The sequence below is a fragment of the Neolamprologus brichardi genome, chromosome 3, assembly GCF_056152115.1.
Source record: "Neolamprologus brichardi isolate AB-2024 chromosome 3, ASM5615211v1, whole genome shotgun sequence".
NCBI classification, from domain to species: Eukaryota; Metazoa; Chordata; class Actinopteri; order Cichliformes; family Cichlidae; genus Neolamprologus; species Neolamprologus brichardi.
In genome coordinates this window covers 266,018-326,965 of record NC_142106.1, presented here as the reverse complement: position 1 = coordinate 326,965, position 60,948 = coordinate 266,018, and the positions used below count along the sequence as shown (strand labels likewise).

The 60,948-nt window shown below is 42.6% G+C and overlaps 2 protein-coding genes across 2 annotated transcripts; one reads left to right on the top strand and one right to left on the bottom strand.

Moving 5' to 3' along the window:
- Nucleotides 1-12,239: 12,239 nt before the first annotated feature.
- Nucleotides 12,240-14,348, top strand: LOC102792152 (single-strand DNA endonuclease ASTE1-like). Its single transcript, XM_035916123.2, has 4 exons — nt 12,240-13,442; nt 13,547-13,745; nt 13,943-14,105; nt 14,186-14,348. The coding sequence occupies exons 1-4, from the start codon at nt 12,240-12,242 to the stop codon at nt 14,346-14,348; spliced, it is 1,728 nt and encodes a 575-aa protein (XP_035772016.2).
- Nucleotides 14,349-16,697: 2,349 nt separating this feature from the next.
- LOC148103070 (uncharacterized) lies at nt 16,698-18,076 on the bottom strand. The gene is made up of 3 exons (XM_087830993.1): nt 17,768-18,076; nt 16,912-17,464; nt 16,698-16,714 (listed from the first exon to the last, which is right to left on the bottom strand). The coding sequence occupies exons 1-3, from the start codon at nt 18,074-18,076 to the stop codon at nt 16,698-16,700; spliced, it is 879 nt and encodes a 292-aa protein (XP_087687119.1).
- Between the last annotated feature and the right edge of the window lie 42,872 nt (nt 18,077-60,948).

Here is a 60,948-nt window from a genome sequence, read left to right as displayed (position 1 = left end):
TCTGAAGTACACCGGGATGTCATGCTTGGAGAAAACCCTCCTGAGTTTCTCTGATACACCGGCTACATAGGGGATGACAATGTTGTTGCGTCTGTCCTTCTTATCCTCCCTCGCTGGTGTCTGATCTTCTTTTCTGTGCCTCTTTGCTGACTTTAAGAACGCCCATTTAGGATAGCCGCACGTTTTGAGTGCTTCCTTTACATGTGTGTGTTCCTTCTTTTTCCCTTCAGGCTTAGAGGGAACATGTTCTGCCCGGTGGTGTAGGGTCCTAATTACTCCAAGTTTGTGTTCCAGAGGGTGATGGGAGTCAAACAGGAGGTACTGGTCCGTGTGTGTGGGCTTCCGGTAAACTTCGATGTTGAGGTTGCCATTCTCTTCAATGTGCACAGCGCAGTCCAGGAAAGGCAAACAGTCGTCCTTTATGTTTTCCCTGGTGAACTTGATGTTTTTATCCACAGCGTTGATGTGCGCAGTGAAGGATTCCACCTCTTGTGTCTTGATTTTGACCCAGGTGTCATCTAGATGACACCTGGGTCAACCTCCTCTTTGACTCCCATCACCCTCTGGAACACAAACTTGGAGTAATCAGGACCCTACACCACCGGGCAGAACATGTTCCCTCTAAGCCTGAGGCCCTCGAGGCCTGGACTTTGACATGATGAAGAAAAAGCTGCTGTGACGACAGAAATCTGTCAGTGCGACTCTTTGAACTGTCAGAAATAAAATGACAGAAAAAGTTCTGATAGCTCATCGCCCACTCTGTCCAGCTTTAACTGTAGTCGTAAAATACCTGAAGATTTCTATAGTAGGAAGTGAAAAACAGAAACTTTTCGTCTTTAATAGTTTATTGCTGAAACTGTTACTGAATCATTACTGAACCATTACACTTGCTGTCCTTCTTTGACATAATGGTATGACCCAGTCTGTCCTTGCATGTGATTGGCTGCATGGTCCCACCCCTGCCTGCATGGAGACCAGCAGGGCTGAAGATTCAGCTCCCACATTAATCATTAAGAAAAACTGACATATGAAAGTGTATCAGGGCCTGATGTGGCCCGCTGGCCGTATGTTGGACACCCCTGCTTTAGCTGCTAAGTCACGGCTGAACGAGCACAAACAGCTCAGACTTGTTTCTCTCTACTTTCTGTGGAAAAAGAAAACAAACCCACTCATGATCTTCAGAGTGTCCATTTGATTCTGTGTCACAGTGTGACTGTGGGGATGAAGGAGCTCTCAGGGCCTCCACAGCCTCCTGCAGGGGGTGGAGGTGCTGTCCATCATGGGGACAACTACAGCTTTAGAAGTGACTACATGGCTTGTTTTTACAATATGTGACACCTGCTTCCTTTAAGAAGTCAGTGAGTGTTTGTTCTACCTGGCAGCAGGTGAAAGTCGTATCATACAGCTGCAGCTATTGTGTGTGTGGTCAGGTTTAGGCGTTCAGTTTGGAGAATAAGTGGCGATAAAAAGCATCATCTTAACTAGATGTCCTCCCTAAAATATAAAAACAAGCGTGTTTGTGTGAAAAGCCAGCGGGCTAAGTGGGTAAATGTAGCGGTGCATCCATGAAAACAGTGATCTGCCACAGTCAACGGGTCATGTTCTCTATCTCATGTGGAAAACATGTTTATATTTGTTACATGGAGCTGCTTCTGTTCCTGATGCCCTCTGTTTGATCATGGACCAGAGGAGACACACACACACACACACACACACACACACACACAGATAGAGAACATGACTCTGTGACTCTGGCAGATCACTGTTTTCATGGATGCAGCGCTACATTTAGCCACTTAGCCGCTGCTCTGAGTTTGTTCCAGACTCAAACAAAAATAATCCATTTAAAGAATAAAAACATTGTTTTTCATCATAAGGTGAAGATGACCCTGTTGCCGTGGTGAATTCCTGTTTTAATGGCTGCACCGATGTGCTGGGAGAAGTTGTTTCTAACTTTCCCATAATTCCTCCAACTCTGATTTGCTTTGTTTCTAAAAGCAGCAGCAGCTTCAATGACAGGAGGGGGAATAATTATGTGTTTAGTTACAAACAACAAAGTCTCTGATTTTATGCTGTTTCATTTTAATGCAGACAGAATATCAACAGCATCACAAAGGCTGCAGATAAAGTGTTTTCATGGCCCTGAGTGAGGAAAGTATTAGATGCTACAACACACACACACACTCCTGATCTCAGCTCATGTGTGGATGAAGCACACCTTTCTTCTGCTCCACCCTCTCCACCACCACAGGCCCAAAGAGCTAAACCACGCCCCCTCACCCCCATCACTGCTCTGTTCTTACAATAACACACTTATTGACTCAGGCTGTGGAAACTCTTTGCACGTCACTCCTGCCTGGATTTTGCACTCAGCTCATAATCATCCATAGTTCATATTTTCTCATCTATATCTGTGGGCAGGTCTGGTCTGGAACAGGTGAGTGATCAGCAGGTGTGACCAGCCCACCTACTGACCAATCAGCTGTCATGAGGGTGTGTCAGAGCTGTGTGGGGGGAGCACAGTTGTTCACAGTCTTTGTTCCTCTGATGAGCATCAGTGTTGATTATGGAAGCTCAGACACAACTTTACTCTCTGACTCTTCCTCCATCAGCTGCTCTGTAAGCAGTAATATAGGATCCTGTCTCTGACAGACAGATGATGACCTTTGATGACCTTTGTGCCTGTGAACTCTGTTTTTAAGTTTACTCTGAGCGTGAAACGGCATGAAAACTCAAATTTAAACATCCATTTAATGAAACACGATTCTTCCTCACATCCTCCTCGTCTTCATGTTGATGCTACGCTCACTAAACATCATTAATACTTCACACACACCAGCTTTGTCTCAAATGTCCAACATAATAAATCCCTGTGTGATGTGTGATCAGCTTTAACATCACTGTCACTACTGTGAGCGGAGCTGAACTCTCAGAAGGAGACAAACTAGCATAAAACTGCGAGAAAGAAACTGAGACTGAATGAGATCCAAACATCTGGAGCTGATTTACATTCATCTGTTTAAACTGTAACACACCTGGATCCCTGTGATTTTATTATCACGGACCCTCACGTGTGATATGTGAGGAGTCCAGCACACACCTGCTTCCTGCTCTCTGCTGACATTGTGACCCTGAGCAGTCGTGTAACTGTGCAGAAGGTCGAGCAGCTGCTTCCTGCTGCGTCTGAGATTTATTCAGGAGGAGGAGAAGATGTGTTTGCTCTTCTTCTCTGGAGCCAACCACAGTCCAGCTGCAGCCCTGATACGCTGCCTTCAGCTGCAGATGCTGAGAGTAAACCTGCTGTGTGACTGTGTTTGTTGAGCCTGTAGTTTCAGACTGCTGTTAGTGTAACTGTGCTGCTGCCTTAACTCGGCTTACAGGGCGTGGCCACGATCCTATAGGTCCAATGAAAACTCTGCAACACTAAATGTTTTTAAAGTGGCAGCCTCCTCTAGAGCAGGGCTGTCAAACATAAGGCCCGGGGACCAGAATCGGCCAAAGACTTCAGCCCATTGGACAGCTTTGGAAAATATGAAGCAGGGCATCAGTTTCTGGGCTGTAAGTTTAAATATATTAAATAAGTCTTACAGCGCCCTGCGACAGACTGAAGAGCTGTCCAGGGGAAGCCCACCTCTCCCCCCGTGGTGACTGGGAGAGGCCGTCCTTGTCCTGTAGAAACACTGAGACGTGCTGCTGAAGCTGCTCCTTTATATTAACATGTCTCAGGAATCAACAGGGACTTAAACATCTTTGCAGTGACACAAAGAGGAGCTTCACTCGTCCGGCCCACTGACCATCAACATGTATATGTGTACAATCAGTGTGACGCTGCGCTCTACAGGAAGAGGACGACACTCCACACACAGAATCCAGAAACTAGAAAAGCTGAGGACAGAAACCTGAGAGGGGCGCGAGCAGAACCAAGGCGTCAGCGACAAAGAAAGATTTAACTCAATAGGTTGTGTGACATGATGATGTGACAGTCTCTCTGTCTACCCTGTGGGAGGGGCCTAAAGTAGGCATGAGCATTACAGCCATTTCCTCCAGACTGAGAAAACAAAGCTGAAGCAGAGAAACTAGAGACAGAGCAGCAGCAGCCACACAGACAGGAGGCGTCTGCATCAGTGACTCTTTGACATTATGTCCACATCAAAGCAGACACACACTGGGACAACACACAGGAAGATGATGGACGAGGTGGGAGGCGGAGCTAGTCTCCAGTTTCACCAATCACAATCCATCAGGACTGTTCATCAAATGAAACGCTCGCGTCGTAACGAGACGTCGACACGACCAAACGCCATCACAGACACGTCTCTGCTCGCTGTCAGAAGACGAGGACGATGAAACAGGAAGGATTGAACTCTTCTGTGACATCAACGCCAGCAGAGGCTGAAACACGTCCTGACCTTGAACATCACAGATCCCCACGGGCACACTCCCATCTCACACATCACATCCTGTAAGAGGAGGAGAGCGCCGGGGTCGTGCTCAGGAGATATGAAGTTCAGTTAGAGCAAAGAGCATAAAGCAGCATGTAAACAAAGTGCACAGGGTTCATTCATGTTTGCAGGGCGCCCATCACTGCGCCGCCACAGCTGGAAGTGTGTGCGAGTGTTCAGTCACCCTGCAGGGATCTGTGATTACTCTCAGAGAAAACCAATCATGATACAGACACTTTTCTTTCTCCCTGCTGGAGGTTGGCTGGACTTCTTTACTGTCCAACAACTGAGCTGGACAGAAACAATCCCAGGTTTCCCTGACTGAAGGTCACCATGCTCACCTCAGCGTGGGAGGAGTTTCAGGCCTTCAGACAGACGGCTGCAGGTCAGTGCTGCACCGACGTTGTTGGGTCCTGAGTCATGGGGACAGCAAACGACTTGTCAAAGCATCTGCAGGAGAAGAAAGCTGAACTTTATTAAGCAGCAAAAGGACATCAAAGCACTAGATGTGAGTAAAGAGCTGCTCCTCGGCCCCATCATCGTGTGCTCGCTGCAGCTTCTACATCAGGTTCTAGTGGACAACCATGAACCTGAACTCAACACCTGAAACTGTCCAGCAGCTCTTTGTGTCTCCACGTCTCTGCTGGATGGACTCACCCACTGAAGCCAGGACTCAGTGTGGAGCTGGGTGTGGAAAACGTCCTGTATCACCATCACATGACACAGAGGGTCCACAGAGGGTGTCACGGGTAAGCTCACGGTCACTGGGAGGCTGAGTGTGGAGTCAGTGTTGCTGTGGTTTGTGTGTGTGTGGAGATGAAACACACCAGTGTGTCCTGTCACATCTGTTTGACCTCTGTCACAGTGAGCTGACCTCTGCTCCTCCTGCGTCTCTCACTGGACTAACTTTGTTAGCTGGACAACGATCGTGTCCACAAAATGTTTCCTTACAAGGTGAACGACGTTTCATTTAAACTGAATCTTGGATTTTATTGTGAAAAACCTCCTTCAAACATGTCCAAGTGGTACAGAGTCTGTGGACTTTCCCACAGACGTTGCTCCTGTGCTTCCACAGCTGTCACACAGACACATTACCGACTGTAGTGGCAATTTTTTTTTGTTTGACAAACCAAACATGCCACAATTAAAGGTCCACAAGCCCCTGCTGCACTGAGATACTATTTCATACGCAGGCAAAAGAAGTCCACTGTCCAAACTTGAAAGTTGCGTTTTTATGGTTTATTTTATCCAGTTTGGCAATAACAAGATCCATTTTTTGTTACTTCCTGCTGCTTCTCCTGCTCTGGTAAAAAAAAAAAAAAAACCCATAGGCCCACCCCAGTGCATGCTGGTCCTATACCAGTCTGTTTATTTATACAAACAAAATGGCCCTACAGCTCTTCCTGACTAATTTAACAAAGTAACATCAAACAAACTTTGAAACAAAATATTAACCAACAAATAAACTTGTAAATAAACCCCAAAATATGTGTGTAAATGTTGTGTGTTTGTGAATAAATCCTCCATCATGCTTAATGTCAGCTCTGTTTCACACACATGTTCATATGTGAAGCGGTGTGTGTTGGAGTGTTTCCACAAACACAGCAGTCAGAGTGGAAAGAGTGGATGTTGTAGGAGGTGTTTGTGTAGTGAAGAGTGTGTGTAGGACTCCAGCTGCTCCAGCAGGCGTCTCCTTTGTGCTTCAAACACAGGCTGCATTTGAACCTCGTGTCTTCTGTCAGTAACCTCTTCATTGAATCTTTCAGCACATGTTGTAACCCTGCTGATTTCTGCAGGTCCTTCAAAGGAGAGCAGCCTGTGAAACATCAGCTTTGAGTTAGAAAGAAACATTTAGGGTCGGATTTACTGACGTCTGCAGCAGCACAAAGACTTCTTTAGATAGTAAAAAGCTTCTGGATTTACTGACGCGGCTCTTTCTCAATATTCAGTTACACTAGTCTGTACTTCAAAGGGTCACACAAAAAAATGGTCTACATGTGTAACCAGTTTGTGCTTCACCCGACTGTAACAGGCCCAAATAAACACTGGTACAGTACATGTGAATGAAATTCTTGTGTGCGAGCTTCACAAGCAACAGAGGTGTGCAAGGTACAATAAAATAAGAACAAGCAAATATAAGAATGGCTAAATCTGAGAATTATATGAATAAATATATGTACAATATAAGAGTGTATGCGCATTACTGAATGTGTATACTAAATATGTATGTCTACGTGTGTGTGTGTGTGTGTGTGTGTGTATACATATTTTACAAATTAAATAGAGAGGTTGGTAGTTGGATATTGTGCAAAACAAGTGGCATTTATATACAGTCTGGAGTGCATAATGTTGAAGTTCCAGTAGTGGAGGTGAGTTGTCTATGAAGTGTTAAGCAGTCTGATGGCCTGGTGGAAAATCTCAGGCACCGCTTCCTGTAGATGTCCTGGAGGGAAGCTCACCTCCAATTATCCGTTCAGAGCACCGCACTACTCTCTGGAGAGCTTTGCGGTTGTAAGCGGTGCTGTTGTCGTACCAGGTGGTGATGCATCCAGTGAGGATGCTCTCAATGGCACAGCGATAGAAGGTCCTGAGGATGCGGGGGCTCATGCCGAATCTTTTCAGTCTCCTGAGAAAGAAGAGGCGCTGCTGCGCCTTCTTCACTGTTTTGTTTATGTGTCCTGACCACGTAAGATCCTCAGCCAGATGTACACCAAGGAAACAGAAGCTGCTCACTCTCTCCACAGCAGCGCCGTTGATGGTGATGGGGGTGTGTGCTTCTCTGCACCTCCAGAAGTCCACTATCAACTCCTTTGTCTTTGCGACATTGAGGGTGAGATGGTTGTCTTGACACCAGTGGGTCAGGGCGCTGACCTCCTCCCTGTAGGCGTCTCATCACCGTTGGTGATAAGACCCACCACTGTAGTGTCGTCTACAAACTTCACAATGGTGTTGGAGTTGTTAGTGGCCGTGCAGTCATGGGTGTAGAGTGAGTACAGGAGAGGGCTCAGTACACACCCCTGTGGAGCACCAGTGTTCAGTGTGATGGGGGATGAGGTGATGCTGCCCAGCCTGACCACTTGGCGTCTGTCAGACAGGAAGTTAAGGATCCAGATGCAGAGGGAGCTGCTCAGTCCTAGATCCTGCAGTTTCCTGTCCAGCTTCGAGGGCAGAATTTCCCAGTTCTGAGTACAATCAAAAGCACCACAACTGCAGTTTTTGTGTTGGATGTAAAAAGCGCACATGACGCTGTGACGTAGGCTAGAATCATGGCAGCAGTCAATGACGGTCCAGGCGTGGGATTTCTCTCGTGGAAATATGCACATTATCTTTTCCTTTCTATTGGTAGGTGGCACAGTGCACTGTGGCAAGTAAGCAAGCTAGAAAACTGGCAATCTTGCTGGGTATCCAGTTATGGTAGCAACACATTAACAAGAGAAGTCTGAGTAAAACCAAAGTTACTTTCCCTAGTAACTAGTTACTTTGAAAGTAACAAGTAACTTGAAGTAACTGAGTTACTTTTGATAGATGTAACTAGTAATGTAACTAAGTTACTAATTTAAAGTAACTTACCCAACACTGGTATCTATTATTGTACGATCTTCTGCACAATATAAAGCACCTTGAGGCGACTGTTGTTGAGATTTGGCGCTATAGAAATAAAATTGAATTGAGTAAAATTCCCTTTTTGACCTGAAACTTTGTTGTAGCTGTAGAGTGAACACACTGATCCCAGATCAGCTCTCACACTGCCACACTGTTTGCTTTATTTGGAATATGAATAATGCAAACATTCACAGTTTCTCTGTTTCCAGTCTATAGATCCCGTCACACTTTTTACCTTCACCTGTGCAGTAAAGAGTGATAGCAGAGCTGAAACCAACTATCCAATCAGTAAGCAGCATCAACACCTGAGCTTCATTCAAATGTGGTGACAGGGTGGGGTTGTTTGTTCAGCTGCAGCGGAAGTTTGCTGTTTGTCCATGTTTAGTGTCCAGTTGTAGAGTGGAGCTTGTTGTTGGTGTTACTGTGATGAGCATTTTCAATGGATGTGTACCAAACTTTAGAGCCATCAGACATTGATCAGTGATCGTTCTTTAACTGGAAACAATCAGATAAACTCAGTTTGTTCTTAAGAATTCGGCATTCATATATCTGCATGTTGAGTCTTGAGTCATAATGTGCAGGTGAATGAAGCTCACTTAACGATGTTATTTGAGTTACTCATGTAAAGTTTAACATCACCACACAACACACAGTCAAAAGCACAAAAGAACATTAATCAGTCACTTGTTCACCATTAATAGCAACAACATCTCTTTATAATAAATTGATAATATTTTATTATAATGTCCTTCTACATCAGACACTCAGTGAAGTGGGTTTGTAGGAGATGTTCAGGTGTAAAGATCAGAACCACTTTAACAAGGATTACATCAGGTGTGATCAGGTCAAAGTCTGTATGAGACCTTGTGGTCTCCTGTTTAGCAGAGGTGAGGACCTGCAGAGCAAGAAGCAGTCTGATCCAGACTCTTCATGCTGTCCTTTAACAACAACTTCCATTTATTCATGAGAACGTAAGAAGGAACAGAGCAGACCCAGCAGCACAGGTGGGAGGGGCTCATCAGTTCATTTGACTGGACACTGGAACATTTCTCTGCTTTCTTCCTCTTTCATTTACATTAAATTTGTATTTTATTTCCCTGTGTGTGTCTCTGTGTTCAGATGTGACTCACTTGTTCATCTTGGTCAGAGGGCCCGGTGGCGCCAGTGTCCGGCAGCCTCGCCTCTGTCAGTGCGCCCCAGGGCAGCTGTGGCTACAATGTAGCTGCCATCACCAGTGTGTGAATGTGAGAGTGACTGATTGTGTAAAGCGCTTTGGGGTCCTTAGGGACTAGAAAAGCGCTACACAAATACAGGCCATTTACCATCTCTACTGATTTGACTTTTAGACCTCAGAGATTATTTTGCTGCTCACACAGGTACCGGCTAGATATAGTCAGGCTCACCTCAACACATGGCTTGGGCTTTGGAATCAGCCTCCTGGAGAGAGGCTGGACTCTGTCTCAGTCTGGAGTTGCCCCCGAACCAAATGGTGGACACCAGAGCTGAGGGGAGCCACCAAGCTGAAGAAGGAGTCCTATTGGGCTTAGTTAGCCTGTGGAACTTGGGAAGCAGCTGATATGTACCGATAGGGCTTTGGAGTTGACGTCACGCCGCAGTGCATTGTGGGATCGCGGCGCCATGTCAGGAGGCAACAAATCAAAACAAACACACAGTGTTGGAGTGTTGGAAGCGGGACTGCCAGAACCATGCTTAAAATCAGCGCAAAAGACAAAGGGCTGTATCGCGACCGATTGCACCCAGACGCCAAGAGACAGTACTTTGAAAAAATAGCGTGCATCGGTAATGTGGACCCGTATGAAAAAAGGCAGTGGAGTGGAAACCCAGACAGCCTACCGCCAATGTCCTATCCCGATATCTTCGCGTACCTTGTGTGTGGAGTCAGCGCATAGGGGTAATCATTTTCGTGATTATAAATCCCTGGAGGTGCATATCTAATTCACAAACGGTTGGGTACAAGATTTGGCCGTTTTTAAGCCTCCACGTTGTGAGTATGTTGACCATATGACCAAGATACAGCCAGAGGTTGCACATAACATGGACTTCTTCTCAGCAGCTGCCCCCAAAAATTGCTCTAGATGAACAATTCACGATTGATGCCAGCTGTGTGTTGCCATGTAAATAGTTTGCATACTTGCTAAGTACATGTGAACAGATCTTGAATTAAAAAAAAGCAACATACTTTTCTTTTCTGTTTTATTGAAACCACTTTACAGAAAGTACAATTATTTACAATGAACTGTGCATGCAACACAGCAGTTTTATGAATATTCAACAAGAGCAAGTTTCATTTGGCCCATTTGGCTCATTTGACAACCAGGGCCAAATGTAGTGTGTAGCATTTTGAACTTGTTACGCAAACTACTATTACTCGCTCAACATGAATTCTCAGGTGGGCAATTGCTCTCGTTTTGGGATGGTAGAGAACTCGATATGCGCTCGGCTGACCGCTGCAATCCAAGCCTGACGTCTTCGTTTAGTAATATCGGATACATGAGATCCCTCCCGTTGCCTCCAGGAGGGGAAACGATGAAAAGAGAGCCAATTTTCCAGCTTCTTGCCTTCCCTATCATGTGATCTGCCGTTGCAACCGACAACACAGCACATACGAACCATAGCTGTTGCTTCCGTGTGCTTTGTTTGGCCTACTGTCATGGCGGGAGGGGGCGTGGCCCCCCTCCTGTGACATCACGCTCCAAAGCCCTATAGAGATTGACAGACCACATGACTTTCGCGCATTGCATGCCGGGCACTGGTGGCAAAACAATCAAAGCAATGCATCAAACGCAAGCATTTGCAGCACCTCAAAACGTTCATTCTCCGGTTCCACACATATTCGGTTCCACACATATTCGGTTCCACGCTCATATTTATAATCATACGGTTCTTGGAGTGAGTGCATACACTCATGAAGTTTAGTAAATTCAGATCACTGCAAGAAGCCTGGGTACAGTTTACCGACGGATGGGTACAGGACCTTGAAATGCACCGTGTAGAACGACAGACCATCATACGAACAAAGGTAAGTTTACCAGTCTCACAAATCGTCTTCATAAATACACATTTGTTAACTGTTTATTAATAGGACCTTTGAGCTCAACAGTAATTAATTAGTAGTGGAAATAATTTCTGGTTCGTTACAGAAATGTAGCAGTGACAATAATATTGTATGCTGTAATCCTACTGGGCAATTAGTGATACAAAAAACCTGTTTTACCCTGTGAATAAAAGTATATGTTTTTGTCAATGTACCATGGTATTAACAGAAGTGAAATGCAATATTGTGTCAGGACAATTCACTATTTATGCACAATAGAGGCGCTGGTGAGCCTTCTTGACCAGCTTGGAGCAGTTGGTCGTCCAGATGAGATCCTCGGAGATGTGGACTCCCAGGAACTTGAAGTTGCTCACACGCTCCACAGCCGTCCCCTTAATGTAGATGTTAATGAATGAATGTTAGAACCATCGGCAGGTCTGCAGTCGTGGGTGAAGAGGGAGTAAAGGGCTCATCACACAGCCTTGTGGTACACCGGTGTTCATATTGCACTGTCACCGCTGGGAGAAGTCACCTTGTCACTTCACTGCTCTTTTGGATTACGGAGTCAAACTGTTGCCGTTTTTTACTGTAAATAAATTCACCATCACTTCGCAAGGAGTCTCACACCTGAGTCCTCTCATTCCACTCTCCATGACACATTTAATCTTTCTCCAAAAGACATTTCACTCGTCCATGACGAGGAGCTGCGACTTTCACTCGGGCTTCAAGATGTCGATTTTGGAACAGTTGCTTCTTTCTTAGTCAGCATGCTCACAGTCCATGGTTATATAACACTGGCTTCACTGTGGATGGTGATGCTTGAGTTGCAGCAGTTTCCAGTTCATAGCAGAGTTGAGCCTTTGTGATGGACACAAAGTACCTTTTGCATTATTAACAGCTGGAAAGTTGATGAAACACATTTGATTTTCCTCCACAAAGTGAAATGAAACAGAAAATCACAACATGAAGAATAAAGAAATGAAACCAAAAGAGTAAGTTAGGTATGTTAAATTAGTCAAAACAGGTTTGACTCGCTGTGTTGGTGTGGGTGTGGACTCTAGTAGGTGTACAAATATCTGCAGACAGAAGGGCATTATCACAATAACCACCGCTCATCTTCATCCACACTTTAAGGAATCATGGAGGTTTCAAAATTAAAGAAAATGATAGATGATTTGTGTCTCTGCAAAGAAGTTAAGGTAGAAAAAACAGATCTCATCATTGATGGTAATGCTCTGTACTATTCTTTGTATTATACATCCGATCCAAAGCTGGACCAGCGCTGTGGAGGGGATTATCCTGGATTCAAACATGAGGTCTGCAAGTTCTTTAAGACTCTGCAGGACTGTGAAGTCAATCCGTACGTCATCCTGGATGGTGGCTCAGGGCCCGAGAAGCATGAACGCAATGTGTCTTCTCTAAAATATAAACTGAAAAAAGCAAAGACAATAGCAGAGACAGAGCCTGATGGCACTTTACCAGAGGCATATAATGTCTTACCACCTCTGGTCAAAGATGTCTTCATAGAAATCTTAAGGGAAAAAGGCATAGAGTTTAAAGTGTGTTTAGGAGAGGCAGACCCTGAGGTTGTTTCCGAGGCAAATCAGAAACAATGTGCTGTGCTGTCTATTGACAAAGATTTTTACATCTTTGATGTGCACAAAGGTTTCCTTAATCTCGACAACTTTGAGTGGAAAAAAGAAGAGGATGGAAAAATTCCTGCTAAACTCTACACACGTTCAAAGTTTTGTGAGCATTTTAAATTAGACCCTGCTCTCATGCCAGTCTTTGCTTCAATAGCAGGAAATGATTATTCAAGATTAGAAGACAATGGTGCTTTTGCAAAGGAATCCTCTTCACCTGGTGAGTACAGCATTAAAAGACTGGATGGTATGCTCGGCTTTTTAAGTAAAGTGAACCTGGATGGCCTGAATGATTCACAGAAGAGAGAACGTGCTCTGAGTGAAGCTTTAAATCATGTTGGTAAAAAAGAGAACCAAACATTCAAACTCGCCATTAAAAAATATGTTAAACCAGAAAAAACAAGTTCTAAGTTGCCACCATGGGTGTGTGAAAAAGTTGAGCGTGGAGAACTCACCACTTTTGTCACAAGTGTTGTGGATTGGAAGACAATGATGCTGACCCCACTTGTGGAGGACTTTTCACAGCGCAGTAGTTACACAGCTGCTTGCCGCATCAGACAGTACTTCTATGGACTGTTAACAGGAGGTGAGATTACTGAATATGGCAGGGATGGAGAAGAGATCAAAGACTACCGTGTCCAACCAATACTTGCCAGCAGTGATGAACAGAAACAACTGACACTAAAGTACCTGCATAAGGTACTGAGGTTAATCATTAAATATGTGTTTAATTACTCTGACAAGTAGACGTGTTTCTGTGGTACATGTGAGCATCTTATCTGTGTGATATCTTATCTGTGCAGGCTCCTGAGCATTCACGTCGCAGGGTGTTTGAAGAAGCTCTGCAGGTTCAGACATCAGAAAACATCCCCGACCAGCTGAAGCTGCCAGTCTGTGTGACTGTTTTCTGGTTTAAGAAGCTACAACACCACCCAAAGCCTGAAACTGTAAACTGCCTCCATGCTCTCCTGCTGTGGTTTGTGAGTGAGCCCGATGGTCCAGGTTAGTCTCACTGGGTAACATGATGGATATCTACAATGAAATGCATTTATTGGTGTAAGAAGCAGTCAGATTTCCTCTAAACAGATTTTGTGTGACAGCAGCAGCACTGATGCTTCCACATCAGTCTGAACAAGAAGAGAAACTGCTGCTGGTCTCTGGTTCTTTGGCACCAAAACTTTGTCTTATTTTGTCTGTAGAGGACGAGTTTGAGAGGAAGATGAAAGCTTTAAAGGATGAAGTTGTGCGTAACTGGCAGCCATGTGTGGCTCATGCTTTCAGCCAATGGCAGTGCTGCATGAGGCAGAGCCTCCACCTGAACCAGCTGCTGTGTTCACCTCTACCAGAACCTCAGTGTGCACGGTAAACACCAGACTAATGATGTGCTCCACAGATGTTTAACCCACTTCATTAACTTTAACTGTGATTTTCTGCTTTGTCAGACTTTACTGTGGACCTCTCCTTCATCGGCTGGCAGATGAAGACACGATTAAACAACTACAGAAAACACTGAATGGACAAAAGAAGGAAATATATAAAAATTTAAAGACCATTCTTAATGCAACAACTACTGAGGAGGGGTCCTCAAGTGAGGAAGAATGTTAACAACTGGTGTTATTGGTAACTCTGCACTCAGAAATGTGCAGCTAAAGACTCCAGGAACTATGATCAAATGCATTCCAGGAGCAACAGCACCTGACGCTGAGGCTAATCTGAGACTGTTGGCTCAACGTAGATTTGGAAGGATTGTAATTCACATTGGCAGCAATGATATCCAGTTACAGCAATTGGAGGTCACTAAAATTAGTATTACATCTGTTTTTAACTTTGCCAGAAAAATGTCAGATACTGTAGTTTTCTCTGGTCCCCTCCCCAATTAGACTTTGAGACTATCTGAGTGGTGTTCAGAAAACAAGGTGGTATTTTTAGATAACTGGCAAACCTTCAGGGAAAATCCTGGTCTTATTGAGGAAGATGGCATCCATCCCACTTTGGATGGTGCAGCTCTCCTTTCTAGACATCTGGATAAATTTATCCAGAATTAAAACCAGAAAATAGAGTTAAGGGCTTACATGCAACTCTGAACAGCCCCTCGCCCTGTCACCTACCCCCAAAACCCTGTCCTCACAGAGGCTGTGACTCCATAACACCAAAGAGCCAAAACAGCTAAATGTGGTTTACTGAATATATTATTTTTACAGTAGAAGTTAAGAACACAAAGAAATGAGTGACGCAGTTTAAGACATTGATGGCTTCCTCTCCTCCTCCCTCCTTTTGTCTTTGGGTAAAGATGATAACATTTTAGAAACTAAAATTAATGCACAAATAAAACACAATCCTACTTCTAAATTAAATACAGGAAGTAGAAAAGAAAAAGAAAAATAGTGAAATAAAGAGCTGTCGGTGTGGTTTTACGTTGTTTTACTCAGTAGTTGAACTGAACCGAATCAAATTTAGCTAATGAGCAGCAGGAATCTGAAGAAAGCAGGAACATGGATTCCAGTCAGGTGTTTAATGAACAGCTGAGAGAGGAGAGAAGAATTTATCAGGGAAATGAGGCAGACATTAGTAGCCGGTGTTCATTAACCCCACATTGTCTGCACAGGAAGTCATGTATAACTCACATGCACAACAGCCAATAACAGCTCAGGCCATAAGACGTCCACATGCAGGAAACACCTCGATTTCACCTTCTTTTTATTATTTTGTGTCTACAGTGTGACCATGTAGAGGCCCACAAATCTGGAATAATATTGAAAGCTCTTTAAAAATGTTAACACCTTTCTCTGTATTCAAACGGACGCAAGGATTGTGTTTTGCAAGGATTTTTCAAAACTTGTAATCGAAGTGCTATTATTTCTACTTCTCACTGACTTCATATATTGGAGTAGTATTTTATGTTAGAATTTCTAGTATAACTTTAGGGCGTTTAGTGATTTAGGTTAGTACAATAATGTACATTGGGTACTATATATGTATTGTCTGTATATAATCTGACGTTTGGGCCAAATGACTATTACAACCAAATAACTTCACAAATCAACTGAAACTGTTTCTCTGTGATTTGAATTTAGTGTTCAGTTTTTTTCTAATCTTTTAGAGCACTTTGTAAAATGTTTTTGAATAAAGTTACACATTAATAATCACTAACAAGACAGTTTGTTCTTGTTCAGTGTGAACTATCCAGATGAAGCTGGAGGTGAAGAATAAAGTAGTGTGTGTGTGTGTGTGTGTCTGTTTGTCGGTGCTGACGTTTTCCCGTCATCTCAGTTTTCCTGGTTAAAAGTAAACAGAATCTCAGACAGGAGTCCTGACAGCCACTCACTTTTGTCTCAGTTATGTGTTTTTAGTAAAAGTTCATCAGCTAAAAGCTCTGCAGGGAAATGTTTTCCCTTTAGTGTGCACAGCTCTGCCCTGTGGAAGAACACAGCTATTACAACCAATAAGTTTTCATTTTCTAGTCTTCATGAGTCAGGTTATTGATTATCTGCAGCAAGGCTACTGACAGGAAGTTTAAAGAGAGAGCAGTGTGGTCCATCTGACAGAGAAACATGTTACATTGGACAAATATCACTGCTGGTTGTGAAAATTCGTCAGTAACCGAACAACATGTCACAGATTAAGTGATTGTGCAGGTGTGTGCTGTAAAAATTGTTTTGTTTTCAGTTCTATCAGAGATGTGCTGTAAAATAAACCAGAAGAAAAACTGTGGAAAAGAGACACAATACAAAAATATTTTGATTATTTGTGACAATAGAAAATGTTATTGAAGGAAAATAACATTCTCATTTTTAAATACAACCTGACAAATTGTCATGTCTGTGTGTAGGCAGGCAGGAGGAGAGGACCCAAAATGCAGGACTCAAGGAAGCGGAAGAAACTCAAAATACACAGCTTTATTGCTGGGATGAAGCAGAACAGAAAAACACTAACTAAACAGGGAGTACCGAATAACTAGACAGGTTGGCAGGCTGGCAAACAGAACACACAGAGGGAGTGAGGGTAGAAGACGTTAACGACGCGACACTGACACAAAGACACACTGGGCTTAAATACACTGAGGGAGTCATCAAGGAATTAGAGACAGAAGGGGAACACAGCTGGGAGGAACAACCAAAAGACAAGGAGCAAAAGTCCAGGAAAACCGACAAAACAAAAACAAATCTACCATGAGTCCCCAAAAAGTTCCGGGGGCCAACCGTGCGGATGGCAACGGCGGGCAAACAGTTCCGGGGGCCGACCGTGCGGATGGCAACGGCGGGCAAACAGTTCCGGGGGCCGACCGTGCGGACCGCAACGGCGGGCAAACAGTTCCGGGGGCCAACCATGCAGACCGCAACGGCGGGCAAACACTTCCGGGGGCCGACCGTGCAGATGGCAACGGCGGGCAAACAGTTCCGGGGGCCGACTGTGCGAAAAGCAGCGGTGAAAAAACAGGTCCGGAGGCTGGCCACGCCAAAGGCTGTGGCGGCGACTGCCCCGTTCAGGGGGCCGCCCTCGACGGCGATGACGTCCGACCAAAGGCCTGGAAAGTGGCCGGCGACGCTGAGGTGGCAGTTGGGGACCTGAAGACGGCGTGGCCCCCGCAGCACCAGGTGAGGCAGAGGCTGGGCCAGACGAGGCAGAGGCAGAAGCTGATGCAGAGGTTGGACCAGGCGAAGCCGAAGCTGAAGCAGAAGAGGCTGGACCAGGCGAGGCCGACGCAGAAGCAGAAGAGGCTGCTACAGGCGAGGCTGAAGCTGGACCAGGTGAAGCAAAAGTTGAAGCGGAAGCTGCTGCAGGCGGCGTGGATGAAGCTGCAGCTGCTGCAGGCGGCGTGGATGAAGCTGCGAAACACTTGCTGCGGAAAAGGCCACGCTACGGGACTCGGTCAAATCTCTAACCGAAAATGTGACCCAATTAAACATAGAAAATAAAAAAATAAAAGAGACCATTATGGATTTACAAGCCCGTAGCATGAGAGATAATCTTGTGTTTTCTGGTATTCCAGAGTCTGCCGGAGAGGACCCGGAAACAAAACCCACCTGAAGCTGCCGGAGGACACGGTGAAAAACAAAGGGTTCGAAAGAGTGCATCGCATCAGGGCTCCGAAGACAGGAAGCGGGAGACCACGTTCTATTGTAGCCAAATTCGGCCACTTCAAGCAGAAGGAGCAGGTGAAGAGTCGCGACAGAGAGCTGAAAGGAACGGATTTTAGCGTGAACGACCAGTTCCCCAGAGAGATCCTGGAACGACGCAGGGTCCTCTTCCCAGTCCGACGTAGTTTTATCCAGAAATGCTCCCGGGCTGTCATCGCCATGGACCGGCTCTACGTGGACAGACAGCTCTACCATGACACCGGCACCACTCCATGGCTGTATTGACCGCACACCAGATAAGAATCCGCTACACTATTCTCTTCACTCACACTCTCTTGTATTAACTTTTGCTTAACTATGTAATATCAGTTTGCTAATTTAGTATAACGTCACCGTCACTCTCCGCCAATGCTTTAATTGGAATGTTTCCGTTTTTATTTCTTTTTCCCTCTCTCTCTCTTGTCCCTCACCTTGCTCTTTGGTTTCTTTGCTTCTCTTTTCTATCACTGCGTCGATCACCTGTTTCCCTATCCATCCACAAACGACACTGTCTATTTCTACATGCTCACTCTGCACGATCACGCACACACATGCGTTTAAAGGCATCACATTTAAAACAGCCACACAGCGCACACAGATATAGGACACATGCACACATTTGCTTATTTTAGTTATTATGCACACACATAGTCAGACCTATGGAGCTTCTCAGCGCGCATTTTCTTCTCTTTACTTACAAAAAAAAAAAAAAAGATGTGTTTCCATTTTCCTCACCAGTCTAAGCGAGACACACAGCGTACATCAGTAGCCACAAACACACAACTATGGGCATGCTAAGATTTGTCACATGGAATGTGCATGGAGTTGGCTCTAGGGAAAAAAGGTTAAAAATACTTAACCAACTTAAAAAATTACTGGCAGACGTTGTTTTATTACAAGAAACCCACATGCCTGTCACAGGTTTGAATAAACTTAAAACACCTGAGTTTCCTAATGTGTTCTCAGCCTGTTATAATTCTAGACAAAGGGGAGTAGCAATTCTAATACATAAAAATATTAATTTCACAGTACTCGATACAGTTATAGATCCAGAGGGCAGATTCCTAATCGTCAAACTATCTATACTTAACCAAAAGCAATGCATTGTAAGTATATATGGTCCAAATGTTGATGACCCCTCATTCTTTCACGGTTTTTTTAGTGCACTCTCTGAACACCTTGATTGCACAATTGTTCTTGGGGGAGACCTCAACCTGGGACCAAATGAAGAAATGGATAGGCTCAATACAGCAGGAACTCAGCGTAATTGGCAGTCCACAAATATAATCAAACAGTATATGAGCGACTTTGGTCTTTGCGATGCATGGCGCTCCCTTCATCCCAACAGTAAGGAATATTCTTTCTTCTCACATGTCCATCACTCCTACTCTCGTCTGGATTATTTTTTGGTCAGCAGCTCACTGCTGAGTAACATTTCAGACACTGAGATTCATCCTATAGCTGTCAGCGATCATGCTCCTGTATCTTTAACACTAATGCACAAGAATAATACTACACCAAGTAAAAACTGGAGATTTAATACATCACTGCTCAAAGATGAAGAGTTTATCAAATACTTTAAAAAAGAATGGACTCTATATTTAGGCTTTAATGACATTCCTGGAACATCAGCATCTGTCCTCTGGGAAGCAGGGAAAGCCGTGATGAGAGGTAAAATAATCTCTTTCTCATCACATAAGAAGAAAGAAGAAAACAAAAATATTCAGGAACTAGAAAAAAACATTAAATCCTTAGAAAAAGCCTATGTGTCACACCAAGATCAAGAAATATTAAACAAAATACGCAAGACAAAACTAGAATTAAATGAAATTATTAATAAAAAAGACTAAATTCTTAGTGCAAAGACTTCGCCTGCAAAATTATGAACACGGTAACAAACCCGGACAATTTCTTGCTAACCAGTTAAAAATCAATAAAGAAAAAACAACTAGAATAGAATAGAATAGAATAGAATTCAACTTTATTGTCATTGCACATGCACAGGTACAGGGCAACGAAATGCAGTTTGCATCCATCCAGAAGTGCTTTAGTGATATAGATATATTACAATATATATTAGCAATAATATAGATATGTAAGTATGTTACAGAAATGGGTCTATTATGGTATGTTATAATGTACACGGTATGAAGTATGTTATGAATATTCTATAACTATAAGTATGTACAGGCTGTAGTGAGTACAAGCTATGTACAGGCTATGAACAGGATATAAATATGAAATAAATATATGTGTGTTAAAGATTTATCTGGGAATACCATATATGATCTTAATAAAATAAACAAATTTTTTAGGGTTTTCTATAAAACTTTATATACACCACAGATAAACCCATCTAAAAACGAAATTGATCAATTTCTCGACAACATAAATGTGTAACATTCCAAAATTATTAGACACCCAAGCAATGTCACTGGATTCGCCACTGACGCCAGGTGAACTCCAGGAAGCTCTGATAAGTATGCCCAATAATAAGACTCCAGGTCCAGACGGCTTTCCAACAAATTTTTACAAAGAATTCTGGACGATTCTGGCACCAGTTTTTCACAGGATGTTGCAGGAAATCAAAGAAAAGGGCAGACTACCACCAAATATGAACTCTGCAAATATCAGTCTCTTACGAAAACCAGGCAAAGACCCTGTATTTCCTTCAAGCTATCATCCAATATCCCTTATTAATGTAGACCTTAAAATAATCTGCAAAGCTCTCTCGAAGAGACTAGAGAAAATAACCCCCCTCTTAATTCATCCTGACCAAACTGGTTTCATAAAAGGTAGGCACTCATCAACAAATACACGTAGATTACTTAATTTAATAGACTACTCATACAGTAAAAACATCGAAACTACAATATTATCTCTAGATGCAGAAAAAGCATTTGACAGAGTTAACTGGAAATTTCTATTTGCAACTTTACACAAATTTGGTTTTGGATCCTCTTTCATTAACTGGTTAAAAATATTATATAATTCCCCAACAGCTTGTGTCAGAACAAATGACCAAACATCCTCCAGCTTCTCTCTCCTGAGGGGCACCAGGCAGGGATGCCCACTCTCCCCTTCACTGTTTGCAATTTTTATTGAGCCACTAGCAGAAGAAGCAATTAGACAGGCTACAACAATTAAGGGCATAAAATGTAAGAATGTAGAACATAGAATCAGTCTCTATGCAGATGATGTGTTACTTTTTCTCCAAAATTCACAAACCAATCTCTCTGGGGTAATTGCATTGATAAATTCTTTCTCAAGTGTCTCAGATTATTCAATTAACTGGTCAAAATCTACAGTTCTTCCGATTAATTGCTCCTTCCATAATTCTTCTCCTACCCCACTGCAATCTGGAAATATAAAACATTTAGGTATTAATGTCTCTCCTAAGCTTTCAGAATTAACTAAATTAAACCACATCCCACTTTTAAAGACAGTAGAAGGCGATCTGGCTAGATGGAAATCTTTACCCATATCACTCATGGGAAGGGTCGCCGCTATAAAAATGATGGTCTTACATAAAAATAAACTATTTATTTTCAATGATCCCAAATAAGCCATCACAAGATTGTTTCAGATCTCTAGACTCATATATTTCTAAATTCTTTTGGAAAGATAAACACCCACGTATCAGCTTAAAAACACTACAAAAGACCAAGGATAAAGGAGGATTAGATCTGCCTAACTTTAATCACTATTTTTTAGCCAACAGGCTTCAGTTCATCTCTAGATGGTTTAAACACCCTCTTAGATGAACCTTGGATAGATGTAGAACAGGCACTATGTAATAATCTAGAGATTTCAGATCTACCATTTATCAGCTCAAACATCAAACGACATGAATGCTTAAAAAGCATCAACATCAGCTCTTCTCTGACAGCATGGTGGGAGTTTCTAAAAATGACAGAGTCTTCATTAATCCCATGCAAACGTACACCTATCTGGAACAACCCTGACATATTACAAAACAATAATATGATAAACTTTCCAGATTGGAGTTGCAAAGGAATTAAATACTTGGAACATATATTGGAAGGAACAGACTTTATTTCGTTTGACAGACTAGTTACAAAATATGGGATCAACAAGAAACAATTTTTGGAATATCAACAAATTAAATCCATAGTAAAAAAGAAATTTAATCCCAGTGAAGCTGAATTACAAACACCATCAAGTGTGGTACAATTTTTTAATCTAAAACCCCCCAAATTATTGTCTAAAATATACAGAACACTTTCTAAAATAGATGAATCTGTCACGGTTCTGGGTCCGTTGGACCCAGTATTTTGAGTTTATTATGTTTTGGTTTAATTTTGCATCATGGATTGTTTTCTTGTTCTCTTGTTGTGGTTGTGATGATTATTATTAGAGTTTCATGTTTCTGTTATCCATGTTTTAGGAATTGTGGTTTCATGTATAGTTCAGTTCCATGTGTCATTTTCTATCTGTCTGTGTTGAGTCTGTGTCTCTGAGTTGTGATTCATGTTTCCTGTTTTATTGTGAAAGTCTTTGTCTTATGTTAGTGTGTGCAGCTTTGTTCACCCTGTCTCGTTAGCCCTGCTCTCTCCCAGCTGTGTCTCCCTCCTGTTGCCGATTCCCCCGTTACTACCCTGTGTATATAAGCCCTGTGTTTTCCCATGCTCGGTGTTGCGTCGTACCCTCAGATTATGCCTGTGTGTTTTCATGTCAGTGTTTCACGTTCATTGCCATTGCTCAGTTTATGTTTTGTTTTATGCCAGCAATAAAGCTGAGGTTTGAGTTACAGATCAGTGTCTGAGTCCTGCGCTTGGATCCTCCTCTCCGCCTGCCCACACACAGAGCCCTGACAGAATCAATATCCCTTCCTATTGCAAAATAGGAAGCAGATTTATCGATCAGCTTAGACCAAAACCTTTGGTCTTAGATATGCTTAAAAACCTTTCAATGGATCAGAAATCCCAGTTTGCAATTAATACAATACAAAATATTACATAGAGTGCACTATACTGGTCATATGATGTTCAAGATGGACTATACACCTTCCAACAACTGCTCACACTGTCTAGCAAATACACCGGACAATTACATCCATGCTCTTTGGTTCTGTCCACCAGTTCAGAAGTTTTGGCGTGAGATATGTGAAGACTTATCAAAGTGTCTGAAATGTAACATTCCAGCCTCCCCTTTAGTATGCTTGCTGGGCAAGTTGGATGAGGTCACTGCAGAAATAAACACAGCCCACATTGTTTTTACGGCCCTATGCATTGCCAAGAAAATGGTCCTCATTAACTGGAAAAATAAAAATCTTAATTCTAACCAATATAAAAAACATCTAATAGATCACATTAGTCTAGATACAGCCTCTGCCATCACATTTGATCAATCCCTTTGGGCTCCTTCGATCGGCTTCATCACCTAGTGGAGGTGGGGGGTCATGGTTTGGTCCTGCCTTCGCTATTGTGGTTGATATGCGGGTAGGGACGCCTGAGGGCTTCTGGGGAGTCCCTAGGGACGTTTTACCTGGAGGGCCTCACCCTCCATCATCCAAGGGAGATGATTGGATAATGGTGTGGGTGCAGTTTTCTCTGGGGTGGAGTTGGGTGGGCTGCCCCGGACTCTGTGGGGCTGGGCGGTGCTGCTGCTGCAGGCTCTGGTCCGGATGGGCCTGGGCCCCCTTGCCCTGGTGGTTCCAGAGTGTGGGGGTGCCTACTGGGGTCAGCGGGGGAGCTGACCCCAGTAGCTCCCTTTCTTCCCTCCTCATCCTCAGCTGCCTCCCTATTCCCGCTCTACCACACCCACTCACACACACAGGGCTTGGGGTGCAGGTATGTCACCAATTTTATTCTGCAACCTAGACATCCAAATTACTCACACTCTTACATAACACATATATATAGGGCCTTGGGGGTGGGCACGTTTTACAGCATCCAGAGGATGGTTGGTGTATTCCAAACCACCTCTGGCGCTGGTGCGCTACCCTCAATTTTAAATGCATACAGACACTGAGGGTTTTCGGGAGGAGCCGTGCTGCTCTCTGATAGGAAGCAGGAACCATGCTCTCCTGTGTTTTAAATGCACTTTAGAACAGCACACAGCAACACTACATATGAGCAGGCGGAGGGAGGTTTGGGGTCTTCACTCACCTCGGTTCTGTTAGCCGTCAGGGCTGGGGGGCTGGGAGGAGGTCCTGGCCGTCAGATTGGGGTCTGGGATGCGGGGCCTCCCTGCTACTGCAGATAAGGAGGCGGTCCGCTTGTCTCCACCCCAGAGAGAAGGGTTACATCTCCTGGGTCTAGGTGCGTCTTGCCCCTCTGGGGGCGGGGGTACCTGGACCTGGGATATAGAGTATGTTTGGGGAGTGTGATTGTCTGTGCAGTGTCTATTTGTGTCTGTCTACAAGTTGGGTGAGTGCCGAGTATTTGGTTGTGTATATGGGGGTGGGAATGCACGTTTGTGTCCGTGTGCATCTGTTCGTCTATGTCTATATGTCAGGTTGGGTCTTAGACTCAACCTCTCTGGGTACATCTCAGGCCCTCCAAAGTACGGAGGCCTATCTCCCCTCACCACACTCCCTGCCGGTGGCTGATGCCCTCTGACGTTGGTTTGTTGGTGGTTCTTGTCGACTGGGGCTGGTCGCTCGTGTATGTACCGGCTCACTCCTGGTGGCCGATTGGCGGGGCCTGGCGCCTCTGGCCCGGCTGGGCCCCTTCCGGGGGGTGGGGTGCCCTCAGGCCTCTGGCCTCTGGGCCTGAAGCTCGGTCCTCTCTGGCACAGCTGGCTGCCGATGGAGCCCGCGGGCACACCACTGCAACCCCCTCTGGCCTCTGCTCTGTAGCTGCTGGGTGACCTCTCGTTTGGGGCTCTACTCAGCTCTTCCCAGGAGGGTGGCACGGTTCCCCCCCTTTGGTGGTCCTCCTCGGGTCCTCGTACTCTGGGGCCTCTGGATGTCTGGGGCCTGGATCTCCTCCATACCTTCTTCATGCCCTGGGGGACGGGGCTATGGCTCCCCACACTCCCTAGCAGATTGTTACATGGAGAAACCTTTGGAATACAAGCATGCTGATCCACATAGGTGTGCACACAGGTGTACACACGGGTGTTCACAGACGCGGACTACACCTTTCTTGGCTGCTGCCTCAAAGCACATTGTGCGCTTTCTATCTTGCGTGCTGCACAATATCGTTTAATATTCAGTATCTACTGTTATCTACTGTTAGCTAGTTTATTGTGATGGTGCTGTATTTATTATGTTGCTCTTTTTTGTTTGTTTTCTCTTCTGTTATTTTTTTCTCCATACAGGTGATCCAGGTGTTTTGTTTGTTTTTCTTTCTTTCTTCCCCCCTTTCTCACCGTCTCTTCTCCCCTCTGTTTTTCTTTCTCTCCCTCTCTTTCTTTCATTCTTTCTCCCTGTCCTATCCCCTAGTCATGTCTGTCCTGTTTGTAGCAACCGGAAATAAAATAAATACATAATTATAATAAAGTTTAATCAAATGGACCAATATGGCAAGGCCATGATGATCCACTTGATAAAATAAATCCGCTTGGCATCTTTCTTGGCCTTAAGACAACAATTCTGATGGCTAAAGATCCAAACGGGACAACAGAAAAAAAAAAGAAAAAAGAAACAAACTCACTTTACAACATTATCACAGGTTTATTGATCCATCAGAGCAGCTGGAAGGAAGAGACGAGCTCCTGAACATTTCCTGACGCTGCTCATTATTATTAATGTGATTCATTATTAGTTTGATTAGATCTTTAATGTCACAGCTGTCTGAAACATGCTAATGTCACACAGTTTGATCAGACTGTGCATTGGTACATAGTGTTGATTTTACTTGCATGATTTTATTGTCATATTTATGTTGCATGTTTGTTTATTTAAATATCAGGTTTTATTTATTTTTTTGATATTTATATTGTGTGTTTTAGTGTTGTTGCACAATATTCTTTTAATCCACTGTAGACTAAGCGGACAATAGTAGGCACCTGTGGAGGTTGGGGCGTTGCCCGAGGCGCCCTATCAGCCGCCAGGCTGACCTGTTAAAGGGGATAGTGAGGCAGAGATGGGAAGGCGACGCACGAAAGGCGAGCAGGAGGAAAAGAAACACGCGCAAGCCAGCATAGTGGGAGGAGATGCAATCCACAGCAGGTGTCCCTCTGCCTGCATCTGGCGGTGCTACGATGGAGGCCTTGTTCAGGTGTCGAGTGGGGTGGGACTGTGCAGTGGCGCACTGTCAAGAGGAGACAGGTCTGAGACAGGATCCCCGCCCCTTGTTCTTCTGGCCGGCGTGGTTTCCATCCTGGAAGAGAAATTCCTCTCCTGTTTCAGATAAGGAACATTTGCCTGCGTGTGACTGGACTGTGGGATTATGGGAATTTTAGTCTATGGAAACATTAGTTTAGCCTTTGTGTTGACAGTGTAGAGTTATTTCTGCGGCTGGTTTTTAGCGTGTTGAGACTCTTTTTATTGTATACGGGATTTTAACCTGTAATTCTGGTTGTGTCTGTTTCCATGGAAATAAATGGTGTGTTTACTTTCCGGCTCTTTGAAACTTCGCTGCCAAATGTGGAGGAAAAGTTTTATCTGGAGCTATCTGCAGCATGTATAAACTGATATTAATCTTTAACAGGGCTGTCAAAACTGAGAGCAAACAAAAGAACTGCTGTATAATGCCGTCCACCCACGTATTTTAATTGGTCACATGAGTGCATCATATAACTAAAATGCATCATTGTTTTCAAAAAGCTCAGTTTTCCTTGACCAAAAACGCCGTCTCAGTGTGGAGGCCATAACGGAGAGAAAAAGAAGCTTTTAGAAGGAAAACGTGTCAGTGTGGACGTGGCCTCCGTCCTCTGCTCTGATCGGCTTCAGCTTTCTCTACACCTCTGAAACCTGCTGCTGTCTGCACACCTCATGCTGTGTTTGCTGTTCTCTCAGAGTGTCAGGTGGAGGTGGAGGAGGGGGCGGAGTCTGTCTGGCTGCCTGAGGACACTCGGGTGGAGTGGTGGCACCGTCCTGAGAAGCCTGACAAACAGGAGCAGCATCACAGAGACCGAGTGAAAGAAAGACGAGCGTGTGAAAAGCAGACCCTAACCCTTAAACGCCCCACAGAGAGAGACAGAGACAGCTGTGTGGCCTGGAGCCAGGGAAACATCATCGGATGGAGAGTCGTGCTGCTCACAGTTACAGGTGTTTGTTCACTTTCACTTGGTTCTCTCTGCTTTCACTTATTATTTTATTGTATTTGTGTGTGAAGCTGTCGTGTCTCCTCTGCAGGGACGGTTCAGGTCCAGGATCAAACATCAGGAACAGAAGCAGCTCCATTGATCCCACTCCTCTGATGGCTGATCAATCAGTTTGATCTGTTTGATTATTGATCAGTGATGTCAGAGTGGAGTCAGTGTGATGTATGAAATATATCTTAAACTATCATAAACATGTTTTATCATATAACTCATTTTTCTACATTTTCTTCTACACATCAGTTTATGTCAGTATGTCCATGAAGGTTCATCCAGGTCATCGTAGTCGAAGGAGCTTAGAAAGAAAAGCGTCTGGACTTCTTTAAGTTGCTTGAAGATGTTTCACCTTCATCTGAGAAGCTTCTTCAGTTCTAGGGCTTAAATCTGGGACTCTTCAAATGGTGAAGAGTCCCAGATTTAACCCTGTTGGAGTGTCCCCCTAAGATCCCTTCCCAGACGCCTTAACGCCCACTCACATCCTGGGCCATCTGACCTCAGGAAATCGCATGAGAGGGTGAGAGACAAGCTTGTAGACAAACAGCTTTTTACACTATAATTACCTGTTTGGGTCCAGTGAGTGTCAATGACAGGAAATCTTCACCTGGTGGTGAGTGAGAGGAACCACAGCAGAGACCTCTGTGTTTAAGAAATGGATGGTTATGGTCGCTGATGCTCTCAGCTCAGTGTTCACACCAGCACACAGAGTGCACAAGCTCCCACTGTGGAGTAGACACTACAGGGACTGAACGCCTGTGGAGCTGTTCACACAGACTGTGTAGTTACAGGAAGCTGCCAGCAGGTGGCAGCACATCACCGCAGTGTCAGCCTGCAACTAAAACCTCTGCAGAGACTGACGAGTGTCAAACAGGCAGCAAGTTTGACATAAAAGCTGCTTCAGGATCAAACTCATCAGGATGTGATAATAGGATTATTCCTTTGTGACATCATAATTAATCATTACTTAACATAAGAAATGCTTTATTTATCTCGCAAGTTTAAAAATGAGGCTAAATAACGTGAAAAACATGTCAGTGTAATATATCAAATATGACAGGAAATGGCTTGGATAATTAACAGCTGGAAAATAATCCTAAAGTCCGTTGAAGCTGGAGATGTTGGAAGGCAGCAGGAGCAGTCAGGGAGATGGTCACCCTGGCTGACTGCAGTGATGACCCCTGTGAGGGACTAAAGAAAAAAACATCCCCTACTGTTCTGACTGTGCATCACATGGACGGGGGTTTGACTATATCATGTTTAAGATGATTGTACTTAGACACACTGATGCACATGTTGTTTCTACTTTGAACTTTCATAAAAGTGTTTCCTTCAATGCTTTATGTGACTGTGAACAGTGTGTCTGTGTGTGTGTCACACTGTGGACAGCAGAGAGACTTCCATCCCTTGTGTCAGAGCTCCACCTTGTGGCAGGTTTAAGAACTGCTGTTCTTGTAAAGATAAATTAGACTGATGCACCTCCGTAACAGACTGTAGAGGGTTTCTGGGGCAGTGACATGAACACTTTGTCTTTATTTATACTGTCATATTTTCCTGTTACATAAACCACAGCATGCTGAATATGAATAAACTGCATTTATGCAACTCAGTCTCTGCTTCTGACTGAGATCTCTCAGCAAGATTATGCAACATTGTAGGCACTATTGCCCCTATCAAATCAGTGAGCTGGGATTTTTTATTCTAAACATGAACTACTGTTACAGCAACAGACACGGACTACTGGTGTCCCACACAACAACTCAATGTCCACTATGTGAAGGAGCCAAACACATGCCTGCTCCTCTCTTTAGTCTATAGCACCAAATCATCAGTCACCTGTGACCTCGCCTCTTCACCTCTGAGCTACAACATGGCAGAGCTGCCTCTGTCACCTGATCAATAACAGTGAGACATTCACATACATGCAGTCACACATGTGCTTCAAATACAGTCATGAACCATCAAGTCATCATACAATTTCACCTGTGATCTTGTGTCACCATTACTCTCTGAGCTCTGTGTTGGTTCTTCTGTCAGCTGACAAACAGGACAAACATGACAATAAGAATAAAACGGGCAGCTTCTTCAGTGTTTCTGTCAGTTTGTGCAGATCTTGACTCATCAGTAATTTTTGTAGGGTGAGTGCATTTTTAAAACAATTTGTGCAAACTGCACTACAAGGTGGATTATTTGCAAAATTATGACTACCTCATGATATTTTGTCTCAAAAATTAACCCTATGAATATGTCAGTGCCATTAGGATGAAATTATTGTGTCACCAACATTTTAACATTGGACATATAATTTTAACAGCCTCTGTAAACTAATATCCTGCTGCTTGAGGCTGCCGTTTTAGGCTGCCGTTCAAATTATTGGTGGGGACATGTCCCTTCCGTCCATGCCAAATCTACACCAAATCTACGCCAAATCTACACCCTTGGATGGAAGTATGTTCATATTGTGTTTGTGCTACATTGTGTGCATCAGTGGCGGTCCTAGCCTGCTAGGTGCCCTGGCACCCACTGGCGCCCCCCCCCCGGCACCCACACATAAAACATATTAAGGATTGTACATTAACATAAAACTGTTGTCAGAACCATACTGAATTTCACCAGAGAAACACACACACACATATGAAGAGAGAGGGAGTATGCATAGTATGCAAACGGCTACCAAACAGCCATCATAATACATCATACAATGAGAACAGGACAAATCAACAGTTGACGATGACTAATTAATATTAAAATCTGTAACATAATGTATTGTTTGGAGTTTAGTCTGTTACTGTTACTATTATTATTATTATTATTATTATTATTATTATTATTATTATTATTATTATTATTATTATTATTACTATTCTTACCATTTCTTTTTGGAGCAACTGCAACAGTTGCTCCAACAGTATTCTGATTCTGATTGGTTCAGGATGACCTGCCATTATCCAATGACACATCTGCTTACCTGCATCTGTTGCTCATTTCTCCCCCTCTTCTTTTCTATTTTTTCTAATCTGAGCACCTGATGGCTTTGAACTTTTCTTGTCCATCTTGGTTGTAATTTTGCACTCCAGTATGAACACCCATCCCCCAACTCGAGGATCACCACAACATGATCTAACAGACCTACACCTTAGTTCACAGATTGACTTTGTCTAGGGTTTAATTCAAATCATTAATCCATAATGGGCTTGGATTTACACCATTATAAATGAAATGTGCTCTATTTGGAAGCAGCAGGTCTTCCTCCCCTTTCCACGGGTTGTGTGTGAGACTTTAAATCATCAAACTGTAAATTATAAATTTTAAATTGTTATTGATCCTTTACCACGAGTCCTAAAGTGGATATTTATTTTCTTACTCTTCTTATATTTATTGTTTGTTTACTTGCACTGCTGTAACTGGAGCCTCGTCGTCTCGTCTCTATATACTGGACTGTATGTACCGGAGATGACAATAAAGTTTACTTTGAATTCAGCAGTGAGCAGGCGCACCGAGGGCTCTCGCGCTCACTTTTCACGTATTGCAAATAGCAACTTTGCTATCCATTTTAGACACTTAAAGGAAAAGCAGTCCACAGACCTTACTAGCATCACATGTGCATACCTCAAGTGTCTTATCAATGTGTTACGTGATCTTCAATGTTTTCTCTTCTATTTCTGGCAGATACAGTCATTTAATTTAAAATCATGACTTTGATGTTGCATCTGTCTACATACTGTAAGTTACTAACCCTAATGAGCTGTTGTGTTTTGTTTTGGGTTTACACAAATGCTCACTGAATGTGTTGGCAACAAAGGAAATTAAAAAAATAATAAGTTGGATGTACTTCAAGTATAATTCATGTGTGTGGAACCTGTTGACAAAGTAGATGTAAAACTAATTAGTAAAGCACAAGGTGGCTGAAAATATAATATTTGAATTAATCTAACTGAAATTCAACATTTTACTGCCACAAATAAGAAATGTGTTTAAAAAACTACCGTAATTGTCGGGCTATAAGCCGCTACTTTTTGCACAAGCTTTGAACCCTGCGGCTTTTAGTCAGGTGCGGCTTTTCTATGGATTGTCCATGATTTTTGTGATATCGTAAGACGATTTGTTTTGTTTGTTTGTTGTACGGCACTACGTTGCCTGGCGGAAGGATCGGGGTTCAAGAGTGGTATGTTGGTCACATGTCCATCCGCCAGGCAACATAGTGCCGTACGAAGTAGCGCGAAAAACAAACTTCAAAGTAGCGCTATGCGTTCAGCGGGAGGCGTGGATGACAAGCGGCGATAAACTTGCGAAAAGCAAGTTATGCTCAACTCCACCAGTGGAGTCTGACAGCGTGGAAAAGTGTGAAAACATCCATGATCACCAACGGATTTCGAAGGGCTGGAGTGTTGCATGATGGAGAGGAGGACACCGCCACGGCCCTTCAGAGGGTGTTCGACTCCGACACTGACAACGAGGATTTGTTTGGTTTTGAAAGTGACAACGAAGGAGAGAAGCTGAGAGTGGATGACGTAGCCATCCTGAGCCTGTTCGTTTCTGACACTGGAGAAGAGGACTTTGGTGGCTTTAGTGCGCAGGAAGAAGAGAAAGATGGTGGTGAATGACTGACTTTTCTTCTTGTTAAAGCCGTGTCACTGCACCTGAGCATAAAAGGTAGTCCGAGACTATGTTTCTGGTGTGCTGTAGGTTATTGTTATGTACTACATTTGTTACTCGTTTATGAAGCACAGTACATGTTTCGTACTTGTAATTACCGGTACTTGTACATGTACCTAAAAAGTTATGCAAATATGTACCCGTAACTTGTTTTTCGAAATATTAATTGTGTGTCTCCAAACAGCCATGTCTTTCCTGACAACTCCCTTTGTGCATATTCTCTTACATATGATAAGTCAACATTGAAACACCTGCGGCTTTTACTCAGGTGCAGCTAATGTATGTACAAAACAGGATTTTCCCCTGATTTTAGCTTGTGCGGCTAATATTCAGGTGTGCTTTGTAGTCCGGGAAATACGGTAATCTAAACTATCTAACCTGTAACTATATCGTTTATGTCTATACAACATAACTTGATTTAGGTCGTCTTGAATATCTCTTGTTAATTGTAAGTAGTTTTTTAAAATTAGATGACCTAAAGATTTTTGCTTTAAACTGACACAATGCAATTTCGTGGAACCTGTTGACAAAATTATTTTAATTAAAGTCAAGGTTTCATTTTTTTGATAGTGTGTGTCTGATTTAATGTATCCTCTGTGACACATTTCCACTGCCGGTGTTAACAGATGACACACATCCAGATTCTGAAAGTCTGAACTCCTGATCTTTTTCTGTAAACAGACACAGAGTAAGTGTACTTGTGTTCTTGTTGGAGTCTCACTGATTGTTTTCACTTCCATCAACTCACCTGCAGAAACAGTCGGTGCAGACAGCAGCAGCACACACACCTGCAACAGGAGGACAGAGGTCACTAAAGGTCAGAGGTCATTACAAGTGAGTGATCCAAAATTCTTGTTGTTGGGTCTCCCAAGGGAAATTGGTGCTTGCATGAGCCATTCTTCTTTCAAGCTCAGTCAGGTTGGATGACAAGTGTTGATGATGAACAAGTGTTGGATGTCAGCTTATTGTGCCGTTTGTATTTTTATATCAAGCTAGAAGCTCTTTCTCTTTAGAAAGATCAATTCTTTCAATAAAGTCAGCCTGCATGGCTGCTGCTGTGGTCATGAGATTAAAAACACCATATTTCAGTGATTATTAGCTGTGGTTTCTCTGGTTTTTGGTATTTTCTGATGAATACAGTCTCTAATTGATGCGGTTGAGTCTGATGATAGCCTGGTGTTCGGTGCAGGGTGAATCCTGCCTCTGTTTCTACTGGAAATGTGTGTTTTCCTCTGTGAGTGTGTGCTGAAGCTCAGATCATGAATCAATGAGTAGATGAACGTTTGACTCACCGAGGAGCAGAGAGGCAGACGGGGTCTTCATGGTGTCTGAATGGCGACTGAATGTTTGAAGTCTGAGCAGCGTAGACGTCTTCAGCTTCTTCCCTGTTAACACTTTCACTGTCTGAGCAAACACTCCACTGATGAGGAGCACAGCCACACAGCTCCCTGTAGGTTTGCCTTAATAAATGAAATCATCATTTAAAAACTGCATTGTGTATTTACTGAGGTTGTATTTGTCTGATATTACATTTGTTTAATAATCGGAAGCAATAAGTGTGACAAATATGCACCAAACTGAGGAATCAGTGAGGGGGCAGATGAGTTTTCATGGTATAAACTGAAACATGATGCATGTAAAAAGGTAGGGACCGGGAGATTTTAGTGCTGCACACAGACGGGTGGCAACCTTCTGACATTTATTTATTGATCTATGCACAAATTAGGAGAAACGTGGCCCTGCCAGGGAGTCCAATGTGTTCATAGTCTGAGTGTGTTATTGTAATTCATTAACTGTAAAGTGACCAGGGGACGGGCTGGAGGAATAAAGCTCGTGTTCAGTAGTTCAACTTCACATGGACAGAAACTGCTCTGGTGCTGAGAGGTTCTGACCCTGATGGAGCCTCCTGCCTGAGGGGAGCAGCTCAGGACGTTTCTCTTTGAGGGAGGTTTCCTACCTGTATCAGGGTCCTTGAAGCACACATGGAGGGAGAGCAGACTGCAGGTGGTGAGGGTGGAGCTGAGGATGGATTCACTGATGAAGGAGTAATAGTATCACTGACCACAGGAAGTTCATCGTCTGCTGTGCCTTCATGATGAGGGCTCTGATGATAGCGGTCACTCTGGATCCTGGAGGCGACGTTCATAAAGACTTCAGAGTCTGATGGACTCTCTGTAGAGCCTGAAACATACTCGTCCCTCTGGTTCTTCCACTTCTCTGTACAGTTGCTTACATTCATTCCAACACGTTCAGCCTCCTGGAAGTTCTGACATCTGTGAGTCTTTATATTCATAATCTGATTATTATTCCTCATCCTTGGAGTTATTCTCTCACTGATCCATTAAAAAGGAGTCGACTGTATAAAACAGACCAATCACAACACTTGAAACTGCGTCAACACGAGGGACGTTCACCTCAAGTTACAGCGCAGGAAACAGGAAGTCTCTCAGAAAGCTGTGTGGTTAGCATGTAGCTGTGCTATAGAGAAGAAGCAGAGGTAGAACTCCCATGAGCCTTTGCAGACTGAAGGAGAGCCGTTAGCTTTTATTATTTAACCTTTATTTCTACAGGTAGTCCCGTAGAGACTCAGTGGCTCATTTTTAAGACAGACCTGGTTCAGCTGAACACTGGTGATGGAGTTGGAGCTGTTTAGCACCTCTCATTGGCTCATGACCACAGGTGGGGCTGGAGGTGCAGACTGACTGACAGATGGATAACGTTGCTTTCACACTCTCTCATTACTTCACTTTAATATGATTCAAAAACAGCTCATTATTTGATGTTTCCAAATATTTCATTGTCTACATTTTACACCTGAACACATGGTTTAGATGATCTTTAGTCATAAGTGTTAATCTTATGTCTTCTCACCTACTTCTAGTGCCTTCACTTGATTACACCCAACCTCCCAGATTTGACCTGCTGGTTGATGTATTGATCCAAAGCCCCAGTGTCAGAAGTGTTGTGTGAATTTTAATAGTTTTTCTTTGAAGATTAAAAGACAGATGAAACTGTCCAAACTACAAACTAACGAAGAAGTTCCAGAGACGCAGAGATGATCCTCTCTCAGCAGGCCGTGTAATGGTGTGTTTGCAGTATGTGATCGATGGTTCGGTTCAGCTTAACGTGAGCATTTCATTAAAGAAGACAGCAGATGATCTAAAGGGGGAGCTGAAGTGATCTTTCATCAATTAGACTATGTCCAGGAGACTGAGATCACTCAGCTCAGCTACATCAAATAAAATCCTGCTTTCTGGGTGTAATGTACGCAGAGTGACAGAGTTTATGCTTCTGCTCATAGTTATTAATACTGTAATTAATCAAAATAGGATCAGGAATCAATAACGTGGAAGAAGAAGAATAGAATCAATACAGTGTAATAATTCTAATGTTAAACCATTCAGTCCAAACTGTGTGTGTGTGTGTGTGTGTGTGTGTGTGCGTGCGTGTGTGTGTGTGTGTGTGTGTGCGTGCGTGTGTGCGTGCGCATGTTTAGAGATCTTTGTGAGGACAGAAAATTGGCATCACCATACTTGGTGGCGCTGTCACTTGGTGTTCACTCGCTCGTGGTAGAGTATCACTTCCTGTTCCTGCTCAAACACAGTGGTGTTTCTGAGTAGCTTATCTGCTTAGCAGTTTAATTAAAAATTTTAAATACATTCTTTTTTCATAGTGTAATCTTCAGGTGCTTCATCTGAAGCACACTTTCTGTGTACTCACTACCTAATTTATAGCCAAAGTATTCACTCACTGTCTCTGTACTGTTTCGCTAGCTTACCTTAGCTCGGCTGGGTGACGGTGAGGAGGAAGCATAGTCCTAAACAGAAGCCCCAGGTACACCACCAACCCGTTCATGTGTCTAACCGTTTTTCCCCACTCGGTGACACACCCGCTGGGGGTCAAACTCTGGTAACTGGTGATTCTGTTCTCAGACATGTGAAGCTAGAGACACCGGCAACCATAGTCAATTGTCTTCCAGGGGCCAGAGCAGGCGACATTGAAGGAAATTTAAAACTGCTGGCTAAGGGTAAACGTAAATTCAATAAAATCATAATTCACGTCGGCAGTAATGACACCCGGTTACGCCAATCGGAGGTCACTAAAATCAATATTGAAACTTTGCAACTTTGCCAAAACAATGTCGGACTCTGTAGTTTTCTCTGGTCCCCTCCCCAATCAGACCAGGAGTGACATGTTTAGCCGCATGTTCTCCTTAAACTGCTGGCTGTCTGAGTGGTGTCCCAGAAACGATGTGGGCTTCATAGATAATCGGCAAACCTTCTGGAGGAAACCTGGTCTTGTTAGGAGAGATGGCATCCATCCCACTTTGGATGGAGCAGCAGTGATGACTTCATGAACGTCTTCACAAATAAAATTCTTATCATTAGAGAAAAAATGACCAATAATCATCCCACAGATGTAATATTATCTACAGCTACTCTTAGTACCATTGATGTTAAGTTAGACTCTTTTTCTCCCATCTTAAATATGATCAACCTATCTCTAATAATCGGCTATGTACCACAGGCCTTCAAGCTGGCTGCAGTTAAACCTTTACTCAAAAAGCCATCCCTAGACCCAGCAGTCTTAGCTAATTATAGGCCAATCTCCAACCTTCCTTTCATATCAAACATCCTTGAAAGAGTAGTTGTCAAACAGCTAACAGATCATCTGCAGAGGAATGGTTTATTTGAAGAGTTTCAGTCAGGTTTCAGAGTTCATCACAGCACAGAAACAGCTTTAGTGAAGGTTACAAATGATCTTCTTATGGCCTCTGACAGTGGACTCATCTCTGTGTCTGCAACCTTTAACACCCAAAGAGCCATTTGGATCCAGGTTCCACGCAAAAGAAAACACTGGGAGCCGCAAATACTTTTTGACATCTAAAATGATGTTGTTGCATGTTGCATACAGTATGTTGGCTGTTATACTCTTTTGCATTTGAAAATAAAAGTTGGGCTGATTTTAACATCATTACAAAAAGTGTTGTTAATTATTTTTAATCATATTCAGGTTACCACAAATTGTTTTTTCATTTAGTTGAACTTGAAATGTTTGTCATTAGGTAAACAGTTAGCATTGTACGGTTAAAATCACACACAGGTGTATCACGTCAGGTGCACACGATCAGTACATCGTTAACCAGCATTTTAAAGGAGCCCTATTTAAACCTCAGATTGAGTCTGTTGTGCCCCTGACTGTTGAAGTGAGTGCCATAGTGAGATCTAGAGAGGTGTGGGATGCCCTCAGAAAGACAACTGTGGCTGCTTATCAGTCTGGTAAGGGATTCAAAAAGATCTCTTTGACATCAGCCCTTCCACCATCCGGAAATTGTTTATAAGCGGAGAACATTCAAAACAACTGCCACCACGCCCAGGTCTGGCCACCAAAGCATATCCACCCCCAGAGCATTTACTTCAGCGCTGAGTCCACTTCTTTGAAGGGTAACCTGCTATATATTTCCTCCTGTAAAGCCACAGTTCTAGCACAAGATAATATGGTGTTAAAGAATATGCTCATTATTTGGCGCAAAGTCAGGCGCCTGGAAGGATATTATAATTGTTTCTCCTTCTTACTCCTATTCATGAAAACCCTGACTTCTTACCTGGTCTTCAGGCTGGTTTTGCAGACTGGTCTCAAAAAGGGATTTGAAGTACTTTCAGGTAAAGCATATATTACTTCTAAATTGAAGGATTTTAATGGAGGGTTTGGTCTTTCTCCTATAGAATCACTCATGGTAAAAACGACCCAACTAAAATGCATCACTAAAAAGATTTATAACGTTCTCTCTGATCTTAGAATGGATAACTCTAACAAAATCAAGGGCCAATGGGAATCAGATGTAGGCGCCATAGATGCTGAAGCTTGGGATGAGTTGTGTTGTCGTCCTTTTAAAGCCTTGGCATCTAATTCTATTTGGGAAAGGTAGTTTAAACTTATAAATAGGCTTTATATTACACCTGAGAAGAGGCACATAATGTCTCCAGCTTTGCCTAATCTCTGTAACAAATGTCAGTCTGCTGTTGGTTCCTTTTTTCATTGTCTGTGGAGCTGCCCTGTTATTCTACAGTTTTGGAGATCACTCATAGATAAGCTCTGTATTATATTTAATTGCCGACTGCATCTGGGTCCAAGGACTTGCTTGTTAGGACTAAATGATGAGCTACCTGCTGGCTTTCGCAGCAAAGATCTCCTTCACATACTGCTACACTACGCTCGAAAGTGCATTATGGTACTGTGGATTTCTGATAAGGCTCCATCTGTCAACCAGTGGCTACAGTCTGTGATATGGATTGTGCCAATGGAAGCCTTCTCTGCAGCACACGAGCACAAACCTTTCCTTTTCTATCGCACATGGGACCCCTTTTTTGGCCCATCTGGACACTCCTTCTGCTCAGAGGTTGAAATCGGGCTTACGGGACTTAGCCTGGCAACAAAGGGACGGTTGTTAACCTTTTTCATTGTCTATTACTGTTGCTGTTGGGTTTTTTTTTCTTTTTCTACCTCCCAGGTCCTGCCATACATGTAGATGCATCTTTGTCCTGTGTATGTATATGCTGGTGACTGCTGTTTTCCTGCTTTGCAATTAAAAGTTCAATTTAAAAAAAAAACAAAAAACTGAAGTCTGTGAAAGCCGTGACTCACATCCAACATCTAAATAAATGTCTATCAAAGAATAATGAGGCAAGTTTTTCATTTTTATTCTTTTTTTTTTAGCCAAACTAAAAAACACTAACAAGACATTTCCTATAAAACGTTGTTTAATTTTCCAAAATAATTTAAATGATAATTATCAATAATTTAGCTTTTTGTGTTTAGTTTTTCCTTTCCGTTTTAACTGTTTCAGATCTAGTTTTAGTTTTGAGTTCAGTTTTAGTGAACTACAATAACATTTGTGTGTTTTGTAACACTTCTTTCTGTTGGGGCGGAGCCAACAGTTTGTGGCGCAGTATTTTTAAGACCGCCATATTGAATCTGTATCTAACACACATCTATACTAAATATTAATTTATAAAGTCCGCTCTCCGTCTCCTGCTGTCCCTGTGAATATAAACACCCGGAGCTCAGCACACATTCAGTGTGTTTAGTGTGACGGAGTCCGGGAAAATGGCGGACACACTCGGCCTCGTTAGAAAACATTACTCACTGACTTTAACGGAGAGACCGGAAATAAAAACACAGTTTGTTGTGTGAAGAAATCAAACATGAGCTGAACAAACAGTAAAGTTCCTAAAGACAAACTGTTAAAGGAGGAAACAAAGCAAACTTACAGTTTCTTCACACACCAACAACAAGCTCCACTCCACACCTGGGCACTGGAAATCGGATGTCCTTGCAGAGCCTTAACTCCATCTTGTACATCCGATATGGACTGAAACTGTGTGGTGAAGCTTGCTATGAACACCAGCTGCCTGATAATGTGTTGCAGCTTTTTGTTTCTTTTTTGTCCATTTCGATTGTTAATGTAGTTTGTTAACAACGTTATTGTTAAAAATGTTTTTCTTTTACTGTTACTTTCTGTGGATCACAAGGTTTCAAACTTCTTAAAAAAAACCACATACACACAAAACGTAACTCCACCAGAGTGCCTATGTCGGGTCACTTCCGGTCCCAAGCCCGGATAAAGGAGGAGGGTTGGAATTGTGACATCAAAAAAACAATAACTGCTGAAATAAATTTAATTTGTTGTGCTAAATATATTCTAAATGCATTGAGGGTGTTTTTACTCGCTTTATGTCTCTTCCACGATGCTATTTCTCTCTCCTACAGTGTCAGTTAAAATTCCACAAGCATGATCAATTATGCAAATTAGGCAATGATGTCAAACTTCCTCACAAACAGGCCCCAGGTGGTGAGAGTTGGTAAGCACACCTCCTCACCACTCATCTTAAACACAGGTTCACACACGACTGTGTTGCTAAACACGAGTCCAACACCATCATCAAGTTTGCTGATGACACAACCATCATAGGCCTCATCACAGGCAATGATGAGACGGCCTATAGAGAGGAGGTGATGGCGCAGTACGAGTGGTGCCTGGAAAATAACCTGACTCTCAACATCAGCAAAACTAGAGAGATGATAGTGGACTACCGGAAACGCCCAGTCAGAGAACACCAGCCCATCCACATCAACGGTGTCAAGGTCGAAAGGGTCAGCAGCTTCAAGTTCGTTGGAGTCAACATCACCGAGGACTTCTCCTGGACCCTCACACAGACACTGCTATCAGGAAAGCTCGCCAGTGGCTTTACTTCCTGAGGAGGCTGAGGAAGTTTGGCATGAACGCCAACATCACCTCACATTTCTACAGGTGTGCAGTCGAGAGCTTGCTGACGAGCTGCATCACAGTTTGGTATGGAAGCTGCTCTGCCAGCAGCCGTAAATCACTACAGAGGGTGAAGGCAGCAGAGCACATCACTGACATGAGGCTTCCTGCCATTCAGGACATTTACCTCCAGCGATGCCTCCGTAAAGCTCACAGCATCATCAAGGACCACAGCAGCACATCAGCTGTTCTCCTTGTTACCATCTGGCAGATGTTACAGGAGTCTGTCTGCTCGACTACAAGACTTAAAAACAGTTTTTACCACCAAGCCGTACGACACCTCAACCACAACACTTCAACACACACAAACACAGCACTCAGAAGCTGCAGCTTCACAAGTACTCTGTTTAATCTGCACTGGTCACTTCACTTTATTGTCATTGATATTTATATTTAAAAGTGCAATACTGTAATTTTCTGCTGCTCATTCCTGTGCAATATCCCATCTGCCCTCCCGTCATATTTCTTTTCAAGATTTTCTTATTTAATCACTAGTGTACATATATTTATATTTATAGATACATATATATTTAGTCATTTTTTCTCTTTTACCATGTCTCTCTAATATTTAGCTCCTTACTATTTTTATATTTTTATATTTTATTTTATTATATTTTACTATATTTTCTGTACTGTATCATGCTGCTGAGTGACTGCTGCTCGTCAAACACATTTCATTGCAATGTTGACCCTGTGCTAACTTGCATATGACAAATAAATAAAACTTGAAAACTTGAAACTTGATTTAACGACTTCTAGCGACTTTTAGGACAGCCAATAGCGATTTTCCTTACTGAGGAGTTGGCAACACTGAAGGCATTATTTGGTGAGGGCGAAGCTCAAACCGACACAACCAAATTGAATCAGAAATTCATAAATACCATTTGTCAAATTGGCACACATTAAAAACAGAACTACAAATAGGATGTACCAACTTTCACAAAATTTTAGCCCAAGGGCATCTAATTGTGTTTATGTGATTTCTGTAAAAGATGCCAGATCCAGTACATAGGAGAAATTCTCCACTCAAATATGGCAACATAAATACAACATTACACATAATAAGGAAGGCCATATTCCTCTCGTCAGACACTTACCAAAATAAAACAGGAAGTAACGGGAACACACGCACAGAAACACAGACAGACACACAGAGAACATGACTGGGGAACATGGATAACATGACAGGCAGGAGGGAACAGAATGAAACATGAGGGAAGAAGCAAGACGTTAGAACTCAACAAATATAAACACAGACACAGAGAAAGAGACACAGAGGACAAAGACATAAGAGGGAATCTAATAATCAAAAGCTAAACAGAACAATATTGGCACTACAGAAAGGAGTTTCAAGACTAACAAAGTGGAAATAAACATAAATCAGAATACAAACTGACAAAGGCACACATAAAATTAAAAATACTGGGTCAAATGACCGTGGATCATGACACTCTGAGATATTCATGTTTAAACCAGGAGTCAGTGTGTGAAAGATAAACATGACCGAGGTCGTTGGCCATTTTTAAACATATATATCTTATATGTTTAAACTTTAGACCATCACATTTCTATGAATCAAAGATGGTCAAGCAGAAGAACTATGGTGATATCAGATGGAATGACTCACCTGCACAGGTGAGCTGTGTGACAGCAGAGAGCTGATTGGCTTTCAGCAGAGGAAACAGGAAACACTTTAAACGTCTCCTCATCTCTAACTCAGCTGCTCCTCTGACAGCACGCCAACTATTGATCCTGAACTTCTGGGCAATGATCACTCTCTGAAATCTGATCAGGTTATTGGAGAAGTGTCAAACATAAGGCTCGGGGACAGCAAAGTTGCTTTTGCTGTTGCTGGTTAGCTGGTATCTGTGTGTGAAGAGGTTACCATACAGTCTGATAAACAGAATAGCATGAGCTGGTAATAAACATGGTCACTTCCACAGACAAAAAACAACATGGAAGATGTCAGAATGCTCATGCTAATGCTTCAAATGACACTAAGTCCATCTTTAATATACAGTCTGTGATCTGAACACAGCACACCCTGATCATGTTTCATAAAGTTTAAATATTACTGAAAAACTGTCATCATTTTTGTTTTTATTATTGTACAGGTGAGCTCTGCTGATCCACCATCTTCTCCTTTTTGAACCTTGTAGTGACATCATCCAGGTGTGTTTGTGCCGTTGCCTTCAACAGTTTAAGCTCCGGAATCAGGACAGGAGGTCTGACAGAACAGCTGAGACTCTCACTGTAACACACATGAATACAGGTGTGTGTGTGTGTGTGTTCAGGTAAAACACTGCAAACACAAAAGGTGAAAATGATGAATGTTTCAAACTGTTGTGATGCTGGTGTGCAACGTGTTCTAATGAGAACAAACAGCCCAGATACAAATGTTCTAGTTGTTCTGAAGGTGTTAGGTGTTCTGAGAGCAGACTGAACCAGCAGTCAGAGCCTCAGCAGATCCTCAGATATGTTGACCTGAGTCCTCATAAACTGACAGAGGTCATCCCTGTCTAGTACTCAGCAGAGATGGGCAGTAATGCGTTACTATAATCTGGTTACTTTTTTCAAGTAACGAGTAAAGTAAGGGATTACTATTGCAAAAACGGTAATTAGATTATCGTTACTTTCCCGTAGGAACGCTGCGTTACTGCGTTACTAAAACCGTGATTTTTTGCGAGAATGTCTCATGACAGTGACGTAAGCGAGTGCGACGTTCGTGACAACAGCTGTGTGCAGATCAACAATGGATCATATATCGAGTGCAGAGAGAGTATGAGCGTGCAGCGTTTAAAGCGTGGAAGTACTGACCTTACTTTGAGTTTGATTCCATAAAAAGTGACAAAAACATTAGTGTCCGTTGTGCGTGGGAAGAAAACTTCTTTTTACAGCGAAAAAAACCCCTAAACTTCCAAACAAGCACCGAGTAGCTACGACGTAATGGGAAACTCACAGAGAAACTCGGATTCTTCCACTGACCGCTGCACACCTGCACCAGGGTAACCCTCCGCCTACCCCACTCCTGCTTTACAGGTGAAAATAGAGCAACAGGACCGCTAGTCTTTGACTTTATTTATTTTCTGCTGTGTTTTACTTGCATCTGAAAGAGTGAGTGTAAATACACAAAATATTGTATGTGCTGGAATGTGCAGAAAATAGGTTTAAATATTAAACAAATTTCTTCCAGTCAGTCAAATATAATTAAATTTTTGCTTGATGCATAAAGTTAAAAGATTAAAACTAATAAAACAAGTTTTAAAAAGAGACTTTTCCATTTGATTACATTTTGTATGATGATTATGCAGAAAAAGTAGAATTGGGCTGAAAAATCTATCATTTTATCACCTATTCAGGTTGTAAATCGTGTTTTTAAAAAGTAACTAAGTAATTAATTACTTTTTAAAATAAGTAATCAATAAAGTAACGGGATTACTTTTTGGGGAAGTAATCAGTAATTAGTTACTGACTACTTTTTTCAAGTAACTTGACCAACACTGCTAATGACCACTTTGAGTTTTGAGTCAGCTTGTTACAAAACTCCCTGGAGCATCTGCAGATTGTCCAAAATGCTGCAGCAAGGCTTCTGACAAAAACATCTAAATACTCTCATGTAACACCGTTGCTTATACAGCTGCACCGGCTCCCCGTTGAATTCAGAGTCCATTTTCAGATTCTGGTTCTGACATTTAAAGCTCTTGAAGAACAAGCACCAGCGTACATCATTGAACTTTTACAGCCCTATGTCCCTAGTAGGTCGCTGAGGTCTTGTGATCAGGGCCTACTTGTCATTCAGTATACAAGACTGAAAACCAAGGGTGGTAGAGCTTTTGCCACTGTGGCCGCCAGACTGTGGAACTCCCTTCCTTAGAACTTAAGATCTGCAGACTCAGTGATTACTTTAAAAAAAACAGCTAAAAACACATCTTTTTAAAATTGCATTTTGTTAACTTTTGACTGTTTTTGTTTTATACCTTGTAAAGCACTTTGTGATCTTTTATCTAGAAATGTGCTATATAAATAAAATTTTACTTACTTACTTACTAATAGATTAGTAAAGTTCTGTAAATATGAGCTGCAAAACTGGTATATCTGGGCTCTCAGTCATAATGTCATGCTTGTAATTAATATTAATAGAACATGCTGTTTGCAAATGTAGTCAGCCTTTTTCCCATTTGTAAACCTGAATTCAATTAGAAACTCATCTCAATGCTATCTTTAAAGGAAATCTAATTAGTTGGATGACCTATTGTGCTGTCTAAGTCTGATCGTCTCAGCCACACATGGGTAAAATCCACCCACTTCGGATGTTATCACACCATACAATGGGTATTATGAACAGAAATCAGCCCCATAGATATGGGCTAATAGGGCCCATCCTGTCTTTCAGGTGGATACAGTGTTCACAGGTGAGACCATTTAAATGGACAGCATTTATGGAGGGACTATAAAAAGTCAGGGAGTGTTAATAAAGTTAATGTGGTCATGCTAGTAATACATGGAGTGTTGATTTAACATCTTTGAGATGCATTTGTAGATATTCTTACGCGTTTTACTGTCTTTAAAGTTACAGTGTAAATCTTAGTTCATATTGTAGTTAAGCAGTTGCTAATTAAACAATATCAGGAAGCCACCCTCCTTCTTGCCGGACAGTTACACAAACACTCGTTGTAAAAACCCTGTGGTGTGTCATGAAAGTCAAAAGCAGTGTGTGTGTGTGTATGCATGTGCGAGCATGTGTGTGTGTGTGTGTGTGCGTGTAAGTATATATGTGCATCCCCCCATTTTGGCTTCATTTTTGGGGAGCTATCGCGTCGTTCATGCTTTCTACAGTATTTCTACAATACTGGGCTGGCCCAGTATTCCAATTTAAGTATGATACCTTAGGCCAGGGATTAATCTGGTGCATCTCCTCTCCCCCTTCATTGGAAAGTGCACTCTTAAGTATTTTTCCCACACCGGAATAAAAAAATACTTATATTTACAAATAACAGATTCAGCTGATGGAGCCTGACTCAAACCTGATTATTAATGTACAGCACAAACACACAGACAGAGGTACTGTGAGGAGTGTCGTGTGTGGAGGCGAGGAAGTGACCCAAACGCAGGACTCAGGATAGTGAAGAACTGAAGATGGTTTATTATGAATCGTGGATGAACAGGGCAGGAACGTAGGACTGACTGGCTGAAAGACTGGATGGCTGGATGGCTGACTGACTGAACTGAACATACATACGGAGAGACGGCATTAACCGAGTAGAAACAGAGGGCTTAAATACACAGACTGATGAGGATGATAATGAGAGACCGGTGAGTACACAGTCGAACATAATCTGGCTAATGACACGAGACGAGCTGACACAGGAAAACCAGGAAGTGAGAACATGGAAGTGGAAAAATAAACTGAACATGAACAAAACTGAAAGCACTGGGTCGACGACCCAGGAACCCTGACAGGTACTGTTTAAAGTTTAGTGTTAATCTAAGTCGCTGATTATGTACAGTATTACTATCCATGTCTATCCTGACATGCATACAGGGGATGGAAAAGATCCAGTTGGGAGATGCCTGACAAGGAAGTCATACTAATACTTGATTATTTTGTAGTATAAATGGTAATCAGAGTCATCCTTTTTGTGAATCAGACCGCTGGTAAACATCGAGGTCCAGCGCACTGTAACGTGTAATTTCAACTGCTGAAGCCAATTAAATCTTTTAAACGCTATTGTACATTCTTTAGGAAAAGAAAACGAACACAAACAGTCCATGCACACATGAGATTTGTTTGGCTGTTAAACATGTATTTTAGTAACTTAATTCATTCATTTCTCTACTTTGTACTATGTGTGCGATCCATAATATCACTTCTAGGTCTGAGGTTTTTTTAAAAATGTATTGTTCTGTTTCAATCAATGGGTTCATATCTATGACAATAATTTGATAAGTTTAACAGGTTGGTTTAGGCCTGGCAATACAGCAAATATTCACAAACTTTTGTCTTTGAAGAATGTTTATCTTTTTTGAGATGAAGCTATCTGGCAAAATGATACAACCCTTTTAACCTCATCTTTATGTCTATCATGTGGCTATGGTACTGGATTTTGGTTTGATGCATATGCAGGTTACAGCTGGGGAATGGCAGTATGTTGTGGATTGATTTGGCATGTTCAACCACTGTTACACCAAACTCTCTCACTTATGATAAAGGCCTCTTACTCAGTGTCATGGATTTTCTATACTTTTGAGGACACAGGTCCAAAGTCTGAGGCAGTAAGTCAGATCAAAGAAGGCAATGATTCTAAAATGGGAGTTTACTCATGTCATTGTATATATCCAGGAATATGTGCCTGAGGATAGTTGTCATGAAATCAATATTAAATCAAAGTATTACTTAATTACCACAGCTGACACGAGTTCTCCATAGCTGCCTGCTGTCTCAGGATCTGTCTCCAAAAAGGACCAGGGAGCACTAACATGTTATGTTCTAAACTGATGCAGAAAATGCACATTAAACATAATATAAACTTACTGAGTGAAGTAATGTCAAGAGGATGCCTTTAGCTCCTATTGGGTTGGTTCCTTGATCAATACAATACAGAATCATTAATCTGGTTTTATGTAATGTCCTTAAAACATGTCAAAATGAGGCTCTGTAGTCTGTGTGGCCTCCACATGCCTGTATGACCTCCCTACAACACCTGGGCATGCTCCTGATGAAGTGGCAGATGCTCTCCTGAGGGATCTCCTACCAGACTACAGGACTAAAGCATCTGCCCACTCCTGGACATTTTGTGGTGCAGTTGGTGGATGGAGCGAGACATGATGTCCCAGATGTCTTCAATTGGATTCAGGTCTAGGGAAAGGGCGGGCCAGTCCACAGCATCAATGCCTTCGTCTTGCAGGAACCGCTGACACACTCAAGCCACATGAGGTCTAGCATTGTCTTGCATTAGGAGGAACCCAGGGCCAACTGCACCACCATATGGTGTCACAGGGCATCTGAGGATCTCATCTCGGTACCTAATGGCAGTCAGGTTACCTCTGGCGAGCATATGGGGGCTATGCGGACCCCTAAAGACATGTCACGCCACACCATTACTGACCCACTGCCAAACTGGTCATGCTGGGGGATGTGCTCAGTGTGAACCTGCTTTCATCTGTGAAGCACACAGGGGGCCAATGGCGAAGTTGTGTGCCATCCTGGATGAGGGGCTTGTGTTGCTTGCGGACTGGATCTCATGCTACCACTAGAGTGAAATCACAACCAGCAATCAAAAGTGACCAAAACATCAACCAGAAAGCATAGGTACTGAGAAGTGGTCTGTAGTCACCACCTGCAGAGCCACTCCTTTATTGGGGGTGTCTTGCTAATTGCCTATAATTTCCACCTGTTGTCTAGTCCATTTGCACAACAGCATGTGAAATTGATTGTCAGTCAGTGTTGCCTCCTAAGTGGACAGTTTCATTTCACAGAAGTGTGACTAACTTGGAGTTGTTGTTTAAGAGTTCCCTTTATTTTTTTGAGCAGTTGTATTTCCTGAACTGTTCTCATAGCACAGGCATATCTGCTGTAATCACCTTCTAATCATCCCCAATTTTCAGCCAAAGAGAACATCATACATACCCCAACTTTACCAGCGTGAGATGTTTCCTTGTCAGGCGAGCTCAGACAAATCAATTCAACAACAGCAGAATCTAAATGTAAGTATGTAAGTTTCAGAATTTAAAAGTAACTTACATATCTATTAAAATATAGATTTACCATGTACAAAAATTAATCAGGAAGCAGAAATTGAAAATGAAATGATGGCAATCCTGGAGGAGGTTTCTGATAAACTCCACTCTGTGAGGGTTGTCATCTTGAAGGCAAGAGTTCGGAACCAGACTGTGGTGATATGGAATTTCCACAAGCAGAATCTCATCTTGATATGTCTCTGCCTTTAGATGGCCTTCAGTTATGGCAAGCTTTGTTTTTCAAGTGAGGGAGATGCTGCCCCACATCATCAAACTGCCTCCCCCAAAAGCTGTCACCCTATTAGTGCAGCAATCAACATAGCGTTGTCCATGTCTTATCCACACCTTGAACCCATGATCCAACTGCTATAGGCAGAATCTGGTCTCATTAACATAACGTTTTTCTACATGGTTTCAGTGCACATGCTGCAGGCACTAGCACACACAGGCCAGATGGTGAATGGCAGTCTCCGATTGTCTGGGTACAGAGCCAATCGGCCATGTCATCCTGCAAACCTTGACTGCAAATCTTAGAAGACATTGTGAGGAAACTGTCTTCTTGTGGCATCATCTTTCTGCAACACCCACTTTGCGGCCAATTTCTGACATGCCCGTTACGTAACTTGAACTTGACCTTCAAATTGGAGATGGTCCTCGGGACTCACTGCAAATAATGCTGCAACTTTGTTTTACAGGGCAGCTTTAAGTTTCCCTATGGAACGTGCCCTATGCAGACAAGTCAAACCTTTGTGTTTGGCAGCACCATAGCAGCGTCCATCAGTTGTACTAGGAAATATCATCAGGAGACATGCCATTAATTTCCATAGTTATGCTGTTGACACCCAGCTTTACATTGTTCTTTCTCCTGATGACCCTGAGCCAATCGACCATCTCACCCATCCAAATCATTTATTGTCAGTGTTCCAATCACTCCCGTGGCCACAGGTGTATAACAATCAAGCACATAGGAATGCAGACAGCTTCTGCAAAGATTTGTGAGATAATAGGTCCCTCTCAGGAGCTCGGTGAATTCTAGTGTGCTAACTTGAAAGGAAGGCAAAAAGTCCAGTTGTGAGATTTCCTCTCTACTTAATATTACACACTCAAGTCTTACACAGTGTAATGCCTAGCGTCAGATGCAGTGGTGTAAAGCACACTGCTAATGGACTCTAGCTCAGTGGAGATGTGTTCTGGAGGAACAATCGAGCTTCCCCATCTGGAAATCTGATGGCCAAGTCTGGGTTTGGCAGTTACCAGGATAACGGTACTCCTCTGCCTGCATTGTGCCAAGTGTAACATTTGGTGGAGGGGCGATTATGATGTTGGGTTGTTCTTCGGGAGTTTGGCTCAGCGTCTTAGTTCCTGTGAGGAATTTAATATGGTGTGAATTTATGGTATGTTGGGGTGCAGGATTCTGGATGAAATTCTGGATTAAACAGGGGGCCAGTGAAGAGAAGCCTACTTAGGAGATCATGTTAGCGATTAATGATCAAGGAACTGACCTCACAGCCCATTGTTCATTTAGTGGGCTGGTTTCAGTTGTTGTGCAAATGTACTGTTTTTAAGGTTGCAGAAACCTGCAGTCAGCTGAGACTGAAATAGTCACTTGGATGAGTGACGAAACATTTCTCCCATTGAAAACACTACGTCCAGATGAACAGAATACCCGTTTTGGGATATTTAGGAGAAATATGTTCTCTCTTTCTAGTCCCTGTCAGGACTCTTGCTGCAGGTGTTGGTATCAAGGTCTGTCTTCTTACTCCTGTTGCCAACTCTCAGCCTCATTATGGTCTCCGTGCTCTCTACCAGCCTATAGCAGCTTGAGCCTTAATGCAGGGTCTTCTCCCTCCTGTCCCTTGCAGGTCTTGGTTTTTCACAGCCTCCCTACTCTGTCGGCTATCAACAGCCCAGCGCAGCTCCCACCTCTTGCATTTTTGACCTTTACGGTTCTTTGTTCTCTGTCAGCTGTCAGCAGCCCTAAACCATAACCCAATCTCTCTGCTAGCCTCTGCCATCCCTCAGCCCTTTTGCTTTCTCTGTTTTCCTTTCCAATCAAATGGCAAACGTGGCCTGCCATCGGAGGTCTGCCGCCGAGCCGAGCAAAGACAGCAAACAAATACAAATAAACACCTCTGACATGGTTCTGGGTCTGTGAGTATTTGTGTTTCAGACTCTTTAATTATATTATTTCATTATTGTTATTCATAGTTGTGATTTCCTTTAGTTATTAGTGACTGTAGTCCTTCCTCCCTTACTAGTGGGGGGCGATCGTGGCTCAAGAGTTGGGAGTTCGTCTTGTAATCGGAAGGTTCGAGCCCCGGCTTGGACAGTCTCGGTCGTTGTGTCCTTGGGCAAGACACTTCACCTGTTGCCTACTGGTGGTGGTCAGAGGGCCCGGTGGCCGGTGGCCTCGCCTCTGTAAGTGCGCCCCAGGGTGGCTGTGACTACAATGTAGCTGCCATCACCAGTGCATGAATGGATGGATGACTGGATATGTAAAGCGCTTTGGGGTCCTTAGGGACCAGTAAAAGCACTATACAAATACAGGCCACTTACCATTTGCAGGCCATCTTGGCCTGTGTTTAGCCCCGGTTCCCCTGTCTACTCTATGCTTTTCTGTATCCCAAGTCTCATGTGTAGTCACCCTTGTTGCTATGTCCGCAATGTCTCCCCAGTCACTGTGTTAAGCTTGTGTGTCCTGAATCTGAGTTTTGGTCTGTTTGTTTCCCGATTTATTTTAATAGTCCTTGTGTATCTGGTTCGGCTTCCCTTGACTCGTTAGGTCTGATTTGTCCCAGCTGCTTTCCCACCTCTTCCCATCTTCTTGTTGTCCCTGCTTGTGTATTTAAGCCCTATGTTTTTCTCTGTCAGTTGTCATGTCAAACCCTCACAATTCTGTGTGTTTTCTCCATGCGCCATTTCCCATCAGCTCTTAGTTTTTAGTTCCCTTGTTATTATTTTCCTGGTTTTCCAAGGCTTAGTGTCCTAACTTGTAGCTTTATGTTTTGCTTCTTGTATTTCGTGTTCAAGTTTTTTCCAGATAATAAAGCTGGCGCTTTGAGTTTTCCTGTTTGTGTTTGAGTCCTGTGTTTGGGTGCTCATCCTGCCTGCCACACAGCGTAACCCTGACAAAAGGAAGGTTGCAGATTGGATTATAATTATCTCAGACAGCTGGGTCAAGAGATGGCCTTTTAAGTGGCAGTTTAACTACTGCCAGCTTGAAGGCCTATGGTACATAACTGTTTTATTATTAATTATTAGTCAGCTAAATAAAATAAAACACAAGGAACTCAGCATTATACCTGTAAAACATCACACCTGGTGATAGGTTTGTAGCTTAAACCTATTCGCTGGAACGTTCAAGACAATTCAACTACACAGCAAAAGCAAGACACGAGTAGGCAAAGTTCTTTATGTTTCTCGTGCACGGGAGAGAACTGGTCAAACGCCGGTCCTTCGCTTGACCCCAGTTGCTCTCGTCCACTCCCCCGTAACACTGCTCTTTTATTGAGGTTACGTGAATATACTTAGGTTCATTAACATATGACGTATACATACAAACAAAGAGTACCTTGCCTGTGTGTGTGTGTGTGTGTGTGTGTGTGTGTGTGTGGGGGGGGGGGGTGTCAGTGTCTGACCCCATAAAGACTTCCCTAAACCTGCTGGTCTGGAAGTCCAGCAGTTCATCTAAACAAAAGGCACTTAGACACAGACATAGATACGTTTATCCTACCATAAAACATTAAAAGAAGGTACGACCTCTCCCGTGCTCCCAGGATGTGGGTGTGAATGCCAGAACACTCTGGAATGCACACAAAGTCTTTACAGACTACTAAGGATCAAACCTCTACCAACATGAAATTGACTATACAACTCTAAGCATTTATGAGTAGATATTTCTAAGCATAAATGACAATCCAACAATACAAATCTAACACCTGGCTCTGGCAGGAATGAACATCAGATGCTCTTGACATTTAACTCGTATGTGTTTTCCACTGAGCCATCACCAGGGAACAAGCATTAGAACAACTCTTGACTTTTCTGATTTATCACTGCATAATCCATCTCCCCTTGCACTCATGAAGAGGAGAGGATAACTCTGACTAAATAGTAGATTATAAAATGAAAAGTAGATATTTTTAAACGCAAATGATAACGAGAACTCGCAGATAAAATCTCAGAAATGTGGTAAACAGGAAGAGAATTCAGACACATACCACAGGTTATTAAGTTTCGCACCAAACTGACAAGCCTGTTGTGATTTCTTTCCATCCCTTCCTCCTTCTTGCTCAGTGAGCTCGTAGATAAAATCTCAGAAATGTGGTAAACAGGAAGAGAATTCAGACACATACCACAGGTTATTAAGTTTCGCACCAAACTGACAAGTCTGTTGTGATTTCTTTCCATCCCTTCCTCCTTCTTGCTCAGTGAGCTCGTAGATAAAATCTCAGAAATGTGGTAAACAGGAAGAGAATTCAGACACATACCACAGGTTATTAAGTTTCGCACCAAACTGACAAGTCTGTTGTGATTTCTTTCCATCCCTTCCTCCTTCTTGATCAGTGAGCTCGTAGATAAAATCTCAGAAATGTGGTAAACAGGAAGAGAATTCAGACACATACCACAGGTTATTAAGTTTCGCACCAAACTGACAAGTCTGTTGTAATTTCTTTCCATCCCTTCCTCCTTCTTGCTCAGTGAGCTCGTAGATAAAATCTCAGAAATGTGGTAAACAGGAAGAGAATTTGGACACATACCACAGGTTATTAAGTTTCGCACCAAACTGACAAGCCTGTTGTGATTTCTTTCCATCCCTTCCTCCTTCTTGCTCAGTGAGCTCACATGGCAAACATATTTGAACAACCAGGAACTCTTCAGATAACTTGTGACAGATGAACTGAGGTTGCATGCTAGGCCATTTTAATAAGAGCAGCTTAAAAAAGAAGAACAATTTTACTTCTTTTCAGTAAAGGCGGCGCACGATAATGGACATCACATGTAAACTGGCTTGATGTAACGCTGCTATATGATATTCATAGTACATTAGAAAAGAAACAACAAAAACATACAATATTTTCTGAAGAATTATTTTATTATTTTCATATTGATTCAGTTTTTCTGTGTTTATGAAGGAGGCTGGGCGGAGTCTGTTTAGACCTAACATGTCGGTGTGATCAGATCTCACAGAGACAAAGAAGTGTAATGTGTGTGTCAGTTTGATGTGTTGTAGTTTCAGGAGTCAGTATACAGCTACAAAGCTTTTTGTTCAGTGTATACAAACAGCTGTAGCTACAGAAAAGGCAGCATGGAGAGACTCACACTGTCTTAAAACAAGAGGGCTGCTTTCTCTCACACATTATGTCCACTTACTAAGGACATGTTTCTGTTTGTGAAAGCTGAAGAAACTTAATTAAATAACAAAACTGTGAAAAACACAAGAAATCAAATGTCTGCAAATTCAGATCAACCAAAAACATGTTTACATGTAATGTCTCCTCACATTAATAACATAATTATTACCAAATTATATGTATTTTGGTGTGGTATAACTGGATAACCTTCACAGACAACATTGACAAAGTTTTTTTTAGTTCATTTGAAAGCCTGAATCTTAGCTTTGTGCACCCATATCAGAGAGGTTTGACTCCCTGGTCCAACTGTCAAACATGCACCTTCAAGGAAATGGTGTTGAACCATTTTAAAGATCTTTATTTTTGTTCAGTTCAGTGTTATTTTTATATAATATCAAATCACAACAGCAGTCTCCTCAAGGCATTATTAAAAAAAAACATCTATAAAGGTAGAACATGTTATTACTCATTACAGACAGAGGAGAACAAGAACAGGCCCATGTTTCTCTTAAACAACGCAGCCAGGTCCTGCATTACATTAACTAGTAATACTTAACTAGTAACTTCATATATGTCTCTACAGCCTCATTATCTAAAACTTTGTTACAAAGTAAATATATATTCTTAGTGCTTATTTTCTGTTTATGTTGTTTTATAAAATGTATAACATTATAACATGGGGCGATCGTGGCTCAAGAGTTGGGAGTTCGCCTTGTAATCGGAAGGTTGCCAGTACGAGCCCCAGCTTGGACAGTCTCGGTCGTTGTGTCCTTGGGCAAAACACTTCATCCATCGCCTACTGGTGTGTGAATGTGTGTGTGAATGTGTGGATGACTGGATATGTAAAGCGCTTTGGGGTCCTAAGGGACTAGTAAAGCACTATACAAATACAGGCCATTTACCATTTTACAGGCCATTTATTGAGGCCAGAGTAGGAGAACGCCATTGTGAGTAGATTGTGTGCCAAAAGTACTGACAGGAAACTGCACAATTTGTGCAGAGAACAGGAAGCGTTGCAGACAGAAAGTGAAACTAGGCAGGGTGCACTGTAGAGTTGTTTTGATCGAAACTGTGGCTGGGTCCCAATTCAGGGTCTGCACGCTTGAAGTACGCACACTACGCGCACTACGTACGGTGCGTACTATAAGTACAAGAAGTGCGGAAGTGAGAGGCTTGTGAAATGGAACGGTCTAGCTTTCGTCGCACTGCTCAGGTTGCCTAGCAACCATGATACTAACGGCGAGAAACGTTTCATACAGCTTTGTGTGACAGAAAAGGAGAAAAATGTTTTGTTGTTCATTCATTTTTGTCATGACATCACTTTGATTAGTTGAGTATCTGAGGCTGAGACCACAGGACTGTAAAACATGATTGTTGGGCTTCATTCCTGTACTGAACAGTTATTTAAGATTAGCTAGTAAATAACAATTAGCTAATGTTGTTCATGAGACTAAAATCATCTCACTGTGGTAATGTAAATATAATATGGCCAATATTATATTATTGTCAGATTATTATAGACAGACAGACAGACAGACAGATAGACAGATAGATAGATAGATGGAATCGTCTGGTATTCAGAGACAATATAACGTGTTTCGTATTGAGCTGAAAAGGAACACAGTTTGTCCCGGACTTCAGCTACAATGAAAAAGACACAAAGTTGGAGTTATTCTGTGTTTATGCTGCACAGCTTTCTCTTCTTCTCTCATCCTCCCCCTCCCTCTCCTGTTGCTACTTCAATCATGAAACTGATCAATGATCAGCTGATCGGCTTTTCTCTCTTGTTTATTTATCGCCCACTTTGCGCCAGAAAGAGGAAACCAGCGGATGTTGTGCTAAACAACAGCAGCACTTTTAAGCTTGATCAGCTGTTGTTAGAATTTATTTAATATTAATTAAGTATCAGCTGATGTTTGCTGGAGCCACAGCTGTAAAGCTGCTGGTCATGATATCGGTTTGAATATGTGGTGAGAGGGAAACATGAAGATGAAACCAGGAGATGACAGCTGGTAACTGTGCAGGGGCGGGTCTAGCAAAGTGTTGCCAGGGTTCCATGTAGGGCATTAAAAGGGAAAGGGGGGCACAAGGAAATACTTTTCTTATTCTCATTTAAAATGTCTCACTTTTAAAAAAATAATTATCTGAGTCTTACAGCAAACGATTGATAGATTGATACATATATACCATCAGAACAGTGTACATCACTGTCACAACAGCGTTTATTTTCATTCAAAGGCTTTATGATTTTTCCTATAATGGTGGTCTAGTCAGAATGCCGGGGACGATTTTTTTTTGTCCCAGTCCAGCCCTGTATGCAGCTCATCTGCAGTCTGGTGTTGCCTACATCTTCCTATTCAGAAGGCAGAATTTCCGAGTTCTGAGTACAATCGAAAACACCAAGACTGCAGTTTTTGTGTTGGATGTAAAAAGCAGGCTAGGATAGAATCAGGTGTGGGATTTCTCTCGTGGAAATGTGCACATTATTTTTTCTATTGGTAGGTGGCACAGTACACTTGTGGCAAGTAAGCAAGCTAGAAGACTGGCAATCTTGCTGGGTATCCAGTTACGGAAGCAACACATTAACAAGAGAATTCCGAGTAAAACTAGTTACTTTCCCTAGTAACTAATTACTCTGAAAGGAACGAGTAACTTGAAGTAACTGAGTTACTTTTGATAGAAGTAACTAGTAATGTAACTAAGTTACTAATTTAAAGTAACTTACCCAACACTGATCATATATAAGAGACAAATATTGTTTGTTTAATATGTTTGCATTATTACATTTGACTCAATGCTTACATACATGTGTAAAAAGGAAAATGTACGAGCTGTGAAAACTGTGTCTGATAGAATGAAGAGTAGACTGATATATGAAATATTCCTTTATTGGGTGAGAAAATCAGACCATGTCATAACTGCTTTAAGTCACACAGAATAGATATCAGAGCCTTAAACAGGCTGACTTCTGCTAAATGGGTCAAACTGGGCAGAAAGTCTACAAACACTTAACATCCTTATAGAATATGATGTAACACTATAGATCAACTTAGCTCAGAATATATAAAGCATATAAACAATTACAGTGATATGATGCAACAAACACAGCAGTGCTACTAATCCAAAATACTCAAAGCTTCATAGAACTGAAACAAACATTTATTTTTAGCTCCATTCTGCTGCTGATACATACTTTATGTTTCTGAACATTAAACTTGTTGCTGCCTTTCATAGTGTGTAACTTGAAGGCCCTGAGTACTTTCTCCCACACTGAAAACACTGGATGATAACATTATTTGAACATTACCTAATAAGACTGATTCAGGACAGACAGTGATGTTAAACTTTCCTAGCAGTCCTTCACAAACAGGGAACAGTCTGTCTATTCTCTCCATCTGTCAGCTGCTGCTGGCTCTTCCTCCTCCTCTTCCTCACACACTGCTGAGTTTGTCCTGTTGGATCATCAGGGGTGCAAAGCCTTAATGATGATGTGCAGCAGTGGGTCCCTCAGTCTGTCCTCACTCTGGACACTTGCAGTCGTCACACATGGAAATCAAATGTGTGATAAGCTGCAGGATTCAAACACAAGTGTAACTTATAAATACATGTTCATACTTTTATTCCACAATCAGAGAGAAAGAAACAGAGACAGAGTGCAGGACAGACACACAGGTGACAGTCTCAGGTGTATACACTGCTACAAACAGGAGGATTTAGTGTTTGTGTTATTACGAGTGCTAAACAAGAAGAGTTCCAGATGGTACAGTGGACACATGTGTGACTGCTGTGATTAAAGCATCTTTCTTTCAGCTTAACGAGTGAACCGTCAGCTCGTTCAAACACACGTTAAAGTCCATTTGGCTCGACACCACCGAACAGAGGCAGCAATATAACACAGCTAACATTAACAGTGCAGTGAATCCTGCTTGTGCCGTGATATTCAGGACTGCAAACCGAGCAGCATCACTGACTTTCAGCTTGTTGTGTTTGTGGATATATGACTGACTTTAATTATCCATAAAATCATCACATTCTCTGTAAGATTAAGGTCGACTATTGAACGGCGTATATTTGAAAGTAAAGGCTTTAAAACTAAGTTAGTACAAACATCACTAGTGTCACATAACTTTGCTGACATGTGGCCAACAGTAATGTTTTAATGTTCTTCATTATTAAACATTCGCACATAAATAAGTGACGTCATATTCAGTACTTACTTTTGACAGTTCACTCTTCGGCCGCTCCCTTCTGCCGTATTTTGCGGCAAAATTATCCACACCCACCGCTGGGCTATGAATTGTGGGATATATGGGACCACGAAGCGTGCACCGGACCACGCTTGATATTTGGGGAAATCGACGGCGCATTTGGAGTACACTTCGAATTGGGACAGCCGTCGTCGCGTGGCGGTGACGTAATCGCACTTAAAATGCTTACTTCAAGCGTGCAAACCCTGAATTGGGACACAGCCATAGGCCCTGTCTCAATATGCGTACTTGTGCGTACTTGCCTTCGCGTGTACTCGTGATACATCATCAGTCGGAGACCAAGTACTGTTCCAATTCAAAGTACGCATTGTCACTACCCGATCCGTACCGGAAACCCGATCGGTATCCCGCATGCGCAAATCTTACCTCACTTCCTCTCTTTGCCAGCATTGCGACATTCAATATATTTGAATGACACGGTTAGTGCCCACTTAGCTCCTAGAATTTCCCAACTGCTGTGCCTCCTTTTCGACTACCAAAATTTTAACTGTGATCCACTTACAAAACTGTCTCATTTTATTGGAACGATCCACATTTGCATCCATTCACGGTACATTTGACATCTGAACACGTTTGTACACATGATGAAAGGACAGATGGTGTTTGTGTGTCCTTCTTAAACTTAGTGTGAATGTTTCATCATGTAGAACTACTTAGAACAAAGTCTTTGGGAACATTTGGAGAACACGGTTAGGAAAGTAACATCCTGGTAGAACATTTTCTTAAAGCAAAGCAGAGCTGCAACATGACTGTGAGGATTCAGAAGAATAAAGTCAGAATACTTCATTATTGTGAAGACTAAAGTGCACCTTAATGCTGCCAATGAATACACATGTTCTTTGTGAAAGCATGTGTGAGCACAGCTGACATGCACTACACTGACCCCACTCGCCCCATTTCTTCATCCACTTCTTGCTCTTGTGCTTGAAATGAGACGCAGACGCAGCAAAAGTAAGAGGCTCTAAAATCCACAAAAAGGGGGCTTGTTAGATCAGGATGTTGGATGTGATCCACAGAAAACATGGATAATACACCACTTTATTTGAAGACATCTGTAGCACTGCCTCAGTTCTATATGTTTCCACAGACTCCTCTGTGCACCTAAAGGAAAGGTCAAAGGTCAGCAGCACATGTAGTTGGGACAATTCTTCATTTACAAACAACAGTCGCACAAACTATACAATTATTTTCCTCCAATGACGACTTTTCACTTGCAGAAATGGTCCTGTGTGATTTCTAGGCTGTGATATAAAAACTAGTTCCTAATGGCAGCGATTCACTCAGTAAACATGTGTTTCCTTCACCAACCTCACACACAGATCCAATAAGATCAGGAAGTGGGCAGTATAGTACAATATGTGTTATTTTGTACTGTACTGCCCAAACTAAAGATCTGCTGAAGTGTTGGAAATGATTCAGATGTTTATTTTGGACGATACAGCAGAAGATCAGACATGAAAGTGGAGATAACACAGAAGACCTGCAGCAAAGGGTCAGAGGTCAGACTGGGCCACTGGATTCAACAATGAGCCAATGATCATCAAGTAGTGACTAAAGCAGAGCCCTGACGTTCTGACATTTATCACACAGTTAGAACAAATGTCTGCTGATGACTTCATCTCATGAAATGACTGATAGATGTCAATTCATTGATCAGCTGAGCTGCTGCTGCTGATCTTCATCATGCACAGAAACATTCAGCTTGTTTCAATCAGTAAATAACTCCCACTACTCTCAGTTTGAACTGTTCCCACTCAAAATGCTGTGAGAACAATGATCATTGTAGAACTTCACAAACATCACGTGTTGTTTTCCACATGTAAGATCAGCAAACATACAGAAACTTCCTGTTGCCACACACGGCCTCTAAAATCTCTTCCACGCTTTCTGTCTGAAGTCCACTCTCTGTGTCGGATCCACAGGAAACAACAAGATCTTATTAACATGGTTCTCAATGTGTCTCCTTCCAAAAAGTCCAACCAATGAACAAATGTGTGTATTTGTGGAGGCCGAACAAAAGCATGACACATTTCAGTGTCTCAGGACTGGACACCTTTAAACATGTAGAGGATCAAACAGCCGTCCACAAATGCTAAACATACATGAAACTATCAAAGCTGAGAATCATTTCATTCCAATAACATCTAATGGTACATATATATAGACACAAACGCTGCTAGGATTTGGCTTCCTAAGCAGTTGGGATGCACTGTGTTGGTTTCCAAAAGAGAGGAATGATTTCACAAACAGATTAACAGTGTCAATAAAACCTGTGTTAGCAGCTCTGTATCTGGAGCCAGGTGCTGAGGTTAAGGAGTCTGCAAACATGTCCTGTGGTTCAGAAACAGCTCTGAGTCCTTCTTCTGACTGGGGACGACCACTTCAGCCCAGGACCATTGATGAGTGGTGTGGAGCAGGAGGAGGGTGAGGACAGGTGGGCGGAGCCACACAGCTCTGTCCTGGAGTAGTGATGGTAAATTTGATTCTTTTTACTGAATCGAGTTTTAATGAGTCACTTACCAAAGTGAATCGGGTTTTTTTTAAGTCATTTGATTCACTGAGTCAGCTGACAACAGATGTCAGCCTAATGTGTACCTTAATCAAGCCATGCAATAACAACATGTGCCAGAACATGCAAAACAGTGCAAAAGTAACATGCTGAAACTGTCAGGGTGCTGGGTCGTTGACCCAGCGTTTTGAGTTTTGTGATTGTTTTCCTCTGTTCTAGTTATTCTGTGTCCTCCCTCCTTGTATCCGGTTCGGGTTCTAGATTTCCTGTTTTGTTCTGAAGGTCTCTGTCTGTTGTCATTGTGTTCAGCTTGTGTCCTCCGGTCATCATGTGTATTGGGATCAGCTGTTCTCCCCTCCTGTGTGTGATTACCTTGTGTGTGTATATTTAGTGGGTGTTGGTCTGTGTTCGTTGTCGGCTCGTCTGTGTTTCTCGGTGTAACTACGTCTCTTTGCATTCTCCGCTCTCCGTCTCATGTGTAGGTTTGTCATTTAGTTTTCCCAGTCTAGGTTTTGTCAGTCATTTGTCATTCCTCACTGCCTGTTCTGTCGCGCCACTTCTGTAAATAAAACATCACTCTCATCACCAGTCAACTGCTGCATTTTGGGTCCTTTTCCTCCTACACCACACGGCTCACCCCGCCAGCCGTGACAGTGAATGGACTGATTTTTATATAGCGCTTTTCTACTCTCCCAGATTACTCAAACTGCTCTATACAACATGCCACTTTTGCTTAACTGAGTGCTTCCTAACTACATTCATACACATTCACACTCTTGACATGCAGACTGGAGGAGCCAGAGATCGAACCACTAACCCTCCAATCAGTTTGTAACCTGCTCTGCCACCTGAGATATGGCATGCCATCGCATAAACAGTGGCGTCATTGCCAGACCTGGCACACATCTGGTAGACATACACTCTGCCAAAACACCAGTCAGTCAGAAGTGCCAGCGTGATGCCAGATCTGGGCCAGACCTGTTTTCTGTAGGCCTGGGCCACATAAACCA

Excerpts from the sequence above, each read along its gene's own strand:
- LOC102792152 (XM_035916123.2), top strand. The coding sequence starts at position 12,240 with ATGGAGGTTTCAAAATTAAAGAAAATGATAGATGATTTGTGTCTCTGC. Across the intron at positions 13,746-13,942 it reads GAGTGAGCCCGATGGTCCAG|AGGACGAGTTTGAGAGGAAG; the intron begins GTTAGTCTCACT and ends TTTTGTCTGTAG. Across the intron at positions 14,106-14,185 it reads CCAGAACCTCAGTGTGCACG|ACTTTACTGTGGACCTCTCC; the intron begins GTAAACACCAGA and ends CTGCTTTGTCAG.
- LOC148103070 (XM_087830993.1), bottom strand. The coding sequence starts at position 18,076 with ATGGTAGAGCTGTCTGTCCACGTAGAGCCGGTCCATGGCGATGACAGC. Across the intron at positions 17,465-17,767 it reads GTGTCCTCCGGCAGCTTCAG|CAGCCTCTTCTGCTTCTGCG; the intron begins GTGGGTTTTGTT and ends CCTCGCCTGTAG.